The 72,089-nt window shown below is 43.4% G+C and overlaps 1 protein-coding gene across 1 annotated transcript; it reads left to right on the top strand.

The window, feature by feature from the left end:
- Window positions 1-66,765: 66,765 nt before the first annotated feature.
- On the top strand, window positions 66,766-68,371 carry LOC131264039 (uncharacterized). Its single transcript, XM_058266329.1, has 3 exons — window positions 66,766-67,709; window positions 67,852-68,099; window positions 68,355-68,371. The coding sequence occupies exons 1-3, from the start codon at window positions 66,766-66,768 to the stop codon at window positions 68,369-68,371; spliced, it is 1,209 nt and encodes a 402-aa protein (XP_058122312.1).
- The last annotated feature ends 3,718 nt before the right edge of the window (window positions 68,372-72,089 follow it).

The following is a 72,089-nucleotide window of genomic DNA, read 5'->3' as shown; positions in this document are numbered from 1 at the left end:
AACCATAATTTTCGGTTCATTTTCCTCCCTCCCATTTTCTTCGCCAAAAAGGCATGCCGGTGATGCGCGAGTCACTCATGAATCCCCATCCTTCGGGCTCCCGTGGCTTCCTGCACATTTTGTTTCTTATTTGTTGGCACACATTCCCCGCTTGTCTCTCGGGTTCTTTTGTTTTACTTATTGCTGTTATTTTCCCCGAGTTTTTGTTTTGTTCTTGGCGAACCATGGCAGCCTTACATCAACCAGCACCTTCGAGCAGAGCTTTCGACAACCCGCGGGTGCTCGAACGAATTATGTCCCGGACTGTTTTATGATCGTCGTATACCGTTTGGCGGCTTCTGAAGGCTCCCAGACCGACCCGGGCGAGGCGGGTTCTTTCCGCTCTTTACGACAATAATCTGAATTTATAATTATGTTATTCTGCTAATTATCGACTTTTAAGCATCCGACCACCGGTTGGCGGTCGAGCGAGTTCACCACAAAGCGTGCCGTGTTTCAGCGAACACAGCTAGTGGATGAGCTTTTAAACTTAGTTCTTTCCGGATTCTAAGATAATTGATGTTTCCTCATGCTCTGAACTATTCCAGATGTTTGGGTAGAGAAATACAAAAGAGGGTTTTTGCGTTGAAAGTTTTAGCAGAATTTAGGATCGCAGGTTAATTATTTATTGGTTTGTGGTTGGAAGTGATAATTAAATCATACTTTAATGTTGGTAATGAAAAGAACTGCAAGTCTTCAACAGATTGTTTTCTGCTGGTTACGTACGATTGGGAATGTTTAAAACATTCATTCGAAAGATAACTCTCCAACTCATTTGTTCACGTCACAAGCTGACGTTACACGTCTCGCCCTAATGACAAAAGAAGGAAAATCCTAATATTTACACCAACAAATCGAATTACACATTCAGGATAATCAACACCAATGAGATAAACGGGTGCGTGATAATGCTGCTTTCAAGAGAGAAGTGAGTCCAAGCACTCAATCACCAACGACGTACGAAAGGCGGCGGCAATTCGCAAACTCGATAATAATAGACGCAATCCTCGGCGAGTGCTTGCGAAGGAAGCGAATCGAGCATAGACCACACTCCACCATCGGTCTGCACTGTCAGGCTGACCAGCATGTTTCTGTTCCGGTGCGAAAGACGCCGTCGGTGCGTTGGGTGTTTATTTTTCTTCACCCCTTTTTAGCAATTTACCTCCCTTTCCTTTGCAAAGCGGTGTGCGACCGGGAAGGAGAGGCAATGAGGGTCGATTGGGCACATTGCGCAGAAATTGACACGATTAACGCAGCCACCCATTGCCATGAAAGGGCAGAAGTGGACTCGCCGCTGACGACGAGATTCTCTGGTGCTCTGGTGGGAAGGTGGGAAGGTGTTTGTTGGATGTCGGTAAAGCTATGGAGCCTATTTATGTCGATTCCTTTCGCAAACCTGCATCGCTAGTGAGCTGAGAGAATGTAAGGGCCGAGGCTTACAGTTGCATTATCACGTAGTAAAGAAGTTTGTTTGTTCGATTTTTCACTCCTCCAATCTACGGTTCTCATCAGGCGGTCATGTTGATCAAGCACGAGTGAGTGGCGGAATAAGTAAGTACGGGCGAGAGGTTAAAAGTCTGTCGAACGCAGAGTGATAAGTCCTTGTTGACACGCTAGAAACAACTCTTCAGTGTAAAGTGTGAAAAACTCCTCTAAATCTAATGGAATGTGTTTACTAGAGAACTCTAGAATAAACTTGCTGACCTGATATAAGATAGAGAAGATTGTTGTCGATGTTTGAGGATGATGTACAATTGTAAATTGCTCTCTCACTCGAATCTGGGCCAATTATTTTGTCTTTTCTGGACGCGCACTCGTTCTTAAGCAGCTTGTAGAGAAGTTGTTTCCCATTCCAGGAAACGATTTCAATCGAAAAGTAAACAAATTGTTACGATAATATCCTTCTTGGCTTAACGTCCCAAGCCGTCCCACCCTCACAGCATACCGCACAATTGTCTGATCATAAAAAGGTCATTAAGCACTTGAAGAACGACGAGTTTGTGAAAAAGAAAGGCAGAGAAAGAGGGAGTAGGAACGATTTTTAAATGGTTTCTCGATCGGCGGAAACCCTGAAAAAGTGCCTCCATCGGAAGAAGAGTCTGTACGTCTTGAAGTGGGACATAATTGGTGAACAATAATTCCCTCATGAACCCACACTGATGGGTGGCGTGGAGGGGTGTGGTAGCATAGGGAGGGTTTCTTCGATCCCTTTTCCAACGTTGGTCATCGTAGCGCGTGTTGAAACTCGGTTTGGGAGACGATTCGCATTGACTGTACAAAGATTTCAGCGTGGAGATTTCATCGCTGCTATGTAAGGCGACGAACCCTTTTAACACTTCAGGTGGAAGAAGGGTGTGAGGGACCCGTCGTTTCTTGGATATTTTTATGAACCGAATAAAGCCGACAGTCGAATGTCCGCTGAAGCTGACACGTAAAGCTTCCGAAGATTTCTACTGCGGATCCCTTGAAATAGAGAAATGTTGTGGAGGCGACCAAGCGCTCTTTAAGGTGTTTCATTGCGATGAAATTAAGGCCTAGCGGTCGTGACTGAGACATACGTTGGACGTTAGAAACCGGCTTACTGATACCTCCTAGATGCTTGCATTGAACGCCAGTCGAAGACGATACAAAAAGGGAAAGAAATTGTCAACCCTCCTCGATTTGTATCAAGCTTTGCAGCTTCTTAATCTTTGTCTGTTTCAGTGGTTGAAAATGCTCGACGGAGTAGGGAAACATCATTATGGAAATTAAATACGCATTTTATTGCACGCGCTCATCGATGAGCCTTCACATCATCCCTCCCGGTGGGTTTTTATGGTCGAATTAAAGGTATTCATAAGTTTTTAATGTAAACCTCCCGTTCTCGTCGTGTTCATTCTCTTTCTTTTTCCGATTGGAAGTGAGAGCTTCCGAATGGATCGGTTGAAAAACATCGGCGTACGGCGATCGAGATCAAGTACTGATACGGAGATTCCGGTAAGTTCTTCGGCTTCATTGGAGGGGGCAAACATTCCGTATGAAATGCGCTGGTGGAAATTGATCGTTCATTTTTATTGAAACGGTCAAACACAAAACACTGCATTTGATGGGCGCTGACCACCCAGGTTGGCCACCCAATGGTGGCCGAAGTAAATTGATTCCTTTTTATATCCCTCTCCTCAGCCCACATCCCACTCTCATTGGCCACTTGGAAGGGTGCACTGTTGGTTGATTGTATTAAAAAGCATTGATTTTAAATGGCCGATTCGACCGGGGTCGGACGAAACTGGTTAACGGAAAATCACGTCATTACTCAATGGCGGTGGTGTTTAAACGTTAATTTGCGTCGGCGGCCATTTACGACCAGGCAAGCGTTGGTGGGCTATCATAAGATGCAAGATTATTATAGTATTATGGTGGAAGGAGTTACCATCTGGCTGTGTGGAAGAGCGTTGCTGAGAAGATATTTGGAATTTATTAAAATGTGTATAAAACACAATTGAACTTTACACTTGTGAACATCTGTTTCTAAAGTATGTTTCAAATCTGTCCAATAATTTCAGGTGATTGACAAATTAGTAAATGGACGATCTACACAACAAACTAGAAATCAACCGAATAAACCTTTCCTGGACCAAGTCTTGAGATAAAACATTTCAATCAACCTTCTCACTAACCGGCAATGACAAACATTTTTATCGAGCCCTTTCGATCGACATCCCTTTGATTTCTCATCCGCTTATTAGTTTCCAATTAGTTCGAGTTTTCCCGCACTTGCATTACCCCACCGTCCATTACGTAATTTATTTGTCACTTCAAACTCCTTCAGACCCAAAGGAAATCCCGAAGAATGGACCGGTTCGTTCGGAAGGGTTCTGCTTTTAAACGTGTTCAAACTAATGAGTCACGATCCGCGATTGCTGTTCGGGTTCTTGAAGGGGTAAAGAGAGTGGGTGGGAATGCGAACGAGCCGACGAAAGAGCCGCTATCAGTTTACACGATTGGTAACCGATGCGGCCATCTTATCTCGTTGGAAGACTAATGGCGAGTTGCGAAAGAGGTCGCGAAGGTTTGCGGATTTATTCTAGCCTTCCAGATGGAGTTGACTCTGAGGAAGACTCCAGCAACAACGACTCTCCAGTATCGCAATAATGGCACGGATGGATTAAAGCATCCCGCGTTCCCGCTTCACGCGATCCCGCATCTTATCTTCTTCCATCTTGTAGGGGGAAGAGGGAGTATGATGGTGTGGTAATCAATAAAATGTTTTTATTCGTGTAGGATTTTACCAAATGAACGCGCCCCCGATGCTCCTTCGATCCGCGGGAAACATTCGCGGAAATCATCGCTCATGTGTTCTTCGCGACACGCCAGGGGGGATTTTTCCACCTGGTGGCACACTTTTCCCGGGCCACCGCGTGTCTGGATCGAGCCGTCCGGGAGCCGTTAGCATTCCGACAGGCGAGTCACGGTCTTCGGGCAGGGGTTTGGTCCCGGTTCAGGAAGCTAGACCAGAATGGTTCGCTAATGACTGGTAATGAATATTATTGAGCGTCTGGACTCTCGCACGAGTAGCCACTTTCTGCGTGCGTTCTTCGTCCGTACGATGATCGGTCCAGCTGGGACTTCGACTTCTGTCGGTTCGATTTGGATGGAGATTTCAGTTTTCCTTTACGTTGTCCGGCGGTGGAAGCTGCTTGCGTGTGGATTCTTTTCACATACGCGTACCCGATTGCGTGTGAGGTCATTCAATTTATATATTTGTAATATAGTAAGGTCACTTATTTTAAAGGAGGTATTGTGTTTATATTTCTTATTCATATTTTCTGCAATATACCATATCGAAAAAGAACATTACATTCATTGTTCCTCAAAACAAGCATTAAATCTAGTTAATTTATGAGAAGTACTCGATGAATTATCTGGGTCAATTTAATTAAAACTTCCTCCTTTGCAACCGACGCGTTGCGATCGTAAACCTATCCTCCATTCGGTCATTAGAATTTCCCTCGGGAATGAAGTGGTAATAAAAGTTGCCACTAGGTCAGGACTGTTAGTCTTCCATTTCCTTCCTAGCTCACCGTAAGCGTGGAAAAAGTAACCTTCACCTTCGTGCACATGTCGGCCAACGAGACTGCCAGATATTCTAGATCGGCCGCAAGCGGTTTCTTGCATCCGGAAATCCTTCCAACCTGATGGTTTCCTTCTTTCTCGAGGGGCCGTGTCGCATTTCAACGAACAAACACGCGACGGTGCGGGAAAAGGGAACGAACCCTCCGGGCGGAGTCTAAAGTAAATCGTGATGATAAATGTGTCACTGCGCATCGATCGCGTCACTTGTTCGCGCATTTAATAACCCTCGAGGACAGTTATTATTGCACGGAACGCTACCGGGTGGCTTTGGGAGGGAAGAGAGTTATGTTAGGTGATGGAAGGTTAACTGCACGATATTTGTAATTATTTTGTTTTGAGATACTCAGTGGCTAAAACTGGTAGCAGAATAATCAAATAGAAAAATAAAAAATTGGTGTGCTTCTTAGTAAACAACATCTTTATCGACGCAGCTTGTCTAAATCCCATACAAAACAGTAAGCATGAATAATCGAGGTTACTCAATCGGAAGTAAAATATGAGAAGATATTTTAATATTAGTTTCATGTTTTACTGTTGAAGATTACTGTATAGAAGTTGAAGTTTATACTTTTTTTCTACGAGTGATGACTTTTTCATCATTTTCCTACTTTTCCTTTATGCTAACAATAACCCAACATTAGATGCATTCGCTCCGCCACGAAAGTTTGAAGTGAAAATCTAATTATCGAGAATTCGGATGTATCCCGATCCCGGTCGGGAGTAATTAGAAACGTTCAGGCCGAAATTCCCGGCACCAAAGTGGAACCCCGACGCTGGAACCTTTTTCTTGGTGCCGGAGAAAGACGACTCAGCATAATTCAGGCAGCATAGGTTTGCATGATCCGTCCTCCACAAGCGTGGGGTAGAGTTCAAATAGGCGAGGTGTGATGCAAGAACTCCGTCAATTAAATCTCCCTTCTCTCCGGTGCAGTCGCGTGTGCCGTCACCGACTTTGGGGTAAAGAAAAGGGCGGAAGAAAACTAACCCCCGCCTGACTAGGAGAGAACATTTACGGAGCATGGCGTCAACCGGTTGCGGTGCGCGTCGCGAACGCAACAACGATTAATCGATTTGGCGTCGGAACGCTAAACCGGCTATAATTTACACCCGCCCGGAGACGCCCGAGAACGCCGGGACTTACCTTTCTTATCCCCTTTTCGGAATGGATTCGGTCCGATTCGACTTTTCGACCTCCCCGTGGAGTGCGCAGACCACCAGAATGTTGCGTGCATGTTGCTTTACTCCGTGGAAGATGTCGTTCGGGAATCCGACGTATCCCGGCTAGACGCGAAAGGTAGGCAAATTTGTTGCCGTTCTGGTTCTGGTTTGTTCCTTTTTCCAGCCCACTACAGCCTGTTTGCATCATGCACATTCCTGGGTGACGTCTTATCGGAGGCCGCTTGTGCAATGGAATGCCATTTGCGGACGATTTTCTTTCTGTCGAAATGTTAAATCTAACCCGGCAGAACTGAAGCTACCATTTCTTTGGACCGTTTAGTATGTTCTCGTTTCTCGGCAACAAATCGAACTCGAGACTGCCTACAAGCATAGAAGAGAGAGAAAACTAATATAACGAAGGATTAAAGGCTGTCCCTCGAGACTTGGAATAGTTCCCCGTTTTAATGTTTTATTTTAACTTTTCTCAGACCGAAGATAGCCAACTCTGCGTTCCATGTTTCCTTAGACTATAAAAAAGGAAGAAAGCTGCAAACGAATCGTAAGTAGCGTGCCTGGATGGGAAAATGTGACAGCAATTGACACTTTCAATGGCGATGAAAATCAATTCCCCGGCGCAACATTTGTCCAAACGATTGTCGTCACGAGAGATAGAGTTTTCTTTTCTTTACATGTTACTTCCATTTTCCTCGCGATCATTGGTTCCGTCTGATGATGATGATGATGAGTCCCACCTCTTACCCCAACACAGGTTTGAGAATGGCGGAGTTATCATAAGATATTTGTTTAACCTTTAAAGCAAATCACGAAGTGGTGGGATCAAAGTGACCCTTCACGAAAAAGACCGGTCAGCTCTCTTTTCCTTGCGTACAGCGGTTAGCACAACTTCCATAAGACAGGAGTCGTGGAACCGCTCTCCGGAGTGCACGGCCAAAAAATGCTCTCTCCTATTCGTGTAGCCGGTATCTCCCTTATCCAACATATGGAGGGGAGTTACCACTTTCCAGGATTGGCAAATTAAGCAAACCTTATCCGTGTAACAATAGGTCACGTCGAAAAAATCATCAATGGATGAATTCGAGGCGCCTGCCACGTGATTGCACAAGAGCGACCGATACAGTTCCTACAGAAAGATCAACTTCAAATTTCCACTTTTACGCGCGCGTGTCTCAAAGATATGTTGTTCCATTTTTTTTTTTTTATTTACATTTAAATTTGCAAAACAAAAATCTCATCATCATCATCTGTGAGATCGTGATGACAAGTGCAATGCTTACAAACATTAAATTTTGACAATACACATCTACGAGACATTACACATTCTACAGGGTTCTACTTTACAACCTGCTTTACGTACACGGCACACAAGCGCTTGAACTCGCGAACGTTTGCAGCCTCGGCAATCTCTCTTGGCATGCTGTTGTACCATTGTATACCTTTACAAAATAGTGAATTCCTGGCAAATACTGTAGAAAAGTTCGACGTCCTGGGATCATGAGCCCTACGAGTGTTGTACCGGTGAACGTCAGAACCCCTAACTACTCTCTCTCCAAGGTACCCCGGTAACAAGCCCCTCAGGAGTTTGAATATTAGTATCATAGTCTGATACACTATCCGCTGCTCTACCGACATCCATTGCAGAACATCCAGCATAACAGCAGACGGCGTGTACCGACTACAACACAACACTAACCTCATTACCCTATTTTGCACTTTTTGCAATCTTTTGAGCTGTGTCCGATTGCCGAGGAACAATATTGATGGACAAAAATCAAAATGCGGTGAGATAATTGATTTGTAGAGGTGAACTTTCCCAAAAAAATTTAGGTTGTTCCCCAGTCTACTTATCACCCCACACTTCTTTGCCACCTTAGCGATGACCCCATCAATATGTGCACTGAATGTAAGCCCATCGTCAAGAATTACTCCCAGATATTTGACCTGGGAGACTCGGTCAATTGGTTCCGTGTTGATGGCGATGGAAAGCTGGCCGATCCACTCCCTCCTCGACATTACCATGTAGTGTGTTTTACTAACATTCAATGCGAGTTTCTTGTATTTCAACCAGCCATCCAGAGCCACCAAGTCTGCATTCAAAAGGGACTCTGCCTGTTTGACGTCCTTTCGCGATATAAATATTACTGTGTCATCAGCAAAAAGATTTATCTCGCAGGAACGTAAGACCTGCTTCATGTCATTTATGTACATGATAAACAAAATTGGTCCAAGAACACTTCCTTGTGGAACCCCAAGGGTGTTTTCAATAGGATCTGAAACAGATTTTTTGAAAATTGTCCTCTGGGTTCTACCTGTCAGATAATCGCTGAACCAACTGAGTTCCCTCCCCTCAATACCGAATCGTCGAAGTGTTGTGAGCAACAAGGGTCTCGATATTGTTTCAAATGCCCGTTTGAGATCCAAGAAAACTGCAAGTACCGGTTGTCCGCTATCCATCAACCCCTTCCACTTTGCAAGCACCAGGTTCAGTGCGGTTTCACAGGAATGTCCTTCCCGATACCCCGACTGCTCCCGGGCGAGCAGGCCGTTCTGATCCAGGTATTGAACCAATTGGTCTTTGATCACAACTTCCAGGACCTTCTCGACAGTGTGAAGCATGTTGATGGGGCGGAACTCTTCCGCCTTGATAGCTCCAGTCAGTTTTGGAATAGGTACAACCAATGACTCCTTCCATGTCTCCGGAAAAACACCTCTCTCCATCGATTGGTTAATCAAATCCAAGAGCGTCTCCCCAGCTACATGAAAGCAATCCTGCAAAGTTTTTGCATTTACATTTCCTATTCCTGCCGTATTGGTCAGGTCAAAACATATCTGCCTAAGCTTGCTCATGTCTATTGGTTGAAAAGAAAATCTATGCCTGGGAGTATCAACTTGTCTCAGCTCGACTGGTTCGTCTACCGTCGGAATGTTGCTGTTAACAAGTGTGACGCTATTCACAAAAAAGTTGTTGAACCTTTCTGCGACCACCGCCTCATCGGACTCGAAACAGTTATCGAATTTCACGCATGAAGCGGTATTCTCGTCGGGTTTCAACATGCTTTTAAGAAGTTTCCAAAGTTCCCTACTATTACCCTGATGCTTGCTAATTTCCCTACTGAAGTATTCCTCACGAGTAGTTTTTAAAGACCTACTGTACTCGTTTCGTAGCTTAGTGTACTCACACCAATGTGAAGCCAGATTAGTCCGAACAAATTTTTTGTACACTTTGTCTCTTTTCCGCTTTAGACGTTCCAGAGCCAACGTATACCATCTGCCAGAGTATCTAGTCTCCACGGTCCTTTCATAAACTAAACTATTCATAGCACTCTCTAGTGTATCCTTCAATAGATCTGCAGCTTCATGGAAATTTGTAGTTTCCCTCTGTAGACCCAATGTGATCGCCTGACAAAGACCCTCTTTAGAGTACCTATTCCAGCATTTAACTTGTTTTTGAACTATCCTGAAACGTTCATCATTCAAGTTTAAAAGCAAAGTTTCATGATCAGATATTTTTGCACAAGTATCTGTTACCACGCTAATTGAGTCTGTGTTGCAGTACACATGGTCAATCAATGTCCTGCTATTGTTCGTAATACGAGTAGCTACACTAACCTTCTGCTTCAGGCACACCGAGTCCATAAGTCTCCTCAATTTTTCGGACTTCGCATCATTGAACCAATCAATGTTGAAGTCCCCAATTAAGACATTACGCTTGCCAAAATCTAGAAATCTGTCTAACCAGTCCTCCAGAATTTCGACAAATCGTGAGTCACTTGAACTAGGTGAGTGATACAGAACGCCATAGTTTGCAGCCGCCATGCCTCGAGTCACAGTGAACCCCAAGAACCAGTTGCCTTCCAGTGACTCGTTTAGAATCACCTTCAAGACAACCGAGCTTCCAGCATAAACTGCAACCCCTCCTGTGTGTCGTGAGTGGGACAAACAGGACACGGCCCTGTACCCCGGTATACTAAACTGATCAAATGCTTCGCACTCCGTTATATGCGTCTCAGTTAAAAGGACCAACGCGGGTTGCATCCTTTCTACCGAGTCGCGTAACAGAACATAGCTTGACGATAGGCCAGCGACATTGCAATACATGATTTCATATCGCTGCCCTATCCCCAGCAATCTCTGCTATTGGGAATGCTTAGCAATCTTCGATACCTGTCTTTTGTATATGGGGCACTCGCTACTAAAAGCAGCATGTTCCGCGCTCCCCTTTGAACCCGCCAACACGCAGTTCACACATTTTAAGGCCGCCGACTTACATTCCGACGTCCTGTGTGCACCACTGCACCTAGAGCAGGCTTCCTCCTTTTTGCACTCGGTGCTTTTGTGCCCAAACTGCCCGCACCGGAAACATCGCAATACATGAACAGAAGTGCTTATCGCACAACTGTCAAAACCTATTTTGACCTTTTTGAGGTCCTCTAGACATTGTGCCGATTCCCTGTCCACATCGATCACGACATTGTATTTCTGGTACTTGTAGAACCTACTTTCGTACATTCCAACAAGCTCCAGTGTCGCGAACGGGATCCCTGCATTCTGTTCTTTCAGAAGTGCAATCACATCCTCACCAGAATGCTTCTCCGTCATTCCCATTATCCTTACTCTGGACAACGGCAAACGAACGGAATAAGCATCCCCGAGTTTGGACTGCACTTCCTTCCTAATCTCATCTAACGCGACTGCAGGACACTGCACAAAAACCTGACCTTTCCTACCATTGCGGAAGTCCGACACCTGCTGCTTCCTCGGATCCAACCGGGCGCGTAGATCGACTCTTGTCTTGTCGCAAGATTGATCCACCTTCGGTACTATTACCAAGGACTTGGAGAGCTTTTGTTCCGCTACTTTCGCCACGTCCTTTTTACCAATTTTAGGCCCAGAGCCAGCCCCCTCCTTAGCAATCTTAGTTGCCACGGGCTTGGTGACAGCTCTTCCCACGTCCAAATTGCTAGTAATATTTTGAACGTTATTATTCAAAATACTACTCGCCCCACTTTTTTTGGCCACTACTGTAGCAAAGCTCTCACTCCCCTTATCCTTGGCACTCACCGGTGAAGGCTTCTCAACGGTAACCTTCGGCACATTGAGGGCTCTCAAAGTGGTGGTGTTAGCATCGCGCAAAGTTAACTTAACTTGGCGCTCTACCTCCACACACACTTCTTCTTTTATCTCCTTTAGTCCCTTTTTCATTACACTTTCAATCAGTGCGCACATTTTCAACTCTACTGCTTGTAGGGTTTGAGATTGCCCTCCGCTTGACGGTTGGCTTTCTTCCACCACTACATCTTGCACACCCGGTTTCCTTGTGCTAGCGATACAAGCATCGCACATAAACAACAAATTCTTAGATTTTTTAATTGCCCGTGCGACCAATTTAGTAAGATCGGCGCACAGGTAATGAAAACAACCGCCGCAATCGTTGCAGACGACCGAGTCATCGCTACATGAAACGACCACGGAGCACTTTTTACACTCCATGGCCGTTCAAAACAAGTCCGAGCAAGAACGTTCGCAAGTAAAGACACTATACGTACGCTCTGATCCAATCCAATCCCTTCGTTTCGGTTAGGATGTTTTTCTTTTTCGCAACTCCGTAAAGTGTTTTAAGAACGTTTCATGATAACGTATCCTGAAGAGCCACTTTTCTGCAGCTACCGTTAAAGGGTTTTAAAGTGTGCAGAAACATAATGGTTCTCTGTCACGAAATGAGAGTGGATGCGGCGCAAGAACGTCCTTAACTTTGGTACGACAAAGATGACTTATCGAAGTGTCAATCTATTGGGTACTACACTTCACGTTTTTCTTCACTGAGTGTATCAATTTCATTCTCTTATGCTCGTTCTTTTCTGTTTGTTTTGCAGGGATTTTTAACTCGGCCGATCAGCGAGCCTAGGTGACATAATTCGCGTTTATTGAGAGTGATCAAGCACTTTTAAGGTATTCTTTAAGGAAAATGAGATTTTAAGCTTAAACTATATGAGCCTTTCTAAATGTTGTTGAACTTTTAAATACTTCCATAGGTATCTATCCAAAAAGAATACCACTCCTACAAAGGAACAATAATTTGGCAACACATTTCACACTTCATTCAAAGCCCGCCTTTTGAAAGTCGATCGTAAAGTTCCCAATCGAAACGGTCGTAAAAATGGTTCGAACGATGCTAGAATGTATTAAACCACGGCGAGTTCATTGGTTCTAGAGCAACATCGATGATTCGATCCTTTCGGTGAGGGAAATGAGCCTCCTGCCTTAGACTAGCTTTGGGATAGTTTCTCCCATTCCACATTATGGGCCAGTTTTTGTTTGTCGGAAGGAAATTTATGGCGTGAAGAATGAGCGATAAAAAAGCCAATGAAATCAGAGGACGGCGGCAGCTCGTAATAAAAATCCGTTAGAATTCGCATAACGCCAAATGTGGACGATCGCACGATCTGTGGCACAAGCGATAGCGACCGAGATCAGGAATCCCGCCAGTGTCTCGTGCCTCGTGAAGTTAGAGAAGCGGACCTGGTCTGGACAGTAAATCGCGAATTGGTGCGAAGGAGCTCATTTCGTTTTAGACGTCTCCATAGGAGATCCTCCACAGTGGCCTTCGGTCTGGCAATCACACGTCACGCATATCGCGGCGGCTTGTAAAAAGATGAAACGTAAGCCTTTTATCGCGAAGAAGCTCTCGATTGAATGACATCCCTTTCGAGACCCGGACGACCTGTTGTGCGTGTGTCTGGTTGGGGCGCAGTTTAGAGATTAGATAGCCTTTTCCACCGAGATTTTCGTTATAAGAGGCCCTTTATGCGTCAAGGAAGAATCGATCGGAATAGGCTCATTAAAGTCGAGCCACAAATATTTACGTTGAAGTGACAGATAAAATATAGCCCGTTTTACGATGGTGGAGTAATTTAATCTCTCTTTTATTGGGCGGCAGATTGAACCGGCTAGAAGATCGATTACGAAACCATCGCGTCAACGGTTCCAATTGGGTGGAGAAACAACCTGTCCCATAAATTACGCAAACCTCCACACAATTCCGATTCGGGTGCGTTAGAGCCCACTTGTGGTGGGTCCCTTATTATGTAGAGCTGCAGCAAAGCATTCATACGATATCGCACAACGCGGGAAAATACCTAACTGTTGTAAGGCAGTAGCATCTTCACCATAAATTTCGCTCCATCCACCAAACGAAATAAAGGCTTCCATTCAGCAGCGTCGGAAACACCGGGGGCTTCGATCGCAATCTGGTTCTAGGAGCATATCGGACCGCGGGAAGCGAGTCTTGATCGGTTCGATACGCACACGATAATCGATTATGTAAATCGAGGCGATAAATTATGCTCGTACAATTGGTTGCCTCTTTCTATGATCATTCCCTATGTCTTGTCTCAGGTGACAAAAACCCGATGAAACCACCCGTAGTAGGAATTCGGGTTCGAGCGAGTTATTTTAAGTGGGGGTTTAAAAAATAAATAGTTTAGATGACGATAAAATATGATTTAGAAGTCGTAACCGGCTTGAGAGCAACAGACAAGCCATAAATTGATCGATGCCGTTCGATTCTGCTTGGAAGTTCATCTGGAATGTCACATAAATTGTTCATCGTTGACATTGTGCTGATGATGTGTTAAAGTTGTTTTAAATTTTACTCATTCTATGAAGAAGTTAAAAGGAAGAGAAACGGTTTGCAGTAAAATATATAAGAAATATCGCTATGATACAATCATTTGCGATGATGAAGGAAAGAACATAGCAGAACACAAGTTTCCCACAGTTTAGAACAGAGATCACAAGCGACATCTCTATTTTTATCTAAATCTATCCAAAGCAACCAGGCAAAGTCATATGAGTAAATGATAAATTACTTCCTAGGCTTGCCGATCGCGAAGGATCTGATAGGTTCAGCGTTAACAGGAAATCGCAAACAAATTGTGTTGTACAATTTATGACAGATGGAAGGTCAATCTGTAAGCTGATCTAAGAACGGGCGATCAATATCGCATCGAATATCACATTTTGCACTTCCGGGAGAATGTGGCTTTATGTTTTACAAAAGAGGAAAATATTGTCCCGACGATCGAGCACCGAATTTGTTCACGACGTTTTCTATAATTGATTTGGTTTTTTACGTTTAAGTCAGATTTGGTGACTTTCGATGGGCGATTGTTTTAAATTTAAAGAGATGCAAGCTGCTTCCTAATTTTGGAAATAAGTAGATCTCACGACGTACTCAAAACACAATCCACAAAAAAGAACAAACGTAGTGAAATCCGATCACTTACTGTAAGCATTGGCGACTTCGATCTTTGTTCATAACTGACTTGTTTAACTTGCTTCAAAGTGTACTATGCTGCTGAAACGGAGGCGTTGTCATAGGTTACGAAACTCTACGTTTACGTGATCCTCAAACATTTCCTTGGCTTGATCACAATGGCGTGAGAGTTGATAAGAAACTGGCAGAGAGATAGCACAACATCGTTCCTATCAAAATGTTATGATTTATGAATTTATTTGCGTTTGCATCTATTGAAGGATTTTCAAAAACTCGTTTGTGTACGGGTTGGAATGGTTGGAGAAAAAATATCGTGTCGTTACACGGATGAAGCATAAGGCGAGGATACTTACTTCATGTTGGAGATTAGGCTTTGCGAAAGATATTTTTTCATGTTAATGTTACGGATTGAATTTAGTTTTGCTGTGTAGAAAAAATAGTTATTAATTTTAATGTTGTTACTAAGTTTATGCAAGAAGATGAAAATGATTTATGAGAAATACTACCAACGGAAAAACCGGCGTGTCAAGCATAAAATATCCGCTACACGAGAGACTTGCTCTCGTGTCACTACGGGATGCTTAACTACCTTGTAACAAAATCCCGAAAAATATTTCAGCTGCTCTCGCTCTTTCTTTTTATTTGGATCCCGCTGCTCTCGTTTCCATTTAGAAGGCGCCTTGGGACGAAAACCAACTCGCCGCGTTCTGTCCACGCAAAAGCAGCGAATTCTGCGGGAACCCTCGAGCGACCATTAGCCATAATAGCCGTATTAATTAGCGATTCCAGCAGCGTTTAATCTTACTTTACCTTCACGCGTGTCATCATTCTGTTGTGCTGTTTTCTTTCGTTAAGTTTCGCGTTTTGCCTCTTCTGTGCCACTGTTTATCATATTTTGTTTTGTAGTTCGTTTTGCTATATGCATTTTACAGCTTTCGCTGTTTTATTTATGATCTTATTTTTGATTTTCTGTGTTTGTTGTCATACGGCAGAGATTGTGTTGTGCCATTTATCCTAGAGGGTTCCCTTGGGTTTTCTTGACCATGCTTTTAAGTGTCTTTATAAAAGGGTATCTTTCCGTTGAAGAATCATCCACCATATAAATGTCCTACCTACACTCATTGTGGGAACCTGTTTCTTTCTCGATCTGCGGTGCTCTATCGGTTCGTAGTAAATTATAATGTTACCCAAATTAATATTTATGCTCGCCCCGTTAGCATCAAACGCGAGCGACACAAAAGGTTTGGAATCAAAAATTGATATTAATTTCGTTTTTATTAATAGAGAACGATTTTCCAACGCGCCTTGATGCCTACGGGCGGGAACAGAAACATACATTTCGAAACCCTTTACTGGTCGGTTTTGTGTTGGTGAACCAATCAAGAAGTCAGGATTATGTGAGTTTTTTCAAAAGGGCTGCACACTAATGGGTAAATCGCCATGGGCTTTGTGTGTTCCGATCGACCCCCACGATCGTCCGGTTAGACTCGTGCTTAATGAGTAGTTTTGCATAAAATACCCATTAGAATTTGGGAAGGGTAACAGCGCCCTTTCGTAGCGGAACCAGTGGGAGCGGCTAGATGAACGGCGTTATCATAAAGTTTATTAAATTATGGGGTAGTATATCATCCGCCGGATCTGAGCCGGAAGGGTTTTGGGGCCGCAATCGGAGTCATCAGAGGTCCAGCCTTCTTTGTACCGTCCGTCAGCTAGATTGAGATGTGCTCCGCACCTAACAATCGGAACAAATGTTGTCGGAGGAAAATGGCTTTTGGTGATCAATTTCGACCCAGCATTCTTTCCGGGGATAAAGAATGATAAAATAAACCTTTGCCTCTAAGCACCATTCTGGGTCAAAAGATGGAAAGAAAGATCAATCCGGGCGTGTAGCGCACCACCTTTATGAGTGGGTCAATACATTATCTGTCCATAATTTTCGGATCTTTCTGTCTGGCCTTCCATGGCTTGCAACAAAGGTAATTTCCATTAAAATAATTACACCGGCACGACTCTTCCAATGCATAAAACAGGACGTAATAATCCATACATCAATCCAACGACCTGTTATAAAGATCGGTAGGCCCTTCATAGTCCGCGGAGTTGTGGGAGTGTTCGGGAAGAAAATGCACATGAGTGCGTCCTCTCGCCGACGGACGATGGTCGACTTTTCTTTCCTCTCGACGATCACTTAATCACCAGCATCGAGCGACGGGCGAAATCTCGACGTTGGCGGCGATTGGAATCAGCTCGCCAGGATCATTATGGGATCGTGTGTCTTACCATGATTCGGTCTGCAAACCCTTTCCGAACTTTAAACGGTTCGCATGCGGACGCTCCCTCGCCGTCGTGCGTAAAAATCCAGAGAAAAACGATCAAACTGCAATTGAACTTATCCACTCTTGGACGAAGAAGTGTAGAACGTTTTACCGGACCGAAGATCGTTACCGTTACGGCGATAATGTACTTTACCTTTTGCCTGTAACTGATGGCCGGTCGGAATAGGGCGGTCTCCGTACTTGCGATCGTGATCGTGGCTCCCGCGGGCGTCCAGAGTGGAAAGCAAAACAAAGCATTGCGAGTAACAACCCGAATGGAAAAAAGGGAGTCATACATAGCGAGCAACATTCGAACTTACTGGCTGGAAAACATTATCGGTAATGATCCAAATTGGATGTGTTCGTTCTTTTACCTTTGGTTTTGTTTAGCGCTTCTTATCTCCGGTTCGTCCATGCTGACGGTGATTGTGTCGGAGAGAACTTACTTTGGGAAATATTGCTATTGGCATTTCGCGTTCTGCAGATCAGATCAAGAAAAATGCACCTCTTGCGTCGTGGGAAAGTTCAAATCTTATCGCAACTGACACGAAGAGCACGCGGAACGATTTAAAATGTCAGTTGATGCGAGAGGTTTTAATAGGTTTGGAGAAATGAAGAAAATTGATTGTTCAACATAAACCCAACACAAAATAAATGTTGAATACAAGAATCGGAAAAATGAAATGATCGACGAAAATTATTTGATACAAGAGTTTTGTTTAAAGTTATGTTCTGTAAACTTTTCATGATTTCCTTTATAATTATTTTTTTATAACATAACAACAAAATTCAAATAAATTATATCACTTACTCCTTGTTGGATTTGTCAAGTAAGATAGGTACAAGTACCCTGTGAAGGGTTAATAATTGTAATTGCATCAAATATTGATTGCTACAAATATTTGCCTTTAAACCATCTCTAATTAGTGTTCTTCACCACCAATTAGGAAATTTATTCTCATGAGCAGCACTTGTACCTACAGAACATGCAAAAAGTCTCATAAAAAATATGAAAAGAAGTCATGGAATGCAACGCAAGAAAACGCCACTGGCTGAAATGTTACATGGTATGTAAATAACCGCTTTTCTTCGTTCTAGTGGGTTTTATTCCATTCACCGACACTTGGTTTAGCTTCTGACAAATGTGAAAAAGAAGAACAAACAACCATCAAAGAAACAAAACAGAACGCTTGCAGTTGCATCCGTAAAGTGTCTCGCCGCAGGAAAATGTGGAACGGTCTCCATTTCCGGACTGGGTAGGTTTAATGTCTTCCCGATTTCCAAGCAGATGATCGGGTCCAGTAGACAGATTTACGGTCGATTTTTATGGCACCAATCAGTCAAGCTTTATGACTTTTTGTCTCCTAAAAGAACATACCCAGGGAGCTACGATGGTAAGAATTCTAGGCGATAGGGCATTGACGTAAAAGTGTTGTCCAGCCGGAAGCCTTTCTTACTCCCGGAAATCCCCTCCCCTTTCAATATTCAATCTTCTCTATTTGCCCTACCTTCCTGGACGCACCTTAGTATCAAGTCTTTCCACCCTAAGCCTTGCTCTCTAGGCCGTCGGTGTCTGTCATCTAGCTAATTGACCACTGTGGGTGCACTGCTTGAGTGGATGGATGGCTTTACAATCGTCAGAGCCGAGCCGACCACCTAATTACGCAATTCAACGCGTGATTTCTTTGCCCGTCTGATAGCTTTGTTTTTTCCCGGAGACCAGATGATGAAGATGATAATTATGTTAGCGGAATGGAGCTGGAAGTGCCAAAAGAAGAAAACAGAAAAACCATCTAAAGTCAGTAGAATAAAAAAGATGTAATAATAATGCTCACTTGCTCGGCAAGTGCGAATGAATTGTTTCGGTTTATTTTTAGCCTTGGAACTTTTGAGTTTTTTTAAGCGTCAGAACCGGGTTAAAGTTTTTTGTTTGTTTATCTTGTGACTTTTGTCCGCCTTTTATTTCATTGCAAGACCCTCACAGACTTCTGTTTACGTCAGCTGCGAGCTTCGGTGCGTTTAATTAGACGACATTACCATCCGTTATTCAGGGCAACAATTCAGTGGAATGTGTTTTTTGAGAAAAGAGGAAAAACTTCTCGTAATTTTGAGAAAAGAAAAACGAACTCACGTAATAAAATGATGCAATACAAAAAGCTCGTACATCTGGCTCTTCCGTGGCAGTGTGAATATGATTTATGGACTGTCAAAGGGTCGTAACTTTTCTTATTTTAGTTTTCCTTTAGACCGAAAATGGGTGGAAAGTGCGGTAGCCCACGACGCTCAGGCAGTATTATGAAGCACGTGAGGTGAAAATTAGACGACATTAAAAGGAAATGGCTCCGAGCATTGAATTCTATTAACGCTTTGTTTTTCTATTAACATCTTGATGGTTCTCGTGCTCCGGGAATGGTTTCGATGACAGATTACTTCTTGTGAGACGGCAAATGGCGATCCATCGGTTCAACGAACGACACAAGCGTGATGCCAGTTCTAAATAGAACTACGATGAACATTTCTTTACCTTTCCAACACTGTTTTGTGCAAGCCGTAAAGAAAGGTACAATCTTGATACCTTGAATAGATAACCCACCATGCCTGAACTAAAGGCGAGTGCAAGCCGATTCAAGCGAGCCGATAAAGCACGGTGGACGCTTCCAAATGAACATACCCTCTGCTTCTTATGCGTTGAGTTGCGATGCATCTCTGCCGGGGCTGCATTCCATCTGGCACAGCATCAGGTTTTCCTAATTAAATTACTTTCGAGCTCCAGCGGATCACCGTCAACCCGGCTGGTTGGTTCTGGTCCTAGTCCTGGACGCTGATTCACGTCGGACCGATTACGCCGTAGTACGTGAGAGAATTGCATCAGGGCTGAGGGCATGACCTGAACGAACGATCTTCGAGGGCTTCGTCCGTGTGAGTGTCATGCAGCATAATGGATTTGGCCGCCAAAGATCAGACCTATGATGCTGATAATGATGATGACGATGACGTGTGTGATGCACTTGCTCCTTGCGTGAAGTTGGATACCCATGAAAGGAAATGGCAGATGATGTTGTTGACGCGCGTCCTATCGCCATTATCTTGAACTAGTTTTTATTTTTTTTTGTACTTTGCTGAAGATGCTTTGACCGTGACTGTATGGTTTCTTGTGAGGAGCTTTATGTTAGCTTTATCGAGCACGACGATATGAGTTAAAGTATTACTATTGAGATAAGGGCTCGAATAGTTATTTACCATTGACGAGAAAAAAAAACTATTAAAGAACTTTACCTTGTTATATACTTCAGGGTGGTTCAAAACCAGTATTTTGGCCTGTATTCCAATTCTATTAGCTACTGCAGTTTATGATCTTGCGTAGAATTCGAATCACGCCTGCTTGTCCGATTCCATTTGTTTTTTTTTAAATCGCAATCGATATCCAGAACCTACTTGGATTACGCTTCGTTGATCAAATAAGTGCTCGGTGAGAATCAGCAAACACTCGCCTTTGCTAAGCGAATGAAAACCTGTCCTTCGGGTCTTCTTGATAGGACCGTAATTTTCTCGTCGATCGTTAGAAGAAAATCAAACCACTCAACGCGCCCGTACTGATTGGAGTTGTTGGTTCTATGCAAAGCAGGCAGTCCATCGTATACTTATCTAATCGCCGTGTGCAGTTTCCGTCAGTGGATGAACAGGTTACGCTCGGCCTCCTCAGAACTGGACTGACCCAGAAACGTTTGAACCAAGCGGCCGAGATTTGATGTGATCCGTAGGCCCGGGAATGCATTGCGAAGAGCATGAAGCTTGTGGTTCTATGAATGCAAAACATCGTTCTTGGACAAGGGAGGTATGAATCGAGTGGATCTAATTTGCCCAGCGGGTTGCTGCATATGTGTGGACACGAGGAGTTTGTCCAGGAGCAGCTGTTGGATGCTGTTTGCAGAGAATTAACATGCATTTGCGGCTGGGCGTCTATTACGTTCGCACCCTTGTCACCGGAGCGCTTGGGAGTTCTTGTTTTGAGGGAACGGATGTGATTCTGGAGGGTTAAATATCCCTAGAGGATACCTGGATGTGCAAATGAGATTTCAAATGTATCCAAACGTAATCGTCAGATCATGTTTAGGTTTGTTTTAGTGGAAACCTAATTAAATTATTCACTCAACACCTTCATTTAAAATAAAACAATCTAAACATGAAACTTTTCTCAATTGAAAAGGCATGTAATAGTAAGAGATTGTTGAATGCACCAAAAGATGCTACGATAAGAATCTCACAAGCAGCACACGGTGGCGCATTAACCTACAACGAAAAGGAAAATAAGTCCTACCGAACATATCTTACACACTTCATGCATTCCACAGACAGATCGTAACGAGAAGAGCCAAGGCACGAAAGCGACCATTGGAAATAGATGGACGCTAATGGTTCTCGACTTTGGGCAGCTCTCCTCGCATGTCGTTGAAGACCGTTCGAAATGGTTCGGTGTTGGCTTTGTTGGGTCTCGAAGAAATGAAAATGACACCCTTTCGAGCCAAGGAGCAATCGAAGGGCTGAAAAGAGGAGAAAATGCACACAAACAAAATACTACAGAAACGGTCCGGGAAAGCTTGGACAGCGAGATAGCGCTGGTTCGCTAAATCTTCGCGAACGAAATGCGAACATGGTAGTCGTGACAAGAAAATTGTTCCCTCAGTTTTGTTACAATTATTCAAGCGAACCAAGCCGTATTCTAATCCGTCCAACAATTCGATGTTTGCGACGAACAGGATCGAGAGAGGAAACACCGACAACCGATGGGGCATTATGTGAGAGTTGTTGAAGGGTTGGTTCGCCGATTTTATATCCCTTGTTTTTCGACGGAGATTTAGCTTCGATTGATTGACCGTGAAGGGCAGATTAAAACGCTCGAAGCAGATGCAAATGATAGCGAAGATTAGTTTCAGCAAGAATTAATTCGAAAGGGAGTTCAAAGATCGAGAACGAAATCTTTTACATGCCAAGAGAAACTTTATAATTATTCCAAGAGAAATGTAAGTTGAAATGGATAAGTCTCAAGGAACATATCAAGTGCAGTTTCCCATTATTTTCTATTCTTTTAAAAGAATAACACAAGCAACGAGAAATCAACGTTTCTACATGGTTTTCCTTCTGCATGGCAAACATTTTATTTTCCCTTAACTTGAATAGGCGCCGGGCTCGAACGCCTTTACTTTTCCATCAAGGTTAATGGCCTGCGCCAGGTAAAAGAGCAGCTCGGAACAGAGAACTCCAAAAGGGTCACAAATGTGTTCCTTGTAACAACCCACTTCCCGGCGGCGATCGGTTCCATTTCGCTTCCGGTCGTTCGACGCCGTGTGTGGTTCATCCAGTCCAGTCAGCCATAAATCGAAAATGAAAACCAAATCAACATCTTTCGCCTATTTTCCTTCCACATTTCCTCGAGGAACACTCCCACTGGTTGAAATCCGTCTCGTGCGAATACTTCAAAGCTTGAATAAATACTTCAGATCGAGCTCAGTCCAAGTAGTTCAAAGCATTGCGAAGTCGATGTTTATGTTGCCGGCTCATTCCCGACACGATGCTATTGTTGATGAAGGAGAACCGGTGGCGTCTTGACGTTGTTACTCTTTTTCCTCTGAACGTTCCAAGTGTCTTCCTTGCAGAACGTGGTCAGTTTTGTGGTTGTCTTTGCCGATTTGAAGCCCTCCCATGCACATGGACAGAAGTGGTGAAGTGGCGTGACGGTTTATGGACTACTTTCGTTAGGGCAAACACTGGCGAACGTCGATCGATCTCGAAGCTGCTCCTATTCCACCATACGCCTTACTGGGAGATTGTTTATTTACGCCGGCATTTAAATGTGGATCGATTCTGGGCAGAGTAGGTCTTCTGACAAACATTTTACTTCGGGTGCTACCTTAACAACAATGGGAGTCGATGGCGTTGCATAAACGAAGCTACTTAAATGGGATAAAATTGAAAACTACAAAAGCAAACCAAAAACCCTTTCAAAATATGTGCTAACTATGACCCATTCGTCTAGCCTATCTTACATCTATCTTCTTTTCTATCAAAGATAGTAAGCTTGCAACGGCTCCTTTCAAACAGAACTAATTGAAGACAAGCAGAAATTTGTGGAAGCAGAACCTTGTCGTTCTGAGCGAGATATATCGCTAAGATCTTATACTTGTTCTGCCCCTATACCTGTTCATCAAACCCTCGGTCGAATAAATTAAGTCTACACCATACTCTAGTCTATCCGATCTTTCAAGACGGGCTTGCTGAAGTCCTCCGTGTCGGCACGATGTCAAAAGCCCAACTCGGAGAAGAGCATGGTGTAAAATAACAAACTAGTTGCTAGAAGGGCAAACTAAAAAAGAAACCTTCACCAGCGAACAAGATATGGAGACTTCTGCGTGGAAGTTGCCCGGGAGTTGACCACGGATAAGCGATGGACATCTCGTCAACCTGCGACCACGTCACGCTTCGGTGGGTTTTATACGTTTAAGACGAACTAGTTCTGTTTTGTAGTTTCTACAATTGAATTAAATTATCGTCTCTATCATATGGACGGTGAACCTGAGGGCGGCATACGATCGGGAAGAAAGTATTCGTAAACAATGATTCCGCATGCATAAGTTCGGTTTTCCACCGGAATCGACCGGAACGAATGTGAAAGCGCTCGGGAGTTGATCGTTGGTTTGTTCCGGGAAAGGTGGATAATATTTTCACAAACACTCGGATCCGATGGCTTAGGAACGTTAACCATCTTTGGAGAGCCGGCTTCGTCCGAAGAACCGTCCATAAAGACGACGAAGATGGTGATGATGTTGTCTACTTAGCATTGGAGTGCAGCATAACTGGCATCGTCAAGACGTATCTCTTTCTATCCGCCGCTCCGGGGATCTGCTGTCAGCGAATGATCCGATTATGATGATTCGGATCGTTGTTCCTACCTTCACGTACGCTTTGTCGACCCGGACGAGAACCAGAGCTCGTTGAAAACCGGTGCGCATCCGTGTGCAGTTGGAAAATTGATGTAGAATAATTATGACACTTCTCATTCTTCGTTGCCGCCAAACGTACCTGTGGGGCCTCCTCCGTAAAGGTGGAAGAGCATTCGGACAATATCTTCATTTTCCCAGTGGATTACCGCAAATAGTGTGTCCATTCGTAGGGCTTTGAGTCGGCTGCTCGGAGCTGTGGATTGAATTTCAACTGCGTTCTGAGCTCTCCAGTGGCACTTGGAACCGGTGTAATGCCACAAGATATTGCCGAGCCCGCGGTCTAGTCCTCTTGGGAGCGGTGTTACACGTCATTACGGGCCTTAATTAAGATGTTGAGTATTTGGAATAAAAACGAAGTTTCATACAACTTTGTTACAAAACAAACAGCTTTCATGGAAGTCTATAAATGGCATCACTTATAAATATTATGTTGTTGTCACAAGGAGGACAATTTCTCATCTGAATAGATACACATTAAGAATCTCAAAAGAAATTAATCCTTAAGGCAACACGCATAAACTATGTGAAATTATGCTTGAAAATGTTAATTTGAACGCTTACTTGATGAATCGTTCGACTTATGTATGTATGCGCGATCATTGGCTTGTTTGAGATGTTGACTTATCTAGAGCATCATGTTCTTAGATAAAAAACTGTGAAATAACTGCGAGCTCAACTTAAATAATTACACTTTTCACACCATCCGGTGTTGACAAATTACGAACGGGCGGAAGCGTAGCGAGGGAAAGTAGCACGAGTTAACAAACTATAAATTTAAAATGATATCCATTCACCCCTAGTTACTAACATCGTGCTTTTTCCCGTTGCTTCTGCTTTCGTTTCAGAGTTGACTGACTATCTGTCACACCAGCAAGCTCTCGTCACATCGGGCAAAACGTTCCAGTTGTCATCCGCATTTTGGAGCCACGAAAAACCTGTTTGCCAAAACATTTTGAGCGAGCATCGAAACGGGGAACGGAGGAACGGACAGGTTTCCATCCCGTAGAACAAACCTTCAAAACAGGCAAAAACAGATGGAATGAAAATTCGACCAACGGTCAACATTGAATTGTCCACGGTTCCGGACGGAGTACGAATGGTTGCGAGCAGGTGGCGACGGCGAGTGCAAGTGAAATTTACAATTTCTCAAGAAGGCATCAGCATCCTTCGTTGCGTCTGAGTCTCGGGGTGACATTTTTGTCGATGCACGACGAATTTCGGGTTCGACGAGTCGCGAAGAAAGCAGACGTCTACGCCGAAAAGGTACAACAAAATTCGTTTCATTCCGTGATATGTGTTGGCATTGTGCAGTTTGTTTTGGTGTAAGAGATCTTTAATAGTTGTATTCCTCATCTCATAAGGCTTTTGGCGGGTCCCCGGAAACGCGCTGTTGGTCATCAGACGAAGACTTCCAGCCCAGCATCCGAAGGGGCCCTCAGTTCACGTTACACATGTTCAAACCGAGCGTTGTTTTAAGCGGAATTTAAATGAAGTACACCAATTATTACCGAGATGCGTTTATTTTGTTACATTATAGTTTAAATGTCTTTTGGGAAGCTTTTGAACTATTTAATAAAATTCAAATGTGATGCATATTAGTCAAATTTGTAGTTGTTTCGATTTATGATAAATTGACCGTATGGTGAAAGAAATAAATTAGAGCATTTTTGATTAACTTGTTGGCTGCTTCTCGTCAATTTCAAATAAAAGTATGCAAGTAGATGAAAACGTCTTTTAGTGGGTCTGGTAGAAAAAAGTATTTTTATAGTAAAGGGTTGTATTTGTAGGGACTCTTACAAAAATAAATGACGTGCACAAATCATGTTACACGCTGTGAATGCAGTCATCATCGCAGAATGCAGTCATCATCAAACGAAAACATCGGTTGGAAAAAGTGGTTGATGGGAGTTTAAATATGTGAGTCATCTAAGCAGGTCAAGTTTCTAAAAAGCAGGTTACCAGGAAGCATTCTGGTTGTTTATCTGGTTTCCGAAATATATAAGAGCAGGTTGAGAACAATTTGAAGATCATTACTGAAACGCATTGCCAAAAACATCATCTAGAAAAAAGAAATTTCTATTTTTGAATTGTTAACTGTAAGTCTGATTGTTTTCCAAATCATATGGTGTTGTTAGGTGCAGAAAAGCTTCTCTAATATATTGTACTTCGGTGAAAAACAGAACGTTCATCAGCGCTTGGAAATAAACCTAGTTTTTCTTACATTCACTCGTGTGTTCATTAGAACTTATCTAGCTTGACGATCGGAAAGTTTATGGTCGCTCCGAGCAAAACAGTGGCAGTTAAATTTTACACCTTTGCGTATCGGCCGCCATCCAAAGCATAGATAACCATCGCAGCCTTTCTCCTACTTAGATATGTAAGCATTAAATCAATTTGTTCAGCAATAACTAGATGTGGGCTGGAGGAAAACTTCCCCTGAGGATGGCGGAATAAAAACCTTCTGGTTCCCATCGAAAAAAGGGCATGAGCTGACAACTGGCAAACGTTTCTATTTCCATAGAAACAACTCATCCGGCTGAAGGCACGCGTTTTTGCGAAGCGGACTGGATGTCATTTAGCATCTTTTTTCTTACCGTAGTCAGCTTCCCTTTCTTGAACAGCAATACATATCCGATCGTATGAGGTGCCCTTGTATGTTAATACCTTTTACGTTTTCCTATGCCGCGATAAAACTTCATTTTGTTTTCATTACTGGCTGTGTGATCTTCCCTTCTGTTATGATGGTGTGTAAAAATAATCTTTTTTTGCTGAATGAATGGAAAAAAGTCAGATGAAGAACAAGTACTAGAACTGAGTTGATGAGTATGATGGTGTATTTTGCATTCATTCATTCATATATGCATTCATTCTAATTGTTTTGAATGATGTGCTCGTTATATTGTTTCTTTCTTTAGGGTGCTGTTTTGGATTGAAAAGTATTTAGAAGTTAAAACAAGTTTCGTAAGATTCAATAAATGTGTTTATACATTTGTAAGAGTTTTAAACTAATTGAAACATAGTTTTTGTTGTTCTTGTGAGTTGTTGAGTGCTTAATATTGGAACTTTTCTTAGAGTTTTTAGAATAAGATACGAGCTGAATTCAAAACAATCTTCATAAATGCCATCCGAAAAAAGTGAAGCGAAAGAAATGAATATGCAGTTTTTTGCATATGATCCAAGGCACGGGTGTCGTTCGTTCCTTCGCTAACATACTTGGAACGTGATACAAAAACGGTTCCTCCGTGTGTCTTCAGGAAAGAATGAATGAATCTCGCGTTCGGTTGGAGAGGGAGCGTATCGGAGGCATCGGGATGCAACGTTTACGATTATCGTCGTTCGATCTACATGGAATAAATATTCACACTTGGCTCTCGCTGTGGCACTGCGTGGTCGAGCGCCTCGAGGCGATGCGATGTGGCTGTGTGTATGATATGCATTTTGTGAATGTTGCAGCTGCAGGCCTTGTCTTCGCCATGCATGTTTATTCGTTATGTTCGCCATACCGGTCAGGGAGTAGTAAGACATTAGAGGTTAAACCAAGGCGACGATCATGTTAACACCTGTTTCGCGATCGTGCTGTGGCTGTGTGTGAAGCAAATATGAAAAAATATGTGTCACGCTTCGGGAACGCGTTTCTCACGGATCCACTCGGGTTCCTATTTGTTCCGCTCAGAAGATAAATTTTCATTTCCGTCCGCCCACTTCCGGAGTGGGCTGGGTTTTGGCTACGTAACGGTAGGAAGTTGGCGCAACCCTACGGTGCCTTGAAGGGGAGTGATGAACGGCTTATAGGTTCGTGGGGAGTTGATAGAGAAATAAACACTCGTTAGGGACGGTGTGTATGGCGGTCAGTTATCACCTCATCCATCAACACTTTTATTAAAACGGCTGTCGGTTGGGGGTAGAAGAAAGCACGTTACCCACCCGGATTGATCCACCGGAGAAAGGAGACTCCCTGGAGCTATATTCGACTGAAGTGAGCGTGAAATTAGGCCACTTTACGAAATAAATGCGCATGGTTCAAAATGATGATGACCTAGTTCAACGTATACCAATGTAAATCCTTAGAATGACTATGATTCGTTGAATTAATTTTCTAACAAATTTCACCTCAATGTAAAATTAAAGCATTTTACATTTCGAGATAAATTACTTCAGATAACATTTGGGATTAACCTTACCTAACAAATGTGCTGATGATGTGTTGAGTAATTCGCATTAAAACAAATCCTTAGGGCTGGCCCTCATGTGATCAGGGCTGTGGAAATGCGTTCCTCCTACAGAGTGTGTACTGTGCCTGGCTTCTAATGTATGTATCTTATCAACAATATATTTCCATTTTCACGCCAACATTAATATACGATCTTTAAAAAGACGCTTAGTGGAGTAAAAAGTCATATTACAGGAAAGCAGCTTTTGGTAATTGAATGAAGTGATTATTTTACAAAAATACAGAGAAGTGGCGTTATTAAATTTGCTTGATTCTTCTTAATTTATAATTACGAAAAGTGCATGTAAAACTTCAAATTTTATTGTAGTTCTATTGAAGTTAAAGAAACTCTCTAGAAATCAACCTCGTGTTGTATATTTATTTGGTGCACAGAGCTATAATTTAAAGCCTTCTAACGTACCCTTGAAGCAAACAAACAACTGCTCTACTGACACCTTCCGGGATCTTTGAACAAAAAGAAAAACGCAGTTTCGTGGGGCGTTAAGTCTGACACGCATCAAAACCGATAATCTCATCCTCGGACCCATCGTCAGAAGCTTTGACTACCGTTCTGGAACTCGAACCGGCTCATGGGCAGGTCGAAGAATGTGCGTTGCTATTACCGTAAGTGATTTGCACTTTTCATTCGAAACCACAATTTCATTTTTCCTTGCATTATCCTCGCCCGTGCCTTCCTCTCGCGCATAGAGTTGGTGGATGGTGGAGGTACGTTAGGAAAATGAGGCATAATTATGTTTTCCAATTGTGAATTCTATTTTCAATCTAGCCGAACGCAGCCGCCGCCCTCGAAATCCGGCACAAAACCAACAATCATTTAGAAGCCATCAGAGGTTCGGTTGTCGGGAGTTGTCGAAAAAATCAACCGTGAAATGCTGCTACCGTTTTGCGGTTAGTACGAGCTATTTCTTCCCCATCTTCTCTCCTGCGGGCAGTTTGTTTTCCTCGGGGATTCCGTGTCGGTGTGGTGTAGAAACGGTACCTACCTGACGCCGTACTCCATCTTTCGCCGACGTAAGAAGCAAAGAATAAAAGACATACTCATTCGAAAGACCAAAGAAAAGGAGCAGGAATAAGATGCATTCGTGCTTTGCTGGTAATACATTTTGGGGATTCCGAATAGCTCAAAGAATCCCTTCAGCTTCGCTTGTGAGCTGAATATCGCACTTGTTCCGCTTTCAGCCTCGTGCAACAGCTTTTGGAAAGTCCTCAGGACACGATCCGTTTTCTGAACAAGCGGCCATGCTCCACGAGAAAAATACGAATGGAACTAATTCGATTAGCTAAGCTCGGTCCGATCACCTGCAGAAATAGATCTTTAGACAATAAAGGTGTTTCCAAGATGGATCAAGTGCGAAACGAAAGAGATATTTCGGGGAAAATATATCAAATTTTTGATTAAATATAGCATACTTAAACTAGGTGGAAAAAATAGTGGGCGAAAGAAAAGAGCATTAGGTTTTTTTAAAGCCCAGTATAACTAACATGGGGTCCGCGACAGCCGAGCGGTAGCGCCGGTTAGAAAATCGGCCGATGAGCGCCGGGGCTCACCACCTCGACGGCGTGGGTTCGAATCCCAACCAAGACCGGACCCTACACTGTACGAGAGGACTGACTATCCACGTTATGCCAAGAAGAAAGAAATAACTAACATGGAAGCCTTTTTGGTGCAATTAATCCACAACCAACAGTGGTCGGTTCGTTTATGTCGATGATTCCGACTGTTCGTCTCGCCTCTCGGGAATCTAATTTATGCATCTCGGTAAACATTATACCAAGAATAAGGTGCGTAATTTGGTAATAAATTATACGCAATGATACTGCGTTTCGCTCGAGGTCTTATTGGAGAGGTTTCGGAGTAGAAAATTTGTTTTAATCGCGCCGGTAAAACTTGAAGCCGAACTATGAGTGGTTTTGTTATTCGCATTTTGCTTCCTCATTTGTATTTTTTTATCACATACAAACTCGCACCCCCCAGTCTTTATATGCTTCTCGCCTTCGGATCTCATTTTGGCGCTTATCATCGAAGTTTTAAAATTTTTATCAACCTCAATTGATTTCTTTAGAAATACACCGTCGCCACACGGGGCTTTTGGTCGTTTTTGATCCTTTTAGATCACATTTAGCTTTGGTATCGCTCTTTTCGGGGAATCATTAGCAAACGACCTGTTGCATGGCAGAACAAAAAGTTTCGTTGAAATCGTTCGTCGTGGGTCGATGGTTGCATGAGCAGTGGAGGTCATTTGGTCATGGTCATTTTACACTGGAATGTGGTGGCTCGATTCTTCATCCTGCCACCTTCGACATCAACAAAGTAGAAGCTTCACGTGGCTTTACGCCAAACGTCGTTGGTATCCATGAGAGAGTCGTTGTCATTTATTACGAATTATTTTAACCGCAGAAATGCCAACGCCATCTCGAGAGGTGATGGAAGTATTTCAACAGCGTCCCAGGGGGCACTTTTCCCATCCGCTTTTTGAAAATAAAATTCTTGACCAGAATGGCAACGGTGAGCTCTTGTGTAGAAAATACGTGCACAATGTTTTCATTCAAAATTCTCTGAGGTGAGAGCGAAATTAATGTGACATTGGGTAGTTTTAATTAGAGGAAAATTTGCCCATTCAACTTGGTCATCCATTATTCATTTAGTAATTTGGGCCTCTGCTTTCGAGGTGGACATAAGATTAGCTTAATGATGAGCTAATTCTTATGATCATTTATGAGACATTGTCACAGCGGGAAAATGGATTTGCGTGGTCGGCATCTTTGGCATGCAAACGGAATTTGGAAATAATTAGGAATGTGCTTCCATTTGGCGATGCCTTTTGTCGCTTAATTTTAGTACTTGAGCATAATTGAATCCATGATTATCGGGATCTGAATAGAAAAGGATCAACCTATGGAAAGTTTGTAGAAAAGTTGCTAGATTGTCCACGAGTTGGTCACAAAGCAATTAAAAGTTTATTATCTCTCTCAACATAACATTTAACAAAATTCAAGAATGTCCCGTTAGCGTTTTGTTTGAAATCGGGTGTAATTAATGTTTTAGTTTTAATGCAAAGATTATAAAATATTAAAGTAAATTTACGATCAGTATGTATGAAATGTATGTCAACGAATGAATTATTTTTATCTTGAATCTAAAGTGTCATCATGCGACCTTATTCAGTTGCGCTTTTCCTGCGCCGGAAAATGAAACGAATGCTCCTGCCTTCGATCAGTCATGTCCTTTCATTTCATCGGGATAAGAATCATCCACAAATCGATCGCTTCCGTCATCGTCATGATGCATTTCACGTTACTTACACACGATTGATAAATGTTTCGTAAGCGTACCGACAGAATGGTTGTCAATTTGTCCCTTTTCTGATCGGTCACAATTCTACCGATCATGGCATCCGGTTTTGGATCGATGGAAAATGAGTCCCAAGAGTACCGGTTTGTCGGTGGACTGACAGTTGAGCTACTAACGGTGATTGGAAAATGGAGATATCATCATGGCATTGCCTATGTCTTAAGTCTTAAGTCGGACAGAATATTTGTTGGCTCAAAGGCAATAGTAAATCTGCGGTATTCGTTGTATGATCAATCAAGAAAAGAATAAAGGAATAGGTATCATCGCGAATTAGAAATGGCACGATTATTATTTGTTCACTTATCAAAAGTTTGTTTAACAAGCAAGTTTGAAATAAAATTAATCCATTGGTTCAACCAACAACACTGACATGTTTAAGCTCCCTAAAATCAGCTGTTTGGATGCTGTGTTATTCTCTATGTTTCGATTCTATGTTTATGCTCATTCGTCTTCGCTCTCCACGAGAGAATGGAGAGTTGTGAGATCAACATAGGTGAGAAACGCAGTTAAACTTAAAAAAAGCGTGAGAGAGCATAGAGCAGGAGGTTGCGAGAGGAGTACGCAATGTTAAGGTGCTTCGTTTGGAAAAACTCTCGGTTCGGCGACCGGCACGAGTTGTTGGTAGTAGCAGATGGTCGTCGGACTCGAATCCGTGCGGAGCTCGTAGCAGAAGCGTGTTAGTGGATTTTCCGTTTCAATGTTGCGTAAAGTTTTCGTTTAGCATGAGAAGGAATAGGCCGGGCCTTATGAGAGAAGTGTTAAAGTTGTGTTTTCATAAATAAATACTACCCGCTCATGTTATTTGAATGTGAGTAAATGTGTGAAGAAATAAGTTCAAGTAAAAGGTGAAAACAGTGATAATTTAGTAAGTCAACTGTTTGTGTGTTTTGTGTACTGTTTCATATAAGTTTGAGTCACTTCTACATTGAAATAAATTGTGCTTACAAAGGATACAAAATAAAGCACCACAATCACCCGAAGCAGTGCATGAGCGCATGATGGCAGAGTGGATGAAATAAGATGCAAGCAAAAAGAGTGCACGTGTCCGTTCGGAAGAGCATATAATTGCAGAATGGCGAGATTTATGGATAAAGTTGAAGTGCATCGTGAGGCCGTGTTGAGGCCGGTAAATATTAAATGAAGTTTTATTATCACGTCTCCCTACGTCTCGCCTTCTGGGCCTACGGTTATCAAGTGCATTGTTGGGTTGCAAGGAAGAGCCAAAGAAAAGGAAAAAAAGAGAAAAGTGTAACACCAAATCCACCCAAGGATAAGTTTCTTTCATACGAAGAGCTTGAACGTGAAGAATCGTTAAAAGAAAAAGTTTACTTTTGATAGATATATGATAGCATGTTTTCGGCATAAATTGAGTTAGTGATCCATTAAAATCATATGATACCTCCGTGTGCAAAACACAACATGACGGTGCAGCTCCAGGGGAAACAGTGTTAGCTGATCCCAATTTAAAGAGGGTTTCGAATTAACGTCGCTGTAGAGATATGAGAAGAAAATTGTGGCACAAGAAAATGGAATCCATGTGAAACACGCAAAATACTACAGCCGAAATTCGTGTTTACGTTGATCGTTTAATTTAAATTTCGTGCCATCCGGATGGATACAAAACGTTGGCAAGGAAGAAAAAAGAAATAACTGAACCGACCTGAAAGACCAGCTCATGTTCTCGTGGAAAGACAAGAAGCATACATCACGATGCGAGCAGCATAAACCTTCTTCCTTCTTGAGACAACTTTTCGCGGCGTATTGAAATTCCATCATAACCGTCCCGTTCTTGTAAATCACGTGCATGCAATTCAGACCATGATGTGGATGGTGATTTATGGATTTTCTCTTAGTACATTTCCCATAATCGGATGAGAATTTTGCAAGTGAGACCAGCGGTGTGCCGGGGTCCTTTATTTTCCCAATTTTTGTCTCCAGAAAGAATGATGTTGGTTAAAATAAGAAAATAAAAACCCTCTACCTCAAAGATTGGTATGGAACGAAGCGTCGGTTGCAAAAATCACACGAATCATGGGAAAATTAAAGGATCTCCCGAACAAGATATAACTCCCGGAAGGGTTGACATAAGGCCAACATGGCTGACGACTCGAACGTCGAGAGAAGACTGTTGACCACACGTCTCGCGAAGACTCGTGGATATTTTCCGCTCCATGCACCTTCCCCGTTCTCTCGATTGTGTTGCAAATCCGCACACAACTTATGCGAGCCTTATCTTTATCCACCGGTTTTGTTTCTCTTCTCCTCATGGGAAAGGGAAGGAAAAACAACATCGCGAACCCGAGGCTGCTGGTGCATGATCGAACACAAAACGCCTCCAGGTCGCATCCGCACACCGTGCTTAATTTATGATGGGAAAATAATAAATGAAATTACTTTCCACCCTCCTATCCCGTTTGCTTCCATAAGGTGTCGTGGTCCATCAGACGCCCCCATACGGCACGGCACATACATTTTCCGCTATCCTCCCCCGAAAACGCCAAACAAGATGCGCCGATGTGTCTTCGGGGCAAACGAAATTTCCCACCGCGTGATAGCCCGACCTGAAAGTGAACGCGCTCCGGCATACATAAATCATAAGTGAGACGAGCATAAGCGGTATCGTAGCAGCATTCCGCAGGCTACGGTGGTGGTCATTTCGTGTGGGAATTCCGTCGCTAGAGATGAAAGTTGGGTGCAAATTACACATGTAACAGAAGTGTGGTAGTGAGTTTGCGTGGGATGTGCTATAAAAACGGCTTAAGGGGCCATCGTAATATTTTTCATTTATAATGTACTTGGAAAAATGTAGAAGCATTCTTGAATGAATTGATAATTGAAACAAATTGACTTAGTTTAAATGATCGTTGTTTTATGTAAGATAAATTCAATTGATGCAACAAATGAGCAAGTTGCATAAACCTTTTCACAGGTTTATTAGTAATTAATTAAAACAAACTAAAATAGCAATTGAGAATTTTCATTCCACTCAAATGATAAACGTGGATCTTAAGATAAATACATGGTTAAAATTGTATAAACATGACTTTGTGTAAAACAACCTTGTGGCAACATACTGACACAAATGATACAACAATGTAAATGAAACGAATCGAAGATTAATTGCCACGACAAACGAAGCTTCCTCCTCTGTAAGATTCGTGCTTCTTGCGCTAATCATCCGATCCGATTAGCGTAATGGATTTCTCCTTTCGATCGATCCAATAAATCTTATCTCGTAAGCCACGCCATCGTAGAAATACACACACTAGCATCGTTTGCGCATGTGGACAGAGTAGGCTAATTGCAGTAGTCAGTTTTCTGTACAGGAAAGGGGAGGAATTTCTTTCGTTCCTTCCAGTTCTTCTTGTTTCTTCTCCTCGGTCGCCACTGATGATCTATTAATTCATTAGGGCATCAATAATTACAAAGTGTTTAGTTGCAAACATTGCGCGCAAAGGGAACGACCGTCGGAAGGAGGAGGAGACTTTTGTGCAGATATTCGAAGCATAGTTTGATCTCTCCCAGTCATCCCCACTGGGACGGGATCCCACGAGTCTGAGAGGATCGGGCAGACGATTTGTAAACACCTCCGTCCCTTGTGGCGTACGACGATCGCATCGGAACTTGGAAGCTTTCCATTCAACTCTCTCTCTCTGTCGCTTCGCAAGCGTTGTGAAACACATATCGTCCATGTATTCCTGCTACCGACCGACTTACGCCAAATTGGTAGGACGCCTTCTGTTTTCTTGGCGATCGATGTGAAGCGAAACTGCGTTGGACATTAATCATAATGCAATTGAGTTGCTTGTCGGTTGGTCACGCAGGAGAAAAATTCCCGGAGACATAAATCCCTACACAGTGGCGAGGATCGTTGATGGAGACGGAACGGAACGTTAGCCCCAGGGGCACAATGTAAGAGACTGCAAGAAAAATAAAGGAAAACGGCACATGGTTCACAATCAATTAGCCTGGGGAAGGCTGGGATCGGAGGATTTGGAGCAATAAAGTGTTGAAAAATGATTATAATTTAATCTGAGTGGTAATTGAGTGATGATAAAAAGTGGTAACCCTTCGGCTCAGGAATATAAAGCTTTGGCTCGGACTCATTATGGTGCGATCATTCTCTTTTTTCCGATGGAAGGTTGAAAAAGTGCAACAAGAAACCGCCCCAATGCAGTGTGGGAACTCGGGCTGCAAATTGATCGATGATCAATCACCTTGCGGGCTCATTCTTTCACGCACCAAATCTGTCATTTCTAATGGCGATACCGGTGGTGCGGAGGGACGGAGCAGTTTGATAAGGCGAGTGCAAAAACCACTTTGCAACCGGTGCCTTGCAGAAGTGGTTTACCAAGTCGTTTTTGCGTCGTCGCGACTAAAGATTGCGCGTGAACCAGGTTCGTCGCTTGCCTCATGGCGCACCAAGTCTTTCGTATAGGTTTTTGCTGAAATGAGTAGCGGAAAATGGGGATTAAATCGAGCGCGTGGTTCCGTTTGCCGCGAAAGGATGGGTTCGGGTTTCCAAATAGCCATAATTGGCACCCGGTGAGGCGGTGAAGATGTCTCAAGAATTTCCATCCTATCCGTCTAACGAATGCGGGAGAAAATGTGTGGCATTTCTGATTGAGCACGGAGACGCCATACGCGGCCCAAACGCCATTTCATACGAGGTCCGCGGTTGATTTCTATTGTATATCTGCTATCCGAACCGAGAAGCGATTGGTTCTAGCGGTCCTAGCCTGCGCCACCCGTCGTGTGATGGAAACTAATTGGTCCGTTCCCAGACCATCCCGATGTCGTGTTGATGCCATAAATGAGAAACCCATCCATAGTTTCCTAGTCTCGCACGATAAATTGTTTCAGCTTATTGAGCCAACGTTTTGTTTTGGCTCACAGTGGAGAGAATATTAGCCGCGTGTTCAAAGGATCCGACATGATGTGATGTCTGCCGAGAAGGTTGGTCCGTTGTCTGAGCTCCTTTAAATCACCGAAAGTTCTCCAAAGAACTCCTGTTGCCTTTGTGGTGATTATTTTCTATGAACGGCAGTTGGAAAGTGGGTAATAATGACATGATTAGAAATGATATTGTTTACTTTATTGAAAACAATATCAATAAATTTAATCAATGAATTCGATAGAGAAACTTGAAATTTATAAAGGGGATATTGAATACGATATGGTGTACTATAAGAGTGATTGGTTTTGAGACATTTAAATGCAAATAACTTAACATGCATCGATAAAAAATGAAAGAGAATGTGTTTCTAAATTGATGTTTATGTTACTTGAAAGCAGTATCAAACGAATTGTTCCACTTGCTTAGCATGTTCTCATCGAAAATGAAGGCATCCACTGTCTATGAAGAGCACCCCGATATACATTATCCCTGAAGGCATAACCTAATCATGCCCGGAACGGAAGACTTTCCCACCGCGAGCCCGGTTTGCAATCAAGCGAGGCCCCAAAGGTTCGTCGATAACGCCGTAACGCTCGAACCCGTCGACGAATACTTCGTCACGCTTTATTATCGCGCATCGGTTCGTTTGGTCGCGGGAAAATGCTGCCTCTATCATCGGTTCTGTCATAAGATTTAATAAGAGCTGACAGTAAACGCATTGACGTACGCGAAACGGGTTCGCGAGCCAGCCATCATCGATCCATGAATGGGAGGCGGTAAGAGACGAACCCGGCTGTCAATCGATGAATTCGTTACGGCTGGGTGACGGTGAGGCGGGAAAGAGAGGCCTGCTAAGCGGATTTATGTTGATTCGAGACACAGGGATCGTTACGATCGTGGGTCGAAACTTCGATCGATTCGGAGGAAGGACCGCGAACTGAATTCATCATACGATCGTTCTGTTGTGGACTGAAGTCTCTGTGGACAATTTTTCGACAGGTCTGAAGAGCCGTTAGTAAGAGACCTGGTTGTGATACCTGCTCCAAATTCAAATCATCATAGAATGGATTAAACGGAACCGGTCAGTTTCACTTTCTTCTTTGCACTGGAACATCGTTATAGTTGATCAACAGCTGGATTAGTTGAACGAAAAAGGACGAAACTGTCCACCTAAACCTAATGAAGTCTTCGTAGACGACGGTTGCGTCGTGAGAATGCATTCATGTTTGTTGATATTGAACGCACCAGGTGGATGTAAAATTTTTTGAGCAAGGAAAAGTCCGGTGGTTTTGGAAACAGGTATCACCAAACGCAGCTCGTGCGACACATTCTCAGAATTCTCAACCGTCGACGCGGTTTCGGGTTACTCGGGTCCGCCTTCAGGTCGGATGAAGAATTTCGGGGTCTAATCAATCAGTTCCACGCGTGACATGTGCCAGAGGTCCGCACACGCTCCAGTGCAACCTTCTTTGCTCCTTCGTCCTTCTCCTTTTTCCAAAGGTCAGAAGCTGCATACCCACAAATAAACGGTTTAAGAACTAGCTCTCCTACGATCGGATCAGTTCAGTTACTCCGATTGCTTTTGGTTTTCGGAAGCCGGTTTTCCACCCAGCAGAAGTTTCTGGAGCAAACGAATGCTCCAGCTTGACGAATGAGTCGCGGTTGTCGTCGTACCGGGGACAATACATCAAAACAGTTGACAGCTTGGGGCTTTCTTGTTTCGATGGCTCCTGCCATTGTCGCGTTTTACGGGCCCAGGCGTATCGCCGAGAAGGGCAAACACGATCTCTTTCTAGATTTGGACGGCTGATTTCGGCCCGTTTCGTGTGACTATAAATATCACCCCGAGGTTCTCGGAACTCTTCTTCAACGAATGATGCAGGGATGAGGAAATTTCGGGCGAGGAAAGTAAGGGGAACTGCAGTTGTCGGAAAGGATCCAGCTCCGACACCCGATTTATTCGTGCATGCAACCTATAAATTTCCTCGTGAGATGTGTTTGGCTTCACTAGGTTTTATTTGGATCATCTCGTTGTTGGTTTTGAAGATAAATCTGTAATTAATACTTCACACCTTTTCTAAGGTGGTTCGGAACTGCCCACACTTATAGGGAATAAGGCTTTCTTTAAACAGAATCGTTAATGTTGATGTAATCTAAATCGTTTCATCATTCTTTGTTTACCTTACATTTTGTCACAAGTTTTATTGAGTCACAGTTTCCGTCATTCATGATTATACAACTGTTGTTAGTAAATTTAAGTGATGTGTGTAGTGATTACCCGTTACCTTGGAAACAAGGGTGGTTCCTCTACGTCAAAAGCTAATGCTTAGGAGACAAAATAGTTAATTTATTACTTAAAAAGTGACACGAACTTGTTGAATGAACGATTTATTATAATTAAAAATAAACAACGAAACATAAACACGATGTTGCAATGTCTGTATGGATGAAAAGGCGATGAAAGATCGCTTTCCTATGAAACAACACCAATTTTCAGTAATGTTTCCACGGCTGTGATGAAAACTAGAACAATATCCTAAGGGAATTGAAAAAGTTCTCCATAAACAACCCACCAAACAATTAGTACACTCATCCTGAGAGAGGGTTTTCCGTCATACTACTCATAACAATATAAATAAGTATGAGCTTCAAAACACTCAGTTGCGGTTTATGATCGCCAGGATGCGGTCGGGAAAAACAAATGGCCAGCTCGTGAGTGTGGCGTTTCGTTGCGTTTTCGTCGCCTAACTAATGATGCTATTAGTGTGAAAAATGTGCTCCTCGGTGCGTGTGCGTCCGGTTGCGATGAGTTGTTTTGTTACTGTTGTTGCTGTTTAGGTTATGTTGCGCGCGTGCATCTTGTTTATCCATTTCCATTTCGTTTTCTCTTCCATGTGTAGTGCTGTGCGCTTCAATTACGACTGGGCAAAGTACGACCGCGCCGAAGCTCGGATGAAGGAAGTGTGCCGTTTTGTACCGGTGTCTGTCGTTCATTAGGTTGGTGAAAAATAGACACCCGAGTGTATTAAGTAATTGCATCCTGGTGTAAGTGAAAATATACGCTCCTTTCCAAATCACGCGATGGCGGCCGGTTTTTGTACGATGCAGAAGGGATAAATCACGCTAATGAAGGTAAGTGATGCAAATGATTCGTCGATGCGTTTTGCTGTAAATAGGTAATATGTTTCTGGTTTCTTTTCGATGCCGAGAAGCTTCGCAGAGAAATGGCGTGCGCGTTCGGATGGGATATGTTCTGGTTTGGTAAACGACGGGAATAAGACATCGCGTATTAGCGTAATGGGACACTTTGTTTCTTTGAGTTCGGCATTCTAAAGTGAAAAATGTAGTACAGTTGTACAATGTATGGTCTAGTTCAATTTCTCTTAATGGAGTGATTTGTTTTAACGCTTCAATTGTTATGTATTGCTTCATTCTTTCAGAACATTCATAGTCTCGGATAGATAATTTGAAGCAACACTCGAGCTACATTGTTGTTCCCGATCTGGTTTCGATATTTAGAGTGCAATTTATCCGACATGTAGCTATCATTTCCCAGGTCGCACATTAATCAATTTGATCCAAACTATTATTTACCGGCTTGCCTCTATTGGGAAGAAAAGAGAAGTACGGAACATTCCATGTTGAACGAGTCACGCTTTTCTCGCAAAAGGAATCAAGCGGCTTTTTCTTAATCGATCGAGCCGATTTTGATCTTGGCCTTGAGTGCCAATCGTCTCGCGAACGTTTATGCGCCGGCAGGAACGCATTTTTCGAAACTTACCCTCCCCAAAGCTGAAGCGAAAGCCTATAATCTTCAGCCCATTCTTCTTCGAAGGGTCCGAACCTGATGCAGGCCCCGATGGTGGTGGTGGTGTATCTCGAAAATACCATCGTGCACGGCGATCGTAGCAATATTATTATTGGTTTCACCCTCGCAGGCATTTTTCAGCCATTTTTCCGCCCGCCACAAAGACGTTCGCTTTCTGCAAACGATTGAATTCCGACGAGTGATTGCCGGATGATTGACCAGCCGTCCGGTTAAAAGCCCGAGGGATTTCCGTCCACTGTGGAATGTGGCAGAAAAGTTAGATCGCGAGCGTGAAGAATTCTCCGAGCCGAAGAAAAGCGGGATGTACCCTTTCTCTTATGTACAGCCCATAGCGATTTGCCAATCAATCGACGCCGTTTTTCCTCTCTATTCAAAAGGTATTATAAGACGATGTTGCTTGTAATGGTATTTGATAAAATCCTTCCCTTTGAGGCTATTCGGCCCTGGGAGATTAATGCAACAGAGGGAAACAGAGATAGTTAAAGGGAAGCGAAAGAAACCGTTTGAAGCACGTTTTTCGTAATTTTGCATCAGCATTCCACGGAATACGCGATAAAACCATTAAAGCGCAGCCAAGCTGAATACTTTAAATAGTTCTGATAATAGAATAATGGAGCATTCCTGGCGAGACGCTGGAAGAGTACTTTTCGTCCTGCCTGACATCGGCAAAGCGCCTTGACACCAGTTTCTTTAGTTCTTTTGTGAGCTCGAGGAAAAAGGGCTTGCCTTAAGAAGATAGATAAAATATGATTATTACCTTTCAGAACCATTTTCTGCCCCTCAGAAATTTAAGGGCCTTCGATGGGGGTTGACTTTCTGCATAGTTTTGCCCTCCCTCATCATCTTCATACTAACAGAAAGGTGCTGGATGGATCGAATGCTTTAGGTATAACACAGCCTTGACAAAGGAATCCTGAAGTTCTGGTTGTGCGGGGAGTATTTTAACCTTAAATTATAATCCAATAAATGTTTAGCGCCATTTTGCGCGTTGTCTTGTTTTTATGTTTTGCAACGAGACAATACCAGCATGCAGGTGGAAATGGGCTGACGAGACGGACCACGCAATAATCATTGAGCAGCGTGCCTTACGCCTCGGAAGAAGCTGGAAAAGGATACAATTTTCGCTCGAGCCAGGGTCACGATTGTGTTGCGGTTGACGTTAATTGCATGGCTCGTTCAAGCGTGAAGGTGTTGCAGTGTTACGTTAAAAAGTGATTCGCAATAATTTCGTCGCGAAAATCAAAAAGAAAACCACGCTGTGTCTTATACGACGGAGGGAAAAGTAATTGCATTTTATTTTGTTTGATGTTTGATGTGATTGAAAGAAGAATTATCGTCCTACTATTAAGCAGTTATATAGATGTTATTTAAAATTATTGTTTCATGCTTCGCCACATTCATTGCTCCACAGCAATTGATTGAAATTGCACAGAATTGGATAGGGTAAATCTTTTATGTTTGCACCTGTTGTACTTATCCTATAACGGCTTTGAAATGTTTGGGATTGAGAAGCTGGGTTTTCTGCTCGAATAAAGAAAGACAATGATTTTAGCTGTCAATAAACATAAACCTGAAAATCAGACAAAATAATAGTACTAGTCACTAGTTCAGGAAAAACGGGATCCTATTCTTAGAAGAATGCAATTATCCCAAAGTGGTTCCCTAACAGTGGTTTACGAAAAGAGATAAATAAAACTTCATTGCCTTAGCGTAAATTACGATCTTCTACTGAACCAATGATGCATCAATTACTTTTCAAACACACGAAGAAGAAGTAACACATTTCCTTCTGAACTGATGCTTTCGAGATGAACAGATTTAAATGATCATCCGCTACCGGAATGCTTATGTTCAACGAAAGAATAAGTATGCCAGCATCTTCAGTCCTAGATGAAGCGTTCTTGTTCGCTTTCAAACTACCGAAATCGATTAAAATCTTCCCTCGGTCAAAGCCTCTGAGTGCCCATTCTTCTTATTCCGATCCTTATGAAATGAGCGAAGGCGAATCCAGTGGAGAGTGAATGTTGGAGGGTTGGTCGATGTTTCATATACGAATGAAGCTTGCGTCTCGACCGGAAATAATCGCCATTGGTAATGGGTAATTGATTTCGATGCCGGTTGTTCGGTCAGCTGTCGGGCGTTTGGGACGGGGTTTCCAGAGGGATTTTTCCATCTTTAAAGGTTTCTTATTACCGACTACCGGTTTTGGGGCTTCGATAATTTGTAGCGATGAATCCTCGGCTGATGGTAGTGATAAAGGAGAGGATAGGTTACAGGAGGGGAGGTCGGAGCGTAACAGATTGCAACGATTCAATCGAAGATGTCTGTTACACCGGCATCCAGTAGCGAAGCCTTGAGAGATCTTCACGCGATCGACCTCCACGCTAGATCCGAGGGAAGCTGGAATCGTTCGAAATTCTAGCCTTTTCTGTGTGAAATCGAAAACCGATCCACCGATCGTGCCGAAGATGGATGATCGACGATGGAATCTCCGGTCGAACCGGTTGTGGATGGACGGGGAGATCTATAACTCGTCGTGCGGAAATACATCTCTCAACGACGAGGTGCTAACAAAATGGAAGGGAATCCCTCCACATCCGGAGGAAAATAGGAAAAACGCACTCCTATCCGCGTGGTTAACCTCGCCACAGAAGTTTTCGATTTCATTGACCACAATGTCGAAGAAATGGAGCCATTGGGAAACGCGTGGTAATGGCTTTGAGATTCTGTTTGCTTCGGAACCGGTTCGGCAGCTTTTCATCACTCTTGTAACAATTTCTAGCGTGGAAGACATTTTGCCGGATCAGATTGACGATTGCGTTTTCCGGCCGGGATAGAACTCACGAGGGTCGCCAGGGAGAGTTGGGAGTTGGATCGATTTCCCCATGCTTCCAAGTCAAGCCGGATGAGAAAAGCTTGTCGTCTAATATTACCTCGACGGCGCCGTCTCTTCGATACGCCAGACAGCGGTCAAATGAAGATTGTTTTTTAAACGAACACCTACTTCATTTTCTTCCACTATTCGACTAACGGTGGGAAACATTTTCCCACAAGCAAAACATTCGCTTCCATCAAACGTTCCACTGCCCGATTCGTGCTTGAGGTGCCACCGCTTCTGTTGAGACTGTTGGCGCGTCCGTTACCAATGTCATTTCCCGAGCAGGCAAACGGCCGATAAGGAGTGAAAAGGAAACTGTCATCGCGACAACGCCGAGTTTTTACTTTTTATCGGTCAACCGCGCGTGTGTTTGTCGCGTGTTCAGTTGATATGTCTGAAGTCTGCAACGAACAGGTAAGAAAACTACGAAAGAGGAAATGAGATAAGACGAGCCATGGGGAGATGTATAAAAAGGAAAGAGTGAGAGAAGGAATGCCAACGAACCTGGAAGAAATCGAAAAAACAAGCTTCCCTCGTGCTGAATCGTTTGAGACGTTTGACGTTTGTGGGTTGATAATGAGCCACCTGCCGAGGGCGGGAATCCAAAATGCATGGGAAAAAATAGAAACTTACTGATAGCTTGAGCAAGGGGCGATGATCGTGGTATCGAAGGTATCGCATCAGCTGTTGGTGAGATTATTACGAGTGAAGTCGAACGAATGGTTTATGAACGCTCAAGATAGCCAAAAAATAATTGTAACATTGAAAGAAGGATATGAAATACATTCAAGAATATGTTTATAAAACTTATTGGGCGAGCAGAAACCCGACACAGAAAGCACACGTTTAATTATTTGAACTTAAAACCGAACTTTACTGCGACCACCGCAAAGAACTTGAACCAATACGGTTCGTGTTTTAATGTTCACTTGTAAATTCTTTGAGTCAAGCGACAATTCGAAACAGTTTATGACTGCCATCGAGCGCCAACTTGCGATGGACGAAATGGACGATGAAACTTGAATCTCGAATCGAACGATGGACGGATGGGAAGATGACGCCACTTTGAGCTGCGAATCTGTTTTAATTTCATTTCCGATCGGCGTGGCGTGGGTTTGTTGAGTCCTTGAGGCGATTGATTGATTTGTGTACCATATTTAGCTTCGAATTTCTTGTAAATGGCATTTAAAATTGGCGAATGTGTAAGCTGCTAAAGATTTGAGAGAAGAAATATTATTTTAAAACCAATGAAAAATATCCCAATATTTTCAAAAGGCTTTTCTTTCGAAAAATGAAATCGTTCTTCGAATGTAGAATGCACTGTAAGTGAAACGCTGACATGCTCTGATTTTGGTGTTCACGCAGGTCGCGAATTATGACCGTTTGCGCGACGTGAATGTCACTGGCCTTGATCGGTCATTTTCTGTTGGATAACTTTAAACAAGTGCAGACACGATGGGAGAGGCTTGAGGAAGGAGATAAAAAGACCAACAGCAACAAAGTGCACGCTGCACCATGACACGAAGGTGTGTGAGTACGGGTTTTTTTGCATTTGGCATTCGCCAGGCGTCACTTCACTTTCGTCGCACTAACAAGAGGCTTCAATCAGTCTCATATGAAAAAGCAAGCGACGAACCTCTGACTTTTTTATTTTATTTGTAACTCGCAATGAAGGGAACCATGCGATTGAAGAAAAAGAAACTAACCGAAGGTACCCTTCTTACACCTTGCAGTGACTCAAGATTGAACTATGGCGGTAGTTTTGGGGGCCGGATGCACGTGTCTCTCTTTCGGGAACCTTAGCGAATCGAGGAGCCGTTCGAGCGGAAATTGGATCGATCTGACGAATGGTTCACCAGTTCGCTTGGATTCGGATCTTCTCGTGTGCCGAAAAAAAGTGAATCGATTCGTGATTAGAGTTTGCTTTACGGCCCTGAGAAATAAGACCACAACATGTGAATGTTCGATGTTATTTTGTAATGGCACACTTACCTCAACGGGTGACCTATTTCCTTGGCCTAAAACTAACGAAAGAAGCAAATCAAACAATGTGGTAGCAGTTTGCTGCTCGCTAATCACTTGGTATGTAACCTAACCTTCCTAACCTGGCACCAATTGTTTGATGGTCTTTTCATCATGTACTTTTCGAGGATGAGTTTTCTCCCTGCTTTGTCTTGTGTGTATGTGTGGTGTGCTCATTCCCACTGCATCCCGTTTGAGTCCCGAAGAATGAATCAGCTCTATTTATTTTCCTCCGCGGCGACCGTGCAGAAGCTAACACTTTCTTCCAATCCATCTCATCACGAGGCGAATGCTGTCCTCCCCAGTTTCAACCCCCGATATCAACCGAAGGGGGAAGACACGGGCTACGAATCCAGTGGCGTCGGAGAACGGAATCAATTAACCATAATTTTCGGTTCATTTTCCTCCCTCCCATTTTCTTCACCAAAAAGGCATCTCGGCGAGGCGCGAGTCGCTCATGAATCCCCATCCTTTGGCCTCCCGTGGCTTCCTGCAAATGTTGTTTCTTATTTGTTGGCGCACAATCCTCACTTTCCTCCCGTGTTCTTTTGTTTTACTTATTGCTGTTATTTTCCCCGAGTTTTTGTTTTATTCTTGGCGAACCATGGCAGCCTTATATCAACCAGCACCTTCGAGCAGCGCTTTCGACAACCCGCGGGTGCTCGAGCGAATTATGTCCCGGACTGTTTTATGATCGTCGTATACCGTTTGGCGGCTTCTGAAGGCTCCCAGGTCGACCCGGGCGAGGCGGGTTCTTTCCGCTCTTTACGACAATAATCTGAATTTATAATTATGTTATTCTGCTAATTATCGACTTTTAAGCATCCGACCACCGGTTGGCGGTCGAGCGAGTTCACCCCAAAGCGTGCCGTGTTTCAGTGAACACATTCAGTGGATGAGCTTTGTTGCTAACTTCTTTCCGGATTCTAAGATAATTGATGTTACCCTCATGCTCTGAACTATTCAAGATGTTTGGGTAGAGAAATAGAAAATAATGTTTTTGTGTTGAAAGTTTTAGCAGATTTTTGATTCGCGGGTTAATTATTTATTGGTTTGTGGTTGGAAGTGATAATTAAATGATACTTTAATGTTGGTAATGAATAGAACTGCAAGTCTTCAAAGGAATTTCTTCTGGAGATTACGTACGATTGGGAATGTTTAAAACAAGTTGCATTCGAAAGATAACTCTCCAACTCATTTGTTCACGTCACAAGCTGACGTTACACGACTCGCCCTAATGATAAAAGAAGGAAAATCCTAATATTTACTCCAACAAATCTAATTACACATTCAGGATAATCAACACCAATGCGATAAACGGGTGCGTGATAATGCTGCTTTCAAGAGAGAAGCGCGTCCAAGCACTCAATCACCAACGGCGTACGAAAGGCGGCGGCAATTCGCAAACTCGATAATAATAGACGCAATCCTCGGCGAGTGGTTGCGCAGGAATCGAGCATAGACCACCATCCACCATCGGTCTGCAACGTCAGGCTGACCAGCATGTTTCTGTTCCGGTGCAAAAGACGCCGTCGGTGCGTTGGGTGTTTATTTTTCTTAACCCGTTTTTAGCTTTTTTACCTCCCTTTTCTTTACAATGCATGGCTTACCACCGGAAAAGAGGGCGATGGGGGCCGGTTGGGTACATTGCGCAGAAATTGACACGATTAACGCAGCCACCCATTGCCATGAAAGGGCAGAAGCGGACTCGCCGCTGACGACGAGATTCTCTTGTGCTCTGGTGGTGGGAAGGGGGAAGGTGTGCTGTATGTTGGTTAAGCTATGGAACCTATTTATCTCGAGCCCTTTCGCGAACCTGCATCGCGAGTGAGCTGAGAGAATGTATGGGACCAAGGCTTACAGTTGCATTATCACGTAGTAAAGAAGTTTGTTTGTACGATTTTTCACTCCTCCAATCTACGGTTCTCATCAGGCGGTCATGTTGATCAAGCACGAGTGAGTGGCAGCATAAGTAAGTATGGCTTAAGGCTGACGAGAGGTTAAAAGTCTATCGAACGCAGAGTGATAAGTTCTTGTTGACACGTTAGAAACAACTCTTCAGTATAAAGTGTGAAAATCTCCTCTAAATCTAATGGAAAGTGTTTTCTAGAGAAGTCTAGAATAAACTTGATGACCTGATCTAAGATAGAGAAGATTGCCGTCGATGTTTGAGGATGATGTACAATTGTAAATTGCTCTCTCACTCGAATCTGGGCCAATTATTTTGTCTTTTCTGGACGCACACTTGTTCTTAAGCAGCTTGTAGAGAAGGTTCTTCCCGTTCCAGGAAACGATTTTAATCGAAAAGTAAACAAATTGTTACGATAATATCCTTCTTGGCTTAACGTCTCAAGCCGTCCCACCCTCACAGGATACCGCACAAATGTTCGATCATTAAGAGGTCATTAAGCACTTGAAGAACGACGAGTTTGTGAAAGGAAAGGCAGAGAAAGAGGGAAAAGGTACGATTTTTAAATGGATTCTCGATCGGCGGAAACACCCTGAAGTAGCGCCTCCAACGGAGAAAGATGCTGTACGTCTTGAAGTGGGACATAATTGGTGAACAATAATTCCATCATGAACCCACATGGGTGTGGTAGTACAGGGAGGGTTTCTTCGATCCCTTTTCCAACGATGGTCATCGTAGCGCGTGTTGAAACTCGGTTTGGGAGACGAATCGCATTGACTGTACAAAGATTTCCGCGTGGAGATTTCATCACTGCTGTGTAAGGCGACGAACCCTTTTAACACTTCAGGTGGAAAAAGGGTGGGGGGCCTGTCGTTTCTTTGATATTTTTATGAACCGAATAAAGCTGACAGTCGAATGTCCGCTGAAGCTGACACGTAAAGCTCCCGAAGATTTCTACTGCCGATCCCTCGAAATAGTGAAATGTTGTGGAGGCGCTGAAGTGCTCTTTAAGGTGTTTCATTGCGATGAAATTAAGGCCTAGCGGTCGTGACTGAGACATACGTTGGACGTTAGAAACTGGCTTACTGATGCCTCCTAGATATCTGTATTGAACGCCAGTCGAAGACGATACAAAACGGGAAAGAAATCGTCAACCCTCCTCGATTTGTATCAAGCTTTGCAGCTTCTTAATCTTTGCCTATTTCAGTGGTTGAAAATGCTCGACGGAGTAGGGAAACATTATTATGGAAATTAAATACGCATTTTATTGCACGCGCTCATCGATGAGCCTTCGCATCATCCCTCCCGGTGGGTTTTTATGGTCAAATTAAAGGTATTCATAAGTTTTTAATGTTCACCTCCCGTTCTCGTCGTGCTCTTTCTCTGTCTTTTTTCGATTGGAAGTGAGAGCTTCCGAATGGATCGGTTGAAAAACATCGGCGTACGGCGATCGAGATCAAGTACTGATACGGAGATTCCGGTAAGTTCTTCGGCTTCATTGGAGGGGGCAAACATTCCGTAAGAAATGCGCTGGTGGAAATTGATCGTCCATTTTTATCGAAGCGGTCAAACACAAAACACTGCATTTGATGAGCGCCGACCACCCAGGTTGGCCACCCAATGGTGGCCGAAGTAAATTGATTCCTTTTTATATCCCTCTCCTCAGCCTCCATCCCACTCTCATTGGCCACTTGGAAGGGTGCACTGTTGGTTGATTGTATTAAAAAGCATTGATTTTAAATGGCCGATTCGACCGGGGTCGGACGAAACTGGTTAACGGAAAATCACGTCATTACTCAATGGTGGTGGTGTTTAAACGTTAATTTGCGTCGGCGGCCATTTACGACCGGGCAAGCGCTGGTGGGCTATCATAAGACGCGAGATTATTGTTACTGTGGAAGGGGTTTCCTTTTTGAATCCGGAGTTTTATGATTATATAAATTGGTAGACCGTTCTAAGACAAGCTTAATATTGTCTATTATCATCTAGCTTTGCTGAGAAGGTTTTTGGAATTTATTAAAATGTGTAGAAAACACAATTGAACTTTACACTTGTGAAAATATCTTTCTAAGTATTTTTCAAATGTGTCCAACAATTTCAGGTGATTGACAAATTAGTAAATTGATGATCCACACAACAAACTAGAAATCAACCGAATAAACCTTTCCTGGACCAAGTCTTGAGATAAAACATTTCAATCAACCTTCTCACTTACCGGGAATGACTGCCATCTTTATCGGGCCCTTTCGATCGTCATCCCATTGATTTCTCATCCCCCTATTAGTTTCCAATTAGTTCGAGTTTTCCCGCACTCGCATCACCCCATTGCATCGTCCATTACGTAATTTATTTGTCACTTCAAACTCCTCCAGACCCAAAGGAAATCCCGAAGAATGGACAGATCCGGTCGAAAGAGTTCTGCTTTTAAACGTGTTCAAACTAATTAGTCACGATCCGCGATTGCTGTTAGGGTTCTTGAAGGGGTAAAGAGAGTGGGAGGGAATGCGAACGAGCCGACGAAAGAGCCGCTATCAGTTTACACGATTGGTAACCGATGCGGTCATCTTATCTCGTTGGAAGACTAATGGCGAGTTGCGAAAGAGGTCGCGAAGGTTTGCGGATTTATTCTAGCCTTCCAGATGGAGTCGACTCTGAGGAAGACTCCAGCAACACCGAGTCTCCAGCATTGCAATAATGGCACGGATGGATGAAAGCATCCCGCTTTCCTGCTTCACACGATCCCACATCTCATCTTCTTCCATCTTGTAGGGGGAAGAGGGAGTATGATGGTGTGGTAATCAATAAAATGTTTTTATCCGTGTAGGATTTTACCAAATGAACGCGCCCTCGATGCCCCTTCGGTTTGAGGGAAACATTCGCGGAAATCATCGCTCATGTGTTCTTTGCGACACGCCAGGGGGATTTTTCCACCTGGTGGCACACTTTTCCCGGGCCACCGCGTGTCTGGATCGAGCCGTCCGGGAGCCGTTAGCATTCCGACAGGCGAGTCGCGGTCTTCGGGCAGGGGTTTGGTCCCGGTTCAGGAAGCTAGACCAGAATGGCGCGCTAATGACTGGTAATGAATATTATTGAGCGTCTGGACTCTCGCACGAGTGGCCACTTTCTGCGTGCGTTCTTCGTCCATACGATGATCGTTCCAGCTGCGACTTCGACTTCTGTCGGTTCGATTTGGATGGAGATTTCAGTTTTCCTTTGCGTTGTCCGGTGGTGGAAGCTGCTTGCGTGTGGACTCTTTTCACGTAAGCGTACCCGATTGCGTGTGAGGTCATTCAATTTATGTATTTGCAATATATTTAGTAAGGTAACTTATATTAACACGTTGACTGCCATGGCTATCATTTTTGATAGCCAGTGATGTTTCCTGGGGGGCCATGGCTATCATTTTTGATAGCCACCTACCATGTTTTTTGAAGTACTATATCTTTGAAATGACAACTCTTACCTACAAATCCTTTGGTAGTTACATAGTTTCATCTTCTGTCTAGCTTAATATGTAGTTGGTTTTAAAATAACTATGGTATGAAAAATGTTACAAGCTGTTTTAGTGGAAGGTTTTTGTTTATAGAATCACATGTGAATCGCTTTGTCTCTTTCGCTCAATGTCATTGCGTGTCTATTGGGTGAATGAGATGGATGCAGTCGCGCTGCTAATAAGTAAGCCGTTTATTGGAGAAATCTTGAGGCGCTATATATTTAATAATTACGCCAATAGAAATAAACAATAAGGTGTTAAAGGCAAAACACCAGAAAAATATCAATTGCCGAGCTGTGTGTGTGTGCTTCGAGCACCTATGCACTTCCCAGCAGACCATGGCTATCAAAAATGATAGCCAGCGATATTGTATGAAGAAAAAGTTGGCCTGCAGGTAAACACGACCAAAATAAGCTTGGCAGTCAACGTGTTAAAGGAGGTATTGTGTTTATATTTCTTATTCAGTTTTTATGCAAAATACTATATCGCAAAAGAACATTACATTCTTTGTTCCTCAAAGCAGCGTTAAATATAGTTAATTTATGAGAAGTGCTCGAGGAATTATCTGGGTCAAATTAATTAAAACTTCCTCCATTGCAACCGACGCGTTGCGATCATAAACCTTTCCTCCATTCGGTCATTAGAATTTCCCTCGGGAATGAAGAGGTAATAAAAGTTGCCACTAGGTCAGGACTGTTAGTCTTCCATTTCCTTCCTAGCTCACCGTAAGCGTGGAAAAAGTTACCTTCACCTTCGTGCACATGTCGGCCAACGAGACATTTGCTAGACATTCTAGACCGGCCGCAAGCGGTTTCTTGCATCCGGAAATCCTTCCAACGTGATGGTTAGCTTCTTTCTCGAGGCGCCGTGTCGCATTTCAACGAACAAACACGCGACGGTGCGGGAAAAGGGAACGAACCCTCCGGGCGGAGTGTAAAGTAAATCGTGATGATAAATGAGTCACTGCGCATCGATCGCGTCACTTGTTCGCGCATTTAATAACCCTCGAGGACAGTTATTATTGCACGGAACGCTACCGGGCGGCTTCCGGAGGGAAGAGAGTTATGTTAGGTGATGGAAGGTTAACTGCACGATATTTGTAATTGGTGTGCTTCTTAGTAAAAAACATCTTTATCGACGCAGCTTGTCTAAATCCCATACAAAACAGTAAACATGAATACAAACAAGAAGATTTTTTAATAATAGTTTCGTGTTTTACTGGTGAAGATTACTGTATAGAAGTTGAAGTTTATACTTTCTTCGATGAGTGATGATTTTTGCATCATTTTCCTACTTTTCCTTTATGTTAACAATAACTCAAAATTAGATGCATTCGCTCCGCCACAAAAGTTTGAAAAGAAAATCTAATTATCAAGAAGTCGGATGGATCCCGATCCCGGTCGGGAGTAATTAGAAACGTTCAGGCCGAAATTCCCGGCACCAAAGTGGAACCCCGACGCCGGAACCTTTTTCTTGGTGCCGGAGAAAGACGGCGCAGCATAATTCAGGCAGCATAGGTTTGCATGATCCGCCCTCCACAAGCGTGGGGGAGAGTTCAAATGGGCGAGGTGTGATGCAAGAACTCCGTCAATTAAATCTCCCTTCTCTTCGGTGCAGTCGCGTGTGCCTTCGCCGACATTGGAGTAAAGCAAAGAGCGGAAGAAAACTGACCCCCGCCTGACTAGGAGAGAACATTTACGGAGCATGGCGTCAACCGGTTGCGGTGCGCGTCGCGAACGCAACAACGATTAATCGATTTGGCGTCGGAACGCTAAACCGGCTATAATTTACACCCGCCCGGAGACGCCCGAGAACGCCGGGACTTACCTTTCTTATCCCCTTTTCGGAATGGATTCGGTCCGATTTTCGACCTCCCCGTGGAGTACGCAGACCACCAGAATGTTGCGTGCATGTTGCTTTACTTCGTGGAAGATCTCGTTCGGGAATCCGACGTATCCCGGCTAGACGCGAAAGGTAGGCAAATTTGTTGCCGTTCTGGTTCTGGTTTGTTCCTTTTTCCAGCCCACTACAGTCTGTTTGCATCATGCACATTCCTGGGTGACGTCTTATCGGAGGCCGCTTGTGCAATTGAATGCCATGTGCGGACGATTTTCTTTCTGTCGAAATGTTAAATCTAACCCGGCAGAACTGAAGCTACCATTTCTTCGGACCGTTAAGTATGTTCTCGTTTCTCGGCAACAAATCGAACTCGAGACTGCCTACAAGCATAGAAGAGAGAGATAATTAATAAAATGAAGGATTAAAGGCAACCCCTCGAGACTCGGAATAGTTTTAATGTTTTATTTTAACTTTTCTCAGACCGAAGATAGCCAACTCTGCGTTCCATGTTTCCTTAGACTACAAAAAAGAAAGAAAGCTGCAAACGAATCGTAAGTAGCGTGCCTGGATGGGAAAATGTGACAGCAATTGACACTTTCAATGGCGATGAAAATCAATTCCCCGGCGCAACATTTGTCCAAACGATTGGCGTCACGAGAGATAGAGTATTCTTTTCTTTACATGTTACTTCCATTTTCCTCGCGATCATTGGTTCCATCTGACCCAATCCAATCCCTTCGTTTCGTTTTGGATGTTTTTCTTTTTCGCAACTCCGTAAAGTGTTTTAAGAACGTTTTGTGATAACGTATCCTGAAGAGCCACTTTTCTGTGACTACCGTTAAAGGGTTTTAAAGCGTGCAGAAACATAATGGTTCTCTGTCACGAAATGAGAACGGATGGGGCGCAAGAACGTCCTTAACTTTGGTACGACAAAGATGACTTATCCAAGTGTCAATCTATTGGGTACTACACTTCACGTTTTTCTTCACTGAGTGTATCAATTTCATTCTCTTATGCTCGTTCTTTTCTGTTTGTTTTGCAGGGATTTTTAACTCGGCCGATCAGCGAGCCTCTGTGACATAATTCGCGTTTATTGAGAGAGGTCATGTACTTTTAAGGTATTCTTTGATGAAAATGAGATTTTATGCGATCTGCGAAAACGTCATAGAAGCCTATGATCACAATAACAGGAATGAAAAACGATTTTAAAGATAACCTGCATCAACTCATATAAATCAAGCTCTGTAGAAATAAAATGTGACAAGCTTAAACTGTATGAGCCTTCCTGAACGTTGTCGAACTTTTAAATACTTCCATAGGTATCTTTCCACAAAGAATACAACTCCTACAAAGGAACAAAGATTCGGCAACACATTTCACACTTCATTCGATGTTTCTAAGCCCGCCTTTTAAAAGTCGGTCGTAAAGTTCCCAAACGGAACGGTAATAAAAATGATTCGAACGATGTTAGAATGTATTAAACCACGGCGAGTTCATTGGTTCTAGAGCATCATCGATGATTCGATCCTTTCGGTGAGGGAAATGAGCCTCCTGCCTTCGATTAGCTCTGGGATAGTTTCTCCCATTCCGCATCATGGGTCAGTTTTTGTTTGTCGGAAGGAAAATTTATGGTGTGAAGAATGAACGATAAAAAAGCCAATGAAATCGGAGGACGGCGGCAGCTCGTAATAAAAATCCGTTAGAATTCGCATAATGCCAAACGTGGACGATCGCTGCTCTTTGGCACAAGCGATAGCGACCGAGATTCCGCCAGTGTCTCGTGCCTCGTGAAGCTTAGAGAAGCGTTCGAGGTCTGGACAGTAAATCGCGAATTGGTGCGAAGGAGCTCATTTCGTTTTAGACGACTCCATAGGAGATCCTCCACAGTGGCCTTCGGTCTGGCAATCACACGTCACGCATATCGCGGCGGCTTGTAAAAAGATGAAACGTAAGCCGTTTATCGCGAAGCAGCTCTCGATTGAATGACATCCCTTTCGAGACCCGGACGACCTGTTGTGCGTGTGTCTGGTTGGGGCGCAGTTTAGCGATTAGATAGCGGCTAGTACCGCTTTTTTCCACCAAGATTTTCGTTATAAGAGGCCCTGTATGCGTCAAGGAAGAATCGATCGAAATAGGCTCATTAACGGCGAGCCACAAATATTTACGCTGAAGTGACAGATAAAATATAGCCCGTTTTACGATGGTGGAGTAATTTAATCTCTGTTTTATTGGGCGGCAGATTGAACCGGCTAGAAGATCGATTACGAAACCATCGCGTCAACGGTTCCAATTGGATGGAGAAACAACCTGTCCCATAAAATAAAGCAAACCTCCTCACAGTTCGGTTTCGGTTCCACTGTTTTGCGTCCCTTATTAAGTAGAGCACTATGCAAAGCATTGAAACGATAGCGCACAACGCGGGAAAATACTCAGCTGCTGTAAGGCAGTAGCATCTTCACCATAAATTTCGCTCCATCCACCAAACCAAATGAAGGCCTCCATTCAGCAGCGTCGGAAACACCGGGTTCGATCGCAATCTGGTTCTAGGAGCATATCGGACCGCGGGAAGCGAGTCTTGATCGGTTCGATACGCACAGGATAATCGATTATGTAAATCGAGGCGATAAATTATGCTCGATACATTTGTTGCCTCTTTCTACGACTATTGCTTATGTCTTGTCTCAGGTCTATGATGATAAAAACCCGATGAAACCACCCGTAGTAGGAATTCGGGTTCGAGCGAATTATTTGAAGAGGAATTTAAAAAATAAATACTTTAGATGACGATAAAATATGATTTAGAAGTCGTAACCGGCTTGAGAGCAACAGACAGACCACAAGCTGATCGATGCCGTGCGATGCTGCTTGGAAGTATATTCCCGATGAACATAAACTGTTCATCGTTGACATTGTGCTGATGATGTGTTAAAGTTGTTTTAAATTTTACTCATTCTATGAAGAAGTTAAAAGGAAGAGAAACCGTTTGTAGTAGGATAATATATAAGAAATATCGCTATGATACAATCATTTGCGATGGTGAAGGAAAGAACATGGCAGAACACAAGTTTCCCACAGCTTAGAACAGAGCCCACAATCGACATCTCTATTTTTATCTAAATCTATCCAAAAGCAACCAGGCAGCGTCATATGAGTGAATGATAAATTACTTCCTAGGCTTGCCGATCGCGAAGGATCTGATAGGTTCAGCGTTAACAGGAAAGCGCAAACAAATTGTGTTGCACAATTTATGGCAGATGGAAGGTCAATCTGTAAGCTGATCTAAGAACGGGCGATCAATATCGCATCCAATATCACATTTTGCACTTCCGGGAGAATGTGGCTTTATGTTTTACAAAAGAGGAAAATATTGTCCCGACGATCGAGCAGCAAGTTTGTTCACGACGTTTTCTATAATTGATTTCGTTTTTTACGTTTAAGTCAGATTTGGTGACTTTCGATGGGCGATGGTTTTAAATTTAAAGAGATGCAAGCTGCTTCCTAATTTTGGAAATAAGTAGATCTCACGACGTACTCAAAACACAATCCACAAAAAAGAACAAACGTAGTGAAATCCGATCACTTACTATAAGCATTGGTGACTTCGATCTTTGTTCATAACTGACTTGTTTAACTTGCTTCAAAGTGTACTATACTGCTGAAACGGAGGCGTTGTCATAGGTTACGAAACTCTACGTTTACGTGATCCTCAAACATTGCCTTGGCTTGATCACGATGGCGTGAGAGTTGATAAGAAACTGGCAGAGAGATATCGCAACATCGTTCCTATCAAAATGTTATGATTTATGAATTTATTTGCGTTTGCATCGATTGAAAGATTTTCAAAAACTCGTTTGTGTACGGTTTGGAATGGTTGTAGGGAAAATATCGTTTCGTTACACGGATGAAGCATAAGGCGAGGATACTTACTTCATGTTGGAGATTAGGCTTTGCGAAAGTTATTTTTCCATGTTAATGTTACAGATTGAATTTAGTTTAGCTGTTTAGAAAGAAAAGTTTTTAATTTTAATGTTGTTACTAAGTTTATGCAAGAAGATGAAAATGAATTATAAGAAATACTACCAAGAGACTTGCTCTCGTGTCACTACGGGATGCTTAACTACCTTGTAACAAAATCCCGAAAAATGTTTCAGCTGCTCCCGTTCTTTCTTTTTGCTTGGATCCCGCTGCTCTCGTTTCCATTTAGAAGGCGCCTTGGGACGAAAACCAACTCGCCGCGTTCTGTCCACGCAAAAGCAGCGAAAACTGCCGGAACCCTCGAGCGACCATTAGCCATAATAGCCGTATTAATTAGCGATTCCAGCAGCGTTTAATCTTACTTTACCTTCACGCGTGTCATCATTCTGTTGTGCTGTTTTCTTTCGTTAAGTTTCGCGTTTTGCCTCTTCTGTGCCACTGTTTATCATATTTTGTTTTGTAATTCGTTTTGCTATATGCATTTTACAGCTTTCGCTGTTTTATTTATGATCTTATTGTTGATTTTCTGTATTTGTTGTCATACGGCAGAGATTGTGTTGTGCCATTTATCGTAGAGGGTTCCCTTGGGTTTTCTTGACTATGCTTTTCAGTGTCTTTATAAAAGGGTATCTTTCCGTTGAAAAGTTATCAACTGTAAAAATGTCCTATCCAAACTCACAGTTGAAACCTGTTTCTTTCTTGATCTGCGGTGCTCTATCGGTTCGTAGTAAATTATAATGTTACCCAAATTAATATTTATGCTCGCCCCGTTAGCATCAAACGCAAGCGCCAGAAAAGGTTTGGAATCAAAAATTGATATTAATTTCGTTTTTATTAATAGAGAACGATTTTCCAACGCGTCTCGATGCCTACGGGCGGGAACAGAAACATACATTTCGAAACCCTTTACTGGTCGGTTTTGTGTTCGTGAAGCAATCAAGAAGACAGGATTATGTGAGTTTTTTCAAAAGGGCTGCACACTTATGGGTAAATCGCCATGGGCTTCGAGTGTTCCGATCGACCCCCACGATTGCCTGGTTAGACTCGTGCTTAATGAGTAGTTTTGCATAAAATACCCATTAAAGGCTGAGAAGGGTAACAGCGCCCTTTTGCAGTAGAACCAGTGGGAGCGGCTAGATAAGAGGCGTTATCATAAAGTTTATTAAATTAAGGGTTAGTATATCATCCGCCGGATCTGAGCCGGAAGGGTTTTAGGGCCGCGATCGGAGTCATCAGAGGTCCAGCCTTCTTTGTACCGTCCGTCAGCTAGATTGAGATGTGCTCCGCACCTAACAATCGGAACAAATGTTGTCGGAGGAAAATGGCTTTCGGTGATCAACTTCGAACCCAGCGTGATCATTTTCGTTTTCGTTCTTTTCCGGGGATAAAGAATGATAAAATAAACCTATGTCTCTATGCATCATTTTGGGTCGAAAGAGGGAAAGAACCACCTTAAGAGCGGGGTAATACATTATCTGTCCATAATTTTCGGATCTTTCTGTCTGGCCTTCCTCGGCTTACGACAAAGGTAATTTCCATTAAAATAATTACACCGGCACGACTCTTCCAATGCATAAAACAGGACGTAATAATTCATACATCAATCCAACGACCTGTTATAAAGATCGGTTGGTCCTTCATAGTCCGCGGAGTTGTGGGAGTGTTCGGGAAGAAAATGCACATGAGTGCCGACGGACGATGGTCGACTTTTCTTCCCTCTAGACGATCACTTAATCACCAGCATCGAGCGACGAGCGAAGTCTCGACGTTGGGTGCGATTGGAATCAGTTCGCCAGGATCGTTATGGGATCGTGTGTCTTGCCATGATTCGGTCTGCGAACCCTTTCCGAACTTTAAACGGTTCGCATGCGAACGCTCCCTCGCCGTCGTGCGTAAAAATCCAGAGAAAAACGATCAAACTGCAATTGAACTTATCCACTCTTGGACGAAGAAGTGTGGAACGTTGTACCGGACCGAAGATCGTTACCGTTACGGCGATAATGTACTTTACCTTTTGCCAGTAACTGATGGCCGGTCGGAATAGGGCGAAGTCGAACGACGCTCTCCGTACTTGCGATCGTGATCGTGGCTCCCGCGGGCGTCCAGAGTGGAAAGCAAAACAAAGCATTGCGAGTAACAACCCGAATGGAAAAAAGGGAGTCATACATACCGAGCAACATTCGAACTTACTGGCTGGAAAACATTATCGGTAATGATCCAAATTGGATGTGTTCGTTCTTTTACCTTTGGTTTTGTTTAGCGCTTCTTATCTCCAGTTCGTCCATGCTGACGGTGATTGTGTCGGAGAGAACTTACTTTGGGAAATATTGCTATTGGCATTTCGCGTTCTTCAGATCAGATCAAGAAAAACGCACCTCTTGCACCGTGGGAAAGTTCAAATCTTATCGCAACTGACACGAAAAGCACGCGGAACGATTTAAAATGTCAGTTGATGCGAGAGGTTTTAATAGGTTTAGAGAAATGAAGAAATTTGATTGTTCAAAATAAACCCAACACAAAATAAATGTTGAATACAAGAATCGGAAAAATGAAATGATCGACGAAAATTATTTGATACAAGAGTTTTGTTTAAAGTTATGTTCTGTAAACTTTTCATGATTTCCTTTATAATTAATTTTTTATAACATAACAACAAAATTCAAATAAATTATATCACTTACTCCTTGTTGGATTTGTTAAGTAAGATAGGTACAAGTGCCCTGTGAAGGGTTAATAATTGTAATTGCATCAAATATTTATTGCTACAAATATTTGCCTTTAAACCATCTCTAATTAGTGTTCTTCACCACCAATTAGGAAATTTATTGCACTTGTACCTACACAACATGCAAAAAGTCTCATAAAAAATATGAAAAAGAAGTCATGGAATGCAACGCAAGAAAACGCCACTGGCTGAAATGTTACATGGTATGTAAATAACCGCTTTTCTTCGTTCTAGTGGGTTTGATTCCATTCACCGACACTTGGTTTAGCTTCTGACAAATGTGAAAAAGAAGAACAAACAACCATCAAAGAAACAAAACAGAACGCTTGCAGTTGCATCCGTAAAGTGTCTCGCCGTAGGAAAATGTGGAACGGTCTCCATTTCCGGACTGGGTAGGTTTAATGTCTTCCCGATTTCCAAGCAGATGATCGGGTCCAGTAGACAGATTTACAGTCGATTTTTATGGCACCAATCAGTCAAGCTTTATGACTTTTTGTCTCCGGAAAGAACATACCCAAGAAGCTGCAAAGGTAAGAATTCAGGGCGAAACGGCATTGACGTAAAAGTGTTGTCCAGCCGGAAGCTTTTCTTACTCCCGGAAATCCCCTCCCCTTCCAATATTCAATCTTCTCTACTTGCCCTCCCTTCTTGGACGCACCATAGTATCAAGTTTTTCCACCCTTAGCCTTGCTCTCTAGGCCGTCGGTGTCTGTCATCTAGCTAATTGACCACTGTGGGTGCACTGCTTGAGTGGTCAGAGTCAGAGCCGAGCCGATCACCTAATTACGCAATTCAACGCGTGATTTCTTTGCCCGTCTGATAGCTTTGTTTTTTCCCGGAGACCAGATGATGAAGATGATAATAATGTTAGCGGAATGGAGCTGGAAGTGCCAAAAGAAGAAAACAGAAAAACTATCTAAAGCCAGTAGAATAAAAAAGATGTAATAATAATGCTCACTTGCTCGACAAGTGCGAATGAATTGTTTCGGTTTATTTTTAGCCTTGGAGCTTTTGAGTTTTTTTAAGCGTCAGAACCGGGTTAAAGTGTTTTTTTTTATCTTGTGACTTTTGTCCGCCTTTTATTTCATTGCAAGACCCTCACAGACTTCTGTTTACGTCAGCTGCGAGCTTCGGTGCGTTTAATTAGACGACATTACCATCCGTTATTCAGGGCAACAATTCAGTGGAATGTGTTTTTTGAGAAAAGAGGAAAAACTTCTCGTAATTTTGAGAAAAGAAAAACGAACTCACTTTATAAAATGATGCAATACAAAAAGCTCATACATCTGTCTCTTCCGTGGCAGTGTGAATATGATTTATGGACTGTCAAAGGGTCGTAACTTTTCTTATTTTAGTTTTCCTTTAGACCGAAGAAAATGGGTGGAAAGTGCGGTAGCCCACGACGCTCAGGCAGTATTATGAAGCACGTGAGGTGAAAATTAGACGACATTAAAAGGAAATGGCTCCGAGCATTGAATTCTATTAACGCTTTGTTTTTCTATTAACATCTTGATGGTTCTCGTGCTCCGGGAATGGTTTCGATGACAGATTACTTCTTGTGAGACGGCAAATGGCGATCCATCGGTTCAACGAACGACACAAGCGTGATGCCAGTTCGAAATAGAACTATGATGAACATTTCTTTACCTTTCCAACACTGTTTTGTGCAAGCCGTAAAGAAAGGTACAATCTTGATACCTTGAATAGATAACCCACCATGCCTGAACTAAAGGCGAGTGCAAGGAGACTAAAGCGAGCTGATAAAGCACGGTGAACGCTTCCAAATGAACATACCCTCTGCTTCTTATGCGTTGAGTTGCGATGCATCTCTGCCGGGGCTGCATTCCATCTGGCACAGCATCAGGTTTTCCTAATTAAATTACTCTCGAGCTCCAGTGGATCACCGTCAACCCGGCTGGTTGGTTCTGGTCCTAGTCCTGGACGCCGATTCACGTCGGACCGATTATGCCGTAGTACGTGAGAGAATTGCATCAGGGTGAGGGCATGACCTGTACGAACAATCTTCGAGTACTTCGTCCGTGTGAGTGTCATGCAGCATAATGGGTTTGGCCGCCAAAGATCAGGCCTATGATGCTGATAATGATGATGACGATGACGTGTGTGATGCACTTGCACCTGGCGTGATGTTGGATGCCCGTGAAAGGAAATGGCAGATGATGGTATTGAAGCGCGTCCTATCGCAATTATCTTGAACTAGTTTTTATTTATTTCTCTTGCACTTTGCTGAAGATGCTTTGACCGTGACTGTATGGTTTCTTGTGAGGAGCTTTATGTTAGCTTTATCGAGCACGAGGATATGAGTTAAAGTATTACTATTGAGATAAGAGCTCGGATAGTTATTGACCAATGACGAGGAAAAAAGCTATTAAAGAACTAAACCATGTTATATACTTGATCCTGCATTTTGGCCTGGATTCCAATTCTATTAGCTACTGCAGTTTATGATCTGCTTGCGTAGAACTCGAATCACGCCTGCTTGTCCGATTCCATTTGTTTTTTTTTAAATCGCAATCGATATCCAGAACCTACTTGGATTACGCTTCGTTGATCAAATAAGTGCTCGGTGAGAATCAGCAAACACTCGCCTTTGCTAAGCGAATGAAAACCTGTCCTTCGGGTCTTCTTGATAGGACCGTAATTTTCTCGTCGATCGTTAGAAGAAAATCAAACCACTCAACGCGCCCGTACTGATTGGAGTTGTTGGTTCTATGCAAAGCAGGCAGTCCATCGTATACTTATATAATCGCCGTGTGCAGTTTCCGTCAGTGGATGAACAGGTTACGCTCGAGCTCCGTAGAACTGGACTGACCCGGAAACGTTTGAACCAAGCGGCCGAGATTTGATGTGATCTGTAGGCCCGGGAATGCATTGCGAAGAGCATGAAGCTTGTGGTTCTACGAATGCAAAACATCGTTCTTGGACAAGGGAGGTATGAATCGAGTGGATCTAATTTGCCCAGCGGGTTGCTGCATATGTGTGGACACGAGGGCTTTGTCCAGGAGCAGCTGTTGGATGCTGTTTGCAGAGAATTAACATGCATTTGCGGCTGGGCGTCTATTACGTTCGCACCCTTGTCACCGGAGCGGTTGGGAGTAAATATCCCTAGAGGATACCTGGATGTGCAAATGAGATTTCAAATGTATCTAAACATAATCATCAGATCATGTTAAGATTTGTTTTAGTGGAAACCTAATTAAATTATTCACTCAACACCTTCATTTAAAATAAAACAATCTAAACATGAAACTTTTCTCAATTGAAAAGGCATGTAATAGTAAAAGATTGTTAAATGCACCGAAAGATGCTACGATAAGAATCTCACAAGCAGCACACGGTGGCGCATTAGCCTACAACGAAAAGGAAAATAAGTCCTACCGAACATATCTTACACACTTCATGCATTCCACAGACAGATCATTACGAGAAGAGCCAAGGCACGAAAGCGACCATTGGAAATAGATGGACGCCAATGGTTCTCGACTTTGGGCAGCTATCCTTGCATGTTGTTGATGACCGTTCGAAATGGTTCGGTGTTGGCTTTGTTGGGTCTCGAAAAACAGAAAATGACACCCTTTCGAGCCGAGGAGCGATCGAAGGGCTGAAAAGAGGAGAAAATGCACACAAACAAAATACTACAGAAACGGTCCGGGAAAGCTTGGACAGCGAGATAGCGCTGGTTCGCTAAATCTTCGCGAACGAAATGCGAACATGGTAGTCGTGACAAGAAAATTGTTCCCTCAGTTTTGTTACAATTATTCATGCGAACCAAGCCGTATTCTAATCCGTCTAACAATTCGATGTTTGCGACGAACAGGATCGAGAGAGGAAACACCGACAACCGATGGGGCAGTATCTGAGAGTTGTTGAAGGGTTGGTTCGCCGATTTTATATCCCTTGTTTTTCGACGGGGATTGAGCATCGATTGATTGACTGTGAAGGCCAGATTAAAACGCTCGAAGCAGATGCAAATGATAGCGAAGATTAGTTTCAGCAAGAATTAATTCTAAAGGGAGTTCAAAGATTGAGAACATAATCTTTTACAAGTCATGAGATACTTTATAATTGTTCCAAGAGAAATGTTAGAAGAAAAAGGTAAGTCTCAAGGTACATATCATGTACAGTTTCCCATTATTTTCTATTCTTTTAAAAATGCAATGAGAAATCAACGTTTCTACATGGTTTTCCTTCCGCATGGCAAACATTTTATTTTCCCTTAACTTGAATGGGCGCCGGGCTCGAACGTCTTTACCTTTCCATCAAGGTTAATGGCCTGTGTCAGGTAAAAGAGCAGCCCGGAACCGAGAACCCGAAACCCGCGGTCACAAATGTGTTCCTTGTAACAACCCACTTCCCGGCGGCAATCGGTTCCATTTCGTATCCGGTCGTTCGACGCCGTGTGTGGTTCATCCAGTCCAGTCAGCCATAAATCGAAAATGAAAATCAAATCAACATCTTTCGCCTATTTTCCTTCCACATTTCCTCGAGGAGCACTCCCACTAGTTGAAGTCCGCCTCGTGCGAATACTTCAAAGCTTGAGTAAATACTTCAGACCGAGCTCAGTCCGAGGGTTTCGACGCATTACTCAGTCGATGTTTATGTTGCCGGCTCATTCCCGACACGATGCTATTGTTGATGAAGGTGAACCGGTGGCGTCTTGACGTTCCTTTTTCCTCTGAACGTTCCAAGTATCTTCCTTGCAGAACGTGGTCAGCTTTGCGGTTGTCTATGCCGATTTGAAGCCCTTCCATGCACATGGACAGAAGTGGTGAAGTGGCGTGACTGTTTATGGACTACTTGCGCTAGAGCGAACACTGGCGCACGTCGATCGATCTCGAAGCTGCTCCTATTCCACCAACTTCAACATGTGCCCTACAAGAGGATTGTTTATTTACGCTGACATTAGGATGTGGAACGTTTCTATGCAGAAGACGAACGCAAAGAACATACCCCATTCCGACTAGTTGCAGGTCTTCTCGCCGGGCGCTACCTAAACAAACATAGGATTCGAAGGCGTTGCATAAATTAAGCTACTTGGATGGAATTTATCCTCCATGGAGGGTTAGGTTTTAAGTTTCAGTATCATTTTCTTCAAAGTGAGATATAAAGTAGAGCTGAAGCAACTCTAGACGCTCTGACGATAATAATTTACAAGATAGTTCATCTAGATATTTGTTAGTATCGCAAAACACTAAGGAATATCAAAAACACCTTCGGAGTACTGCAACTGGCCATTCGTCAACGTCTATGTTCTTTTCTATCTAAGATAGAATGTTTACAACGGAACCTATCAAACAGAACTAATTGAAGACAAGCAGAAATTTATGGTAGCAAAACCTTGTCGTTCTGGGGAGACCCAGCTCATCAATACCTCGGTCGAATAAATAAAATCTACACCATACTCTCGTCTATCCGATCTTTCAAGACGGGCTTGCTGAAGTCCGCCGTGTCGGCACGATGTCAAAAGCCCAACGCGGGGAAGAGCATGGTGTAAAATAACAAACTAGTTGCTAGAAGGGCAAACTAAAAAAGAAACCTTCACCAGCGAACAAGATATGGAGACTTCTGCTTGGAAGTTGCCCAGGAGTTGACCACGGATAAGCGATGGACGCCTCGTCAACCGGCGACCACGTCACGCTTCGGTGGGTTTAATACGTTTAAGCCAAACTAGTTCTGTTTTGTAGTTTCTACAATTGAATTAAATTATCCTCTCCATCACATGGACGGTGAACCTCAGGGCGGCGTACGATCGGGAAGAAAGTATTCGTAAACAATGATTCCGCATGCATAAGTTCAGTCTTCCACCGGAATCGACCGGAACGAATGTGAAAGCTCTCGGGAGCTGATCGTTGGTTTTGTTCCGGGAAAGGTGGATAATATTTTCACAAACACTCGGATCCGATGGCCGAGGAACGTTCGCCTTCTTTGGAGCTTCGTCCGAAGAACCGTCCACAAAGACGACGAAGATGGTGATGATGTTGTCTACTTAGCATTGGAGTGCAGCATAACTGGCATCGGTAAGACGTATCTCTTTCTGTCCGCCGCTCCGGAGATCTGCTGTCAGCGAATGATCCGATTATGATGATTCGGATCGTTGTTCCTACCTTCACACACGCTTTGTCGAGCCGGACGAGAACCAGAACTCGTTGAAAACCGGTGCGCATCCGTGTGCGGTTGGAAAATTGATGTAGAATAATTATGACACTTCTCATTCTTCGTTGCCGCCAAACGTACCTGTGGGGCCACCTCCGTAAAGGTGGAAGAGCATTCGGACAATATCTTCATTTTCCCAGTGGATTACGGTCCATTCGGAGGGCTTTGAGCTCCGGCAGCTCGGAGCTGTGGATTGAATTTCAACTGCGTTCTGTGCTCTACAGTGGCTCTAGAAACCGGTGTAATGCCATAAATTATTGTCGAGCCCACAGTGTTATCCTCTTGGGAAAGGTATATCACGTCATTACGGGTCCTAATTAAGACGTTGAGCTATTGGAGTAAAAACATAGCAAACAGCTTTCATGGAAATCTATAAACAGTGTCATATATAAATATTTTATGCAGAAGTGTTTGCCTCATTAATAGAAATAAGAAAAACTTGCGATTGCTTAAAAGAAGCTAGTCCTTTGGGGAAAACACGCATAAAATAGTTAAACTATTACTTGAAAATGCTCTTTACAAGGCCTACTTGATGAATTGTTCGACTAAATTATGTATGCAAGTTCATAGCCTTGTTTGAGATGTTGACTTATCTAGAGCATCATGTTGGGAGATAAAAGAACTGTAAATCGACTGCGAGCCCAATTTGAATACCTACACTTTCCAAATCGCACGGTGGTGACAAATTGCCAACGGCCGGAAGCTTATCTAGGGAAACTAGTTCAAGTTAAACAAACTATAAATTTTAAATAATATCCATTCCATACTAACATCGTGCTTTTTCCCGTTGCTTCTACTTTCGTTCCAGAGTTGACTGACTATCTGTCACACCAGCAAGCCCGCGTCACATCGGGCAAACCGTTCCAGTTGTCATCCGCATTTTGGAGCCACGAAAAACCTGTTTGCCAAAACATTTTGAGCAAGCAACGGGGAACGGAGGAGAGGATAGCTATCCAGACCGAAAAGCAAACCTTCAAAACAGGGAAAAACAGTTGGAATGAAAATTCGACCAGCGGTCAACATTGAATTGTCCACGGTTCCGGACGGAGTACGAATGGTTGCGAGCAGGTGGCGACGACGATTGCAAGTGAAATTTACAATTTCTCAAGAAGGCATCAGCATCCTTCGTTTCATCTGAGGCCCGTGGTGACATTTTTGTCGATGCACGAGGTGTTTCGGATTCGACGAGTCGCGAATCATGCAGACGGATACGCGGAGAGGACACAAATAACGAAAAATTTGAGGCAACATTTTCGTCTGATTGCGTTCCATTTCGGGTGTGTAGCGACATTGTGCAGTTTGTGTTGGTGTGAGCGTTCTGGAATATTTGTGATCCTCACCTTGAGGATTCGGGGATCCTCAACCAAAGACCTGGCAAGGATCCGGACGTGGCAGGACGGGAGTTCCGAAAGGGAGTCGGCAATCGATCAGCAAACTGTTTTTGCCAAGAGTGCCCTCAACACATACACACATTAAACCTAGCGTCCGAGCGAAACCAGTTCCACCAAATGAGGAGTTGACATGGTGACATGTTGCTGCCGGACCAAACGTACGAGCAGGCGAACTTACGCCAGGAGCGTCTGCGCGTACGATCATCGACGGCGTTCGACGACGACGACCATGGAGAGGACCGTGGCTTCCAGCGGTTGCTCGAACTGCGGGGGCTCGACGTGAAGCGGCTTCAGGCTGAGCAGGAGGTATCGTCGGACCGTGTGCTGGCGAATAATGAGATGAAATTCGGTGGCTCCGGAGAGGATGGAAGTGGGAGCAGTGGAGTCGGCAGCTCGACCGACGGTCCAAGAAATGGCAAGCACCAGGAGGTACTCGATGTTCGGCTGCCGATGTCGATGACAAATGGCGGCAAGCACGTGGTGGACTTCGACGGAGACAGTCTGTGGAGTGGTGGAAGGGTCCATCACAATGGTCGCGTTGACGCGGGCAGTCACACGATGGACGTTAGAAGTCGTTCGAGGAGTAGCCAGAGGGCGCCACCGACTTGTGTCTACGCTGAGCCGAAGCAAAGCCGTTCCGATCAGACCGATCGAGGTATCGGACTTGGATCGACAAGTTCAGTAGGAAGCAGCGGACTCAGTTACTCCAGCGATTCTTGCGATGAGGAGGACAATCGATTCGGTCCAGAAGATGTGTCTAGGAAGGCATCATCGCTACAAAAAAAACGGATCAACCCTGACCGAAGGGAGGGATCTCTATCTCCACCGAAAGTTCCTGATGGAGAAAGCTGGGCTCCGGATCATGGCGAGCGCGACGACTACGACAAGACGTCGGACTTCTTCAACAACATTCCAGAATTCCATGGCGAAGCCCTCGGACCTTTTAGTCTGGCGGATAAAAGAACCGAACCAGACTGGGGCAGCATACGGACGAACGTGGACATCCTACGCGCCTGCGAGCTCTTCCTGATGCGACACCGGATGCGACCGGACTTTTTCTGCAAGTACACCAAGGCTATGAAGTAAGTCCGGAACTACACATTCTTAATCCTGAGTACTCTATGACATTGAGAATACTTACGTTTCCTTTCTCTTTACTTCTTTCATCATTCCGCGATATGATCTACTGTCTATGTCTTGTGGCGCCACCCTGCCTTCCTATAGTCCCTCAGCATCGGCACCAGCATCATTCCCGCTGTCCCGTTCCCGAACTCCAATCGACGATCCTCGGAAGCCAAAGAGTGTGTCCCCGCCAATGCAGCGGCCGGCGTCACGGGCGCACGGTTCGGCGAGCTTTTCCCGCACTTCGATGACCCTGGCTGCCGAAGGGCGAAGTCCACCCGGTGACCGTGGTCCAGGTCCGATCTACAGCGTGCCAAATCGTGCCGGCAAAAAACGCCGCCCTAATGCCGGTAAGTCCTCGCACACATTCTCCTTTGTCCGTTTCATTCTGTCCTAGTTAACGTCCTCCTTCCCTGGGCGGAACGGGTTTGGGATTACATCTCTGCCGGTTTTTTGTTCTTGAAATTGAAATTAATGACCAAATTACTCCGATGTCCGTTTGACCGAACTTGACACCGACGACGGCCTTTCCAAGGCGTACGTCAACTTTAGGATAACACAACCGCACAAGACTGTGTAACTTGTGTGTAAACTTCTTTCTGCAGCGATCGTTTCGGTGTAAGGTTCATGAAAGCAAATGTAATTAATTATCTGGATCACGGAGGCAACGAGGGTAACCTTTTTCACTCCTCTTTATCATTGTCGGATCGTGGAGGAATGGGCTGAAGAGTTCACACTTTCTCAGGCCATTCGGGTCAGGTTCACGAAGCTCTAGCGTCTAATTAACATTCAATAATGAGTTTGTGCTCTGACACCGCTTATGGCTCCTTTTCTGAAAAAAATGAATATAACATGCAGATCAAAAACGTAGTTAGTTCAAAATGAACAAATTGTTAAAATGTAACTTAACGTTTGCTACTTTGATTCCTCTTATCGTTTTTAAGCAATTATTTTTCTACAACTTTCCACAAATAAACTCCACACACTAAAAAAAAGAGGGGCAAGATGTGTCTTGACAGCATGGCATCGTTTTTTCTTCCGATGTGTCAATCAATGATTTGAGGGTGAGCATGGGCAAATTTGTCGGTTCATCCCCATCGCTCATCGGTCATCGCACATGTCAGCGGGTCGAATGGGTCGCTGTCGGTTGATGTTCGCTCAATCAGGAGGAGTGGATAAGGGAGTGTACATCGCTGTATTTTCGCAAGGTGCTGATACGTACTGTCCTGCGGCATCTTTTCGACAAATTTATCCCAAGATGAATCAATCACTGATGCCAGAAGGTGCCGAAAACCTTCGCGCGCCCGTTTTCGGCGAGAATATTTGCAGGCATTACACTTTAAAAGGCAGAGGTTAAACATGAAGCCATCGAGCATGTTTGTTTTGGGAAGCATTTGCGAACGACCGTTCGTTCCGAGCATGACATCGCAGTGAGAGACGGATGATCGATCGTTGGGGATGGAATGTGCCAAGTCTTGGGAATATATATTTTCACATTCCAACGTTGCCAACCTAATGTGAATTAAATTCATTTCTCACTTTAAAATGTTACCACTCTTCCACGGTCGGCCTAAGTTGAATTTGATGAATAATTGTTTAAAAATCATGCCGCCCCATTACCACAAATTTGAGGTATTACGCTCGACAAACATTACTCCCATCAGCTCACCGCAACGATTTCGCTAAATAATCAATTCACCTGCGATTACGGCGCATTGTGCGCTTGACAAGTTATCATTATGTTTGACAACATCAAAAAATCCTCCCATTTCTCTCGCCCCAAACCGGAGGGTCATCGCAGGGCGTCTGTGCTTTTTTCTTCTGTTATTGCTTTATCTTCGAATGTTTTTTTCTTCTGATGCCACCATCCGTCAGCCGGACGAAATGTTCGAGCGACATACGTCGTGGGGTGCGCCTTTCGACAGGCCATCAACACACTCCAACAAAAGGTAAGAACGGACCGGTGGGGAGTAAAAGAGGGAATAAAAAATGATAATTTAAGTTGTATTAACAGTTCTGTGGCAGGTAATTTTTGCTTTGCCGCCCAGATTTTTTAACCAACAGTTTTCTGAGACCCTTTCGATCGTTACGTTTGTTCCGGGCAGTTGTTCCGACTGGAGCTTGCCACTGTTGTATGTACTTATTTTTTATATGTTTTTCTTGGGTGTTTTATACGTGCCTGGACCCAGCTCCTTTGATTCCATTTCCTGTGTGCTTTTGCCCTTTTCTTTTGCCAACCTGTTCGAAGGCGTTTTTTCAACGATTCATTGCGTCGTTTTTGCTCACTCTTAACGTTGTTTGGCCAACCACGGACCGAAAAGGACGAAAAAAGGGAAAAAAGCACGGTCCAATCGAAGCAATTCGAAACCATGGCGAAACGGCAAAAGGTTTCCATTCAATTATACGTTGTAAGTGAGCGATGTTATCAGTTTTAAATTCAATTTTGATTAACATAAGTATGCCCGGTGCGATTAAAATTTATGATTCGTGAAATACCAGAAAATGGGCCCTTCGCCGGACCACAATCATGTTCAGCGTGCGAGAAGGCAAGAAAGAATCAACAATATTCGCACATAAACGCAAAACATACACACGCACGACAACGTGATAATGTGAACGCCTGAACAACACGCAGCCTGCAAGCAAAGAGGAAAGCAAAAGTTGAAGGCTTTCTCGCACGGGCTTAAGACTGCGATCCTTCTGGGGCAGCCGACGTGTGGAAGCGAAGGTTTAGGTTTCATTGCCGCTGTTGTTTTCGACCACAGACACCTTAGAACGAGCATCTTTTTAATGAGATAAACATGATAACGAGCCCTGTTGGCGGGTGAGAATGCCGCTGATAAGCACGCCGCAGCATTGCTGAGTATGCAGCGTGGAATGGGTGAGATTGCATTCACAGATAACAACGCCCATTCCTTTCGCTACAATGTATGAATTATTAATACGACCAGGAAGCAGCAATAGAACGGCTTGTTTGACATAAAACATGAGTTTAGCAAAGTCAGCCTAAACGGACAGGAGTTCGTAAGACAATATATAATTTTAAAATCTTTTTTATCTTGTACTAAAATCATTACCAGTTTAAGATATTAATTGTATTTGATAATTTATGGACTAAGCTATGGTGTAAAGTTGTACTTTGTAGATTAACTTTTCAGCCTCGAACAATTATCGAAGATAGCTCCCGTTTTTCTGTCGTATCAAAGGTTTGTACTAAAAATGTGTGTGATCCTGTGAAGCCAGATTTGAAAGCTTATATTTATACCAGCTCAAGAAAGCTCTCGTAATCCAGAGCTTTTGTTTTGATGGAGCCCATAATATAAGCTTTAAGCATATTGGAGCTTTCATGTTGCAATTTAAATTAAATAAAAGCTTTGTTTTAACGAATGAAGTCGTTTGAAATAGTTATTTTCAAACTGTTATTTTTAAATCATAATTTCATAAATACAGGTTCATATTTTTTAACCATTTAATGACTTTTTAACAACAAATAAGAAACATTTTTCACATTCATACACAACTCTTTACGATATGAAGTAAACACCATCTTTTATTACAGAAAAGATAAGTTCGTTGCTCTGTGTGTCCTAAATCCCACTTTCCGCTTTATCAAAATAAATGTTTTCTTCACACGCAATCAGTTTCGAAAACAATCAAAATTAACCGTTGGATCATAAGTTTGCCCGCAGACACACTGATTGATAAAAGCGTATTATACACAGTGAAATAAAAAAGATGCTAAGGTACAATGCGCCATTATTGACCATTTTCCTTCAGCGCAGTTTTGCCTTTACCTTCCCAATCATTCCACTTTCACGCAAGCCTAATGGACAGATTAAGCCAAAACATTATGAATTAGCATAATAAATTTGAGATATGATCGCGCCCGTTTTCGTGGGTCGGAGTCGGTGGACAAAGGCAGATTCCTCCGGTATCGGGGAACAACAACAATCGCAACGCTTGCGGCCAGGACGATACAATGTTTGCGCGATATTGGGTGTGTTTTCTTTGGTACCCGGTTTCCACCGCATCGACCGAACTCATCTTTGTACGGCGCCGAATAAACTGGAAAAGCCCTCTAGCAAACGTTCGATGATTGCAACCGATCGATAATAAGTCGCCTCAAGATGACTCGTGAAGCAAAACAAAAACCTCGCAAACACATGTGTAGATGCATCATGTCTGCACACTTATTGTTTCCAGTTACGCGTGATGAGAACTTATTCACGAAAAAACGGTCGAAATGAAAAGAGCGCTCCAAAGGTGGAGGGTGAGTGAAGTTGCAACCCTCAACAATGTTGCGGAGCGATTTGTTCGTGCCATAAGAACCTCCCCATGGG

This window comes from Anopheles coustani, chromosome 2, assembly GCF_943734705.1.
Source record: "Anopheles coustani chromosome 2, idAnoCousDA_361_x.2, whole genome shotgun sequence".
NCBI lineage: Eukaryota > Metazoa > Arthropoda > Insecta > Diptera > Culicidae > Anopheles > Anopheles coustani.
The sequence above is the reverse complement of the archived record's forward strand: the minus strand, read 5'-3'. Positions and strand labels throughout refer to the sequence as shown.

Excerpts from the sequence above, each read along its gene's own strand:
- LOC131264039 (XM_058266329.1), top strand. The coding sequence starts at position 66,766 with ATGTTGCTGCCGGACCAAACGTACGAGCAGGCGAACTTACGCCAGGAG. Across the intron at positions 67,710-67,851 it reads AAGTACACCAAGGCTATGAA|TCCCTCAGCATCGGCACCAG; the intron begins GTAAGTCCGGAA and ends GCCTTCCTATAG.